Genomic DNA, 71,588 nt, shown 5'->3' on the forward strand with positions numbered 1-71,588 from the left:
TCCGGAACTTACATGCCTAGGAGGATTCGTTTAGTTTCGTAGTTTTTTTCTTGGATGCACCCTCTTTTTGTACCAAAAAAAAGAGAGTCTTGTGTTATGTTGTTTTTGAAAACACATTTTAGTTGGTAAGAAGAGTTCTGGACTAGACGAAGGTCAATAACAGTTCAATTATATAAGGTCCAATTTATTATAACGTCAATATTTTTTGGTGCACACCAAATATTTCAACACTCATTACAACATTAATTTGTTTAGTATTGGAATTTATAAAAATATACACTAATATACTGTCAAAGAATTTTATTTTAATAATAAGGAAAGGCACATATTCTTGTAAGGTCATGGGAAAGATTAACTTGAATGATGTCCCAAAAAAAAAAAACTTGAATGAGAATTTATTTATAATCAAATAATTGCAGAATTGTAGACTTAAATCGAAATCACATCAAGTGTGTGCAGAGGATCAACCACTTTTGCAAACCATAATTTGTAAGTAACAAAAATTTTAGGGTTTTTTTTGTTTGTTGATAATGAAAAAAAAAAATAGGGTTAACTATTTTATATAGTGATTTTAATTCATTCTTACAAAATTGATTTTCAAAAGTGAGAGAGATGTATATTTTTATAAACTCTTGTCAAATCTTATTTACCGAATATACAATATAAACTTTTTAAATTAATAATGTCAGGATCGGAGAAATTTATTAATTTATCGATAAATTAATAATTATTAATTTAAAGAGTTTTTAAGTAATTATATTGTACATACCAAATAAAAAGGCAAATTAGTCTATGTCTCTTAGAATTACGTTGCAGCGAACCTTGGGACTCAACGTAAATTAGTAACTACTATGTTCATATGCATTAGAAACAGACAACTATTGAATCATATTTCAATAGAGTGTAATATTTTTTTTTCCAGTTTCGATGAATTATTAATTTATGATTTTCTTGGGACCGAAAATTATAAAGGGATCTCCCGAAAAATTATTATCTTATTATTTTATCGAGTTTTTCAATTTTTTACATTGGCCCAAGTCGAGACCGGACAAATTTATTATTTTAGAGAGTTTATTAATTTAGCGAGTATTAATTTAAAGAGTTTCTAGTGTAGTCTTAATTTATGTGAGCTTTTTTCAACATCATTTATTATTTTCTTTTATTTCTCTCTCTTTCTTATACAACATTATTTTCCTTTCAAGTTGGTTACTTAGTCCAAAATGAAAAATATATTGGTAATGAATATTGCAATCACAATTTGATTTTGATAACATACCAAATGAGTGAAGCTAGGTTCACTTGAAATAAGAATCAAACAACAATAATTAACAATCATTTAAGAACAAGAAACCATCTACATAGGAATGAAAAACAGTGGGAAGCAAGCACATGCCGACAAAATCAATAGGTTCACCACAAAGGGAAAATTACAGCACATACGATATATAGGTAGCCGGTAAAAATAGTAACAAAATCGGTCCATATAAATAAATAGAATCATATAGATTCATTTTGAGTGTCATAGTCGAAAAACGGTGCAGAAAGTTCCCGCGAGTTTAACCCAGTTAGTATGGACATGATATTTTATAGGTAAGAGTTGAAGTTCGAACTAAACATTTCACTTATTCATCTTGAAATAAGGTGATATTTTAACCACTATAAAAACGGTGCAGTAATGCAATTGGCGTGTTTTAAGTCTTTTGGTCAAGATAAGATGGTTTAAATAAAATATTGTCTTAAGATATGAATCGTTTATCCAATCTTGATGATCGGATAGTTCTGAATTGTTTACAATACTTAACTGCATTCACGTATCCAAGTGTGACCGCGCCTAATCCATTTTCATTTATAGGTGATAACATTTTGGTAAAAGTTAAAAGGAATAACTATGTGAGCTGTTGAAGCAAAAGCTTTGGAATCAAATCAATCATACTTGTGGTTTTAATTACCAACATGTGAAGTTGCTAACATCAATCTATTCTAATGAAATGAATGAGTGTCTATTGTCATAAAACAATATTAATGTCGTTTAAATAAGTCTAATGTGTGTCTTTATACAAAGTATTCATTTTGAGAAAGAAAGGACAATAGAGAAGACAACATCAAATTAAAGAGAAGGAAAAAATAGTCAAAATTTAAAGATGTGGTTTGGGAAAGAATTGGATTGGTTGGTTAAGAATCAACATTGATACCGACACACAATGTCAAGACAATTAACATGAAGATGAAATGTAATGATAGACACATGGAAGGAAACTATATCAATGTTGAAGAAACAAAATGTTTTGGATAATAAATAAATATTATGTATAGTCTCATTATTCTTATCTTGTACTCAAAGGTCATTATTTCATCAAATAAATTCACACATTTTGCCGTCCCTCTTCTCTTCTGTTTTATTGTTTGTTCTAATTAAAGAAACTTCATTCATAGTTGTAAGTTATAGTAATTGTGATATTAATAGTGCCGTTTATGAAATGATATTTTTGCTTTTAGAGATTATGCACTTAGTAAGAAATAACTTCCCGATGTTGATATTGCTAGACTGAACATTTTTATTTCAGTTTCAATTTAAAATCTCATAATTTTATATAAATTTTAGGTGATACTTGTCACTTCGTCATCTACATATAAAAAACAATTATACACATTCATATTAAGGTAAAAAATTAGAATGGATTGATAAAGATCAAATAACTCTAATTGAGTTTTGTATGAGTCATGCCCGACTCAAATTACGCATGTTTTCCTTAATGATACAGGTGTGATTAGTATTCCTAGACTAGTCTCGTTGTAATTTCTTTTTGGGCCTAGGCCCTCCATTATATAAAAAAAAAAAGTGCTATTTACTACTAAAAAAGTATTGAAATTAAATAGTGATGAAAAAAAAAGTCTCTTTAATTTTTTTTGTCACTAAATTTAGTTACATGATTACATCTTTTCTCTTTGTAAATTCTTTCACTAAATTAATTTTATTTTGTAATTTTAATTTAGTGTGGTAGTGATTTTTTTTTATTTTCTGGCCAAGTTTTTTTTATTTATTATTAAACAATATTGCCTTCCCCTTCATCATGATTCATGAGTCTTATTGTTTGATAACCTCCCTCCAAAGTAAAATAAGATTTTTTTTTTCCTCGACTATCTACTTAAGTGGTCTAAAACTCTTCCCAATTTTACCAACAAAAAAAAAACTCTTACCAATTGAATATATTTATTGTTGATAAATAATGTCACATGTTATAAACAAATAAATAATGGGCCTGCTTGTTTAAGATTTAAAAAAAAAGTGATTTTTTTTGAAAAAAATTTAGAGATTTTTTTTGTAAAGATTTTGAAGAAAATCTAAAGCTATTTTGCATTTGTTTAAAATCTATTTTCTTAGAAAATGATTTTCAAAAAAATAGATTTTGAAGGAAAAAAAATGATGTTTTACTAAAAAGAAATCTGAAACAACCACAAGTAAAAAAACAAAAAAAGTTGATTCTTTTGCTGAAAAATCTAAAACAAACGGGTCCAATATTTCTCCTTCTAATCCCATATAAACACCTTTCTTATGTTGGTATTTATTTAAGGGACGTATTAAGCTAAGTTAAGGCTACATAATAAGGTAAGGTGTTCCATCAAAACTTACATGCATCCAAAATGGCAAAAGAATCAATTTTTGTTAAGGAAAAGTTGTCAAAGAATTATGTCACGGTTCCTTCCAAAACCAAACATGGCCCATACCTAAGACGACATAAGGGAAATGGGCCCCAAAAAATTGACATATGAACATAACTTTCGCAATTGTTTTGTGACAGCCCAAAACAACAAAGATGAGAAAAATTAGAAAAAAGGGTGTCACTGTCTTCTCCTCTGATCTTGGTCTGATTCTGACAATGATAATTGATGAAATCATAAAGCTATCTTAGCTCTAAATACATGTAACATGTGTGTATATACATAATACATGTCCCATTGTCAACTATATAGTCCATACTATTTTACAATGGATCATACATATACCCCATCCCCACCAAACTATTATTGGTTTTGGGTGATGTGGTGTGCTACTAGAAAAACTTCAAGAGTTATATTATTTAGACACACAAAAATTAACAATGTATCATATACCTTATAAAATAATACACACAAAATAAGTGTTGATGTTAGATTTGAGAAGAGGAAAAGAAATATATGAAATTTACCAACCAAGAAAGACATGGTATTTTTGGGAACTCAGGTTTTGAGTTGCGCTAAACTTGATTTACTCGGAGCGAGCGAATCTCAGTGATTAACTACTTGACTTCCCTAGTTCCCTTGCACTGATTGTGACTATCATTGGTGTAAACCTGAACTAGCTCATCGAATGATTTGAAATTCGAGTTATTTCACGGAATAACACTTGTATATATTAAGCTCGCTAAACTTTCCATATTGCTAATCTCGAGTAAAGAAAAGAGTTTTCTTCGATCAGAGAAATTGCGGGAAATTCTTGAGTGAGTTATCACCTAACCATTAATGATTAGACACAATTAAAAAAATTATTTGTAATTATTTGATTGATTGTGTCTAATCATTAATGATTAGGTGAGAACTCACTCAAGAATTTCTCGAAACTCATTAAAATATAGTGTTGATATCAAATTGTATGTCTAAGTATTTCTCAAAGTTTAACTATACACAAAAATTTTGAGACAAAGAAAGTTAAAATTTGTGTCAAATTTCTTCTAGACATACGAGACCCAACACAATATGTGATATCTATCGTCTAGATTTTGTTAGGAAAAATTTGCTAGACTTTGCTTCAGTTTCAGTTAGTATAAAATTGCAGCACAACATGCGAAACACAACATAAGTCATTCGGAAAAGCAATGACAAAAATTTTTAATGTTGTAATTCAAAAGATGAAAAACTTTATCCCTCACACTTACTGGTATAAAATTGTAGCTTCTTTTCCATCTTTTGCAGAAACTCCCCATCAATTTATCAAGGTTTCTTATACAAGACAAGACAACTTCAACTTTGTTATCCTTTGTGGAGAACGACCTATTAAACAAATGCTTTCGGTCATGACTTCTAATGATTCAAATATAACATCGATAGGATATGAGTCGAAAAACTTGTCAAACAAACTTCTTCACGATTGGGAAAACTATTCGCTTCAAATTTGATCTTTCACACACAAACATAAGTGTCACGTTTTTATGTTGTAGAAAATGTCACTATGTCACCAATTTAAGTCTACTTTTCAATAAGTCCTCACTACAAAGACAAAATGTTACATGTCTTTAGTGTTTGTATTGTACCTCTATTTTGTCAAGTCTTTGTTTGAGACCTGGATTCTATCAGAAATTAGTGACGGCGTGCAGTCAACAACTTTATAACCGTACAATAAAAAATGTTGTTGGCTCAAGATCCCAAGCGCAAAAGCTTTCTCTCTCCCAATAAACGATGATCTCAGTAGCGCAAACTATAGTAACAAGGTTTACTTGCTTGTACCTGACTATCGGAGACTGTTCCTGTCCTGATTTACCTTCTATGAATGCACGGGCATTCAAAGATGGTTTACTTACTTGTTAGAGTCAGGACCAACTGCTTGCCACACACGACCCAATAGGAACGACGGCTTTTGGACGGTAGAACGAACGGGGTTGGGGGAAGCTCCTGATTTAATCATGAAAATTTAATACTAAACAAAATTTAAAAACTGTCTTCAAATAGGAACCGTTCGATCTTAATCGGACGGTCCTTATGATTGACTGCAGCTGTGTAGCGAATCAGCAACTGCACTTAATCCAAATCGCTATGTTTGCTCAAAGTCTTTTAATTATATATTCTACTTTCCTTTGTTTGCTATTATAATGCTTCTAGTTCAATAGTACATTAAAATATAAACTTAAATTATAACATTCAAACAAATTCATCACTTAATTTAACAGTTTCCATACTAAGGTTCACCTGATAAGTTGCTATTACAACATTCAACTACTTCCAAAAGTTACAAAACATTGCAAATACTTGATTCAACTACCATTCTAGAATTCGATAACATAAACATACATTTTTGTTGGGGGAAGATCCATATTTTCTGGGGGATTTTGGGCAGTGAACAACAACTTAGCTCCATCTTTCACTCCCATTTCTTCCACACATTGAAACCATGCTTTTGAAATATATTTCTCATTACTTCCATCATTCATAGTCTCGATATCGCATTCATAAGACTTAACATCTTCTTCATAAATCAATGTTATCGACTTCTGTTCCTTCGACAAACATTCTTCAACAACACGCTTTGGAAATTTCTGCAACATCAAAACAAACCACCATCATGTATCTATTACTACTTTAGATCCAATTAAAAACTTAACAGCCAAAATGCATCCAGAGGTCTATAAGTTTGACATTTGTAACATATAGGTTGAGATTTTTTTAAGTAACATGGTAATTTGTAGTAACATTTAAGGGCTTCCAGTTATCTTCCGTTACTTAAAAATAGGACCTAGGTGTTACAAGCCTAGAAACGCTTAACTGCATATTTAATCTCTTGTGTTTATTTTAGGTTTCAATTTGGTCCCATTTAAAAAGTTCCGAGTTGGTCCCTTATGTTATTGAAGTCAACATAAGTTTGTCATTTTCGTTAAACTTTGAGTTAAAATTTTCTTTACTTTTTGTTAAATTTTGAGTTAATTTCTTCTAAAATTTTCACATAGTACTCTCTTAAGTTGTACACATACACAAATCCATTAGTCAGGTATAAGATTTAAACAAAAATTTGACTGGAACCACCAATCGTTAGTTGGTTCAACAGAGATTGACGCTGAACTTGATAGAGAGGACCGCGGTTCAATCCCGCAACTGCGATCAAGAGTTGCGATCAAGAGGGGACTGAAACCACTTGATGACAGAACTGACCCCCGAACCAGATTAACTGGTGGTGAAAAAACAAAAACCAAAAATTTGATTGGAACCAAATCAAAACCTAAAATAATCATAAAGAGACCAAATAAGCAATTAAGCAACTTAAAAACCTCTACATGCATTTTGACAATATTTTTTGAAATAAACTTGAACTTACAATGACATTGTCCTCGTTGGATTTAGACTTATCAAACGTTTGTTGCCACATATAGATATCATCTCTAAAAGTGTCGTATTCTTCTTCAATCTCAACGGCAGTAAACCTTTTTTCACTGCATATTTCATTACCAAAACAATAAAATGATTAAACTAATTTAATAAATTCAAAACGATCTTATCTTAAACAGATAATAATCTTGACATACCTCACTGAAGAAGATGACATCTTCACAAACCCTTATCTACCTACCTTCTAGACGCAATAATAAGGAAGTTTATCTTTTACAGTAACTTTTACTAATATTTATACTTTGGTAAAAAAAAAATACAAATTCTTCAATCTCGGGCTACTTCCCATATTAATAGGGCCCAAATATTCAAGCCCAGCCCATTTATGTTTTTTTTTTCTTCCTAAAATACTACTCTCTTCGTCCTAAAACTTTTGTTTTTTTTAGAGTTTTACACATAGATTAAGAAATAATAAATATTGTTATGTTAAGTCATTTTTATCCTTACTTTATTAAGAAAGAGAAAATTTTATTTAATAGATATATTGAGAAATAGTGGAGTATGTGGTATAAATTTGATTTTGGTCGTGTTTTGGATGATCTTCATGAAACGATTTCTAATTTTGATTTGAGCAATTTTACTAGGAAGGACATCATCCCCTTTAAAGCCTGACATGTGTTTGGCGCGTGTTTTGTTTGGTAAAATTGTTCAGGACATGAAAGTTAAGTTTAGTATGACCACAAGACAGAAAACAGTTTTTGAGTGTTTGCAAGCCGCACATGATCATAATTTTCTTCTTGATATTCTTATTGATGAATTAGGTCAGCATATGTCACCAGTGGAGTATCACATTATCCTTAAATACCGCCTTATGATCCCTTTATTTACTATTGATGAGGTTTGTCTTGTTTGTCGTAAGACAACTTTGGGGATCACACAGTGCATTTTAGAGAGCTTCCAGACTTCAAATACAAGCACGACTTTGTTCGATATGTCCTTTTTGATATTTTTAGACGCACATGAATATTTGTAAAAAAGGAGGCCTTGTGAACTTTTTGACCGATTCACATGAAGGACGATCAACTCTCAGACCAACAGATATGATGGTGTATGGGTGGATAGGCAGAAAACATGCATGTATGGATTTGACTGAAGTTTCGCCACTTGTTGGATTAAGGGCCGAGACTTTTACTGTGGATCAGATAGCTTTAAATATTATTGATTTGGGGTTGTGCCTATGATAGAATTTCCTTCTCTCATCACCAAAAAAAAAAAAAAAATCGACCCACCAAAACAAAACTCACTACCCCCCCATGTGTTCTCTCTCGTCGGACACCGCCACCGATGCTCCAAAGAGAGAACTGAGAGCTTGGCGACTAAAGAGAGATGCGGACGACAAGAGTGAGTCGGAGAATCACAGACAGAAACAACGACAATGGTGGTGGTGAGGAGATCCAATTGGATTGATGGAGAGAGAAAGAGAGGGGGGGGGGGGAGAAGAAAGGTAGGATTTTACCAAAATGTCCTTAAATTTTTTGATATTGGATTGTTTAATTATTTTTCTTTGTAACAAAGAATTTAGTGGTAAATCATACTTAGAACTTCAGCCAATATATTGGTCTATTTTACTAGGATTATACAACACAAACAGATCATAAACACCATACTCTCCCAATCTTAACTATGAATAATAATTTAATGTATTTTATTTAAATTTAAATCAAATATATCTAGTGAGCAAAATAAATAGTACTGTATTTATTGGTTTGAATGAAATAAATAGTACTGTATTTATTGGTTTGAATCAAATATATTGGTTTGAATGAATAAATAGTACAAGCATAAACAAAAATAGGAAGAATGAATTATTTTGATCCTAGCATACACCTAGATTATCCCATAAAGTAGTAGGATATGGTATGCATATAGTAAAAATTAATTACATTTGCTGCATATCAAAGAATGTTATGGTACGAAGGATAGAAGCCCTTATTGCATTGTGATTAATACATGTACTTTTAATTATTTTATTCCCAACAACTTATACATGCCTTAACCCTTAGTTGTTAGGGTATATTAAATCTTTACAAAAAAAATAAAAAAAATTAAACCACAGAGGTAGGTAGCTAGATTGGTGCTTGCTATAAGAAAAAATAGGCTGCCTCATAAAAAGAAAAGGTAGTAGGGTGGATGTAGTTCCTTTATTAAGGTGACATAGGACCATTTCAATTCAAAGAGTTAATTTTCCTTTAAAAAATGGGACATGTTATGTATAAACACATAGTAGCTTTTACACGTGCAATACATATTCAATTCAACAAATCAATTAGCATAGAGTAAATTTAATTTATACAGTATATAATGATAAGGGTCATGCTAACCGGTGCCCCGGGGGCACTGGTTAAGGAAACCAAAATTAGAAAGTTTTGAAAAGAAAATAACACTTTTTAAACTTTCGAGAAGTTGACTGCACAAATTCCAATGCCAAATTACTATTTTTGCATTCTTAACTAGTGCCCCGGGGGCACTGTTTAGCATTTTCCTAATGATAATATACATTTAATTAAAATTTCATTATATAAATATTTCTAGATACATTTTAAAAGATAATTTAAAAATAAAGTATTATGATGTGATTTAATTGAATGCATATATAAAACTTTGTTACACTTCATGGAACGGGAGTATGCTCTTCATCCTCATTTCTAAACTTCTTTTGAGAGAAAATTCCCACTAACGACGCTTCATATAAAATAGTATCTACGGAGAACTCCATTCACGGGCAAATTTAATCCCTAATCAATCTTGTGAATTATTTGTTTGTCATAAGTATCCCTTTAATTTGTCGAAGATTAGGATTTTTATTTGATTATGTGTCTCATTCTTTTTCTTCTAGCAATCATTGTTATTTTTCCTTGATTTTTTTTTCTTTATGTGTATAATTAAGAAGAGATTACTTTTGATGCAGTCTCAGTAAAAATAATAATTAGAATATTTTAGAAAGTAAAAAAATTGGTTTTAGTTTATTTATTTATTTTAATTAAAAATATTTTGAATAGTTCATGTGTTTTGAGAGTAGGAATATAAATAGGGGGTATGAAATAAAAGTTTCTGACTTTGGAGACATGAATAACTAGTCCGGTTTATATTTGTATTGGATCAATCTGGTCAATGTTCACAATCAATACTTTAAGGCCCAAACAATGAGAAGATGATACTTACACCTCCTGATTTCTAACTACACTCATTTATTTTAAAAGGTATATATTTGTAAACTACCCTTCCATTCAATCCTCTTGGTGTGGAGCCATGAAATCAAGATTGGGGGACCATGTTCAAAGAGCAAAATTTAGCAGAAAAAAAATTAAATGGTCAAACACAACATATACGAAACATCTTATTTATAGTTAAGTAAAGCCAACTTAAGTTAATCCGGTTGATAATAAATTGACTCATACTTTGCAAAAGTGTGGGTGGATTCAAACTTCTTATGCTTACTTTAGAACCTTGTTGGCAGACAATATCTAAGTACCTCTGTAAGCATTCTTCGAGCTTGAGGCAAACTCTGACCCTAGTGAACTTCTGAAACTCAACTCACCAAATTTTTTATTTTTATATAAAATTTTCTCCTATATTTAAAACCGAATAAACTTCTAAAAGTATCAATGATATATCAACCACGTAAAATTTAGGATTAAATCGTTATATTTGGTCCCTTATATTTATTTTAGGTTTCAATTTGGTCTCTTATGTTTAAAAAGTTTCAAGTTGGTCTTTTTCGTCAGATTTTTGTTTAAATCGTCGACTTGTCTATTGCATTTGTGTACGTGGACCACTTAGGAGAGTACTATGTGAAAGTTTTAGAAGAAATTAACTCAAAATTTAACAAAAAGTTAGAAAAAATTAACTCAAAAATTAACAAAAGGGACCAACTTATGTTGAGATCAATAACACAAGGGACCAACTTGAGAGCAAATTGAAACCTAAAATAAACACAAGGGACTAAATATGCAATTAACCTAAAATTTAAGCCTATTAATTAGAAACGTGGAGAATTAGAAACTGGTGTGGGACACATAAGGAGTAATGGTGTGCTACACTGCTACTCACTTCTATTATGGGACACACATAACCCATGCCTTTTGTTAGGAGTTGGGGTGGTGTACTGGTGCAAGTGTTCAAATTATGTCTTTCCAGTCTTACAGCTAAATTATTTATGTTTATGTTAGGTAAACTAGTTTTCATAATTCACTTAGATTCAAATTTAGCCCTATAAATACAACAATGTTAACTCTTCAGGTAGAGTTATGTTTCTCATTCATGATATTCAAATTACAGCAAAAGAAAATAGTTTTCAGAATATTTGAAAATTTAGCTTATAGAGCACAAATCAAGTTATTGCAATACATTTGTATATAATTTCAGAAAATAGTTTTTAGAGTCCAATAAACTCATCAAAATTCACCAAAAAAAAAAAAAAAACTAAACAGGCTCATCAAATATGAGTGAAACAAGCCATCGTGTTTGATCTAATAGTGAGGTGTTTATGTAGTATTCTAAAAGCTTTAGGTTCGATTCTCAGCTTCATTGTAAACAACAAAATACGAGTGAAACTAAATAAGGTTTTGTCTAACTCCAAAATATGGTAAAAAGATAGGTCTTAAATCAGAGAAGTCTCGTCCCGAGTTCGAGCTCCGCTAGTATCTTTGGAATGAGGTAAATGTAATTACCTTTGTAAGTGATATTTGAGTCCTAAAGTCTTTCTTACCTTGGATTAGGGCACCATTCCTTCACCCTAAGTTTTCGAAATAAAAGAAGAAAAAAAACAAGGTTTTGTCTACCATGCACAATTGAGACAAGTCTTTCTTCGCACACAAACATATTTTCAACATTGAATTAATAAGTTTCACGGTTAGGTTAGACCAATATGTCACATCACATCTCATTTAATTAAATGATGAGACTTAGTAATCAAATAGTGAAAACAAGTCTCTGCAAGGTTAAATATTTGTCTCACTTGTGCACCATAGACTAGAAAAAAAAAAAAAAAAAACTTGTTCAAAGCAAAATCAACAAACCCTTGCACACTGTCAAAAACAAAACATGAACAGCAGTAACATAACAAATAGTGACAATGACAGCATGAAACAAATAAATAGTAAAATGGACATTCAATAAAATAAAAATATTTAAAATGTATAAAATATAATAAAATACATTAAAATCAACAACAAAATCCTTATAAAACAAATTATAGATCAGCAGACACTGACCACCAAAGTTTAAGTAGGAGCTAATTCTTCAAACTAATAATGCTAAAAAAAAAACAAGTTCTAATAGTTTGTTTATAAAAATGGTAAATAACAAAACCCATTTTGAAGCTGTCTGCTCATACAATAGGCATTGCATGTGCTCTTCCACAACAGATTTGTGCCATGTTACCATACATGTGATATCATTGTCTTTTAATTAATCCTTTGACTTCATGTCTTCATAGCACATGCAGCAACCATGTAGCTTCACTGCCATGCCATGTCATCATCATCATCATCATCAAGTTATACATCTACATTAACATACCATTTCTCAACCTCTTCCAACTTTAATGTTTCCTCAATGCCTAACAAAGCACTAATCACTGATCTGCTGCAACTACCTTATTATAATCACCAATCAATTTACATTAATTAAACAAATGATGCTAAGTAATATAACATAGACTAAAATTAAAATTAAAACCACAAACAAAGGAGGTTCCTGTCTGGTACAAGTACCATTCGTCGTCAATAAGATCCATGAGAATGTTGTTGTCCTACAGAATTTCCGGAAAGAGTTGATGAAGCCAACATAGAACGTCCCCTAACACCTTCTTTGACGACTACGCCTCGCATCTCCAGAACCTTCTTGTGACAGTTTGAGTGGACTGATTCTACATAAGTAGGGCTGTTTGCAGGACGGTATTCAGGATAGAGGCGTCCAGACCTGTACCGAACACCACAAGCATTGCACAGTGTTTTTGGGCCTTTAGGTCCCTCTCTCCATTGCGGAGTCTTTGTGACCTCGCAGTGTGTGCATTTTCTAATGATAGCTGATTCTTGTGATGAGGATCTCTTTGTCTCAGCATCACCTGAGAGCACAGAGTCGTCCTTTTTTCTTTGTTTCTTTACTCTGTTTAAATCTGAGTCGGAGGCAGGTGTCTTAAGATATTTTTGAAATGCCGATGGATTAGCAATGAAAGAAAGCGAGAATACAGGATTTGAGCTTGAAGGACGCCGGCGTTTACTTCGAGGACGCTTTACTGGGATCACAGGCAGATCAAAGCTGGAATTCTCACCTGAGGAAGCACTACTTCCTTCGAAAACAGAAACCGGGCTGTATTGAAGCACAACTTTTTTTTCAAAGAAAGATCCATTGTTGGGAAGAGTTTTTCCATATGCTGGTCCAGCAGTTCTTGGCACTTTTATCATTGGGGAGATCTCATTGCACTGCAATGCCAAGTTACCATCAAACCAACTAAAAATGAAATATAAAAATTGGATGCAACATCGAATGCATAAGCTTATTCGAATTAATAATTGAAAGAGGAATCTGTGTGATATGCTACTTCGCTAAAACACAATCATAAAGTATAGTTATCAATTATCAGATGCTGTCAGTTCAAATAAACTAAGTCACTCAAACAACTTACTTATTACAATTTCAGTTTACGATACTTCACAGATGGTCTCAAACTCTTGTCTCTTAAGAAAGTGTGACTAAAGAGACTTGATACGTAACAATTTTCTGTTTCATTATATTGAATTATATCCGTTTAAAAAGCTATAATCAGCAAAGTCTACTTTCAGTCACCTTACAAGTTGCAAGAAGCTTCATCAAATTAAATTTCAGCAGAAACAGAAATTGCTTTGTGCAAGGGGCCAGTTAGTTATTACTGGATCCCACCATTTACCAAATATTATCATACAAGGCACATTCATCTAATAGTCTAATGCTTAAGGAAGTAAATATACATCTTTTTTACACATGCATACCATTTATTCATCATCCAAAATAACCAAACACTGTTCTAATATAGTTGAAAAGAAACTTCCTCACTTTCTCGGAGAACAGCCTATAAATATAAGTATGAGTACCAAGGTGTTGTTAGAACTTGAGACTTACAAATTTACATGGTGAAAACTAATATATTTAAAAATTATCAATATAGCTGCAAATTAATTACATAGAAGTTCATGTTATAACTTATAAGACTACCGATGTTGCTGCTTGTGTTACTACTTATTAGACCTCTCAACAATGTTTTTTTTTGACAAACAATTAAGTTAACTGAATAAAATTTATGAGCAATATATAACACAAAAATTGTCATAAACACAATTTTAAATCCGAGAACCAAACAATAGTGATTGCTAATTCTTTACTACAACACAACTAAAAATTAACCAGATGACCCGTTTCCCAACCTATATCTTTCTTTTTCCCGTTTATGTTTCTTCTGTCATCTTTTTATTTTCCAAAGTCTTCTAATGCCGTCCAAAAATGTATACCAAGAGAAGTTCCGGCAAATTTAATGGGAGAGGAAAGAGATTGCTCAAAGCTTCCTACCTTCCTCCTCCCTTTGTTGTGAAACCCATGAAAAGTTCGAATTTTAGGTGCATAAAGACTGCAAAATATAGCCAAAACAATAGCAGCATCTCCACAGCAAATTAGTGCAGCAGCAGATGAAACAGGGGAACCTTTCTCGTCAATTTTTTAACTATAATATACTCTTTGTGATTTCCTGTTACTACCGAGTACCGAGAATGAGTAAACAATATCGACAGCACACTTCCAAGGGAATTTTGAGTACCACCACAGAGTGTTTGAATCGTAAAATCATACAGAGGACAATTATAAGTAGTTAAACAGATTCCCTACCTTTTTCCCGAGAATGAAACAGATCCTTTAGGCTGTAAAAGAGAGAGAGAGAGAAGGATGATAAAAAATGGGGAGATAAGGTTGACAGAATTGATGTCTTCGAGAAAAAAGGCAGGCGGCTTTTCCGCAATAAAGGTAGAGGATCCTTCCACGATTTTTTGTATTAGATATATTTAAAAGCATGACAACTGAATCTATAACACGCGTAACAACCATTTTTTTCACTCACATTAACCTAAATGACACCAAATTCATCCTACACATCTCCTCTTTAATCCACAAAGTAGTTTAGTTACTAATTAATATACTTTTCTGTTCAATCTGACAATTTTCATAGCCGCCATTCTAGTTTACTTTAGCAAGTCACTCGTCGTGCAAAAGTTCTAATTTGTAAAGACTTACAGCTGTCTAACTAACAGCATTAACACTTCATACTAAAGGTCCTATTTGAAAATTCCGCAAAACATTTCATTCATTAAGCATAAACATAAAGCATCTCAAACAAAACAACCATGGTCAGCAAGCCGATAGATTGACGTCGTTTTCAACTTCACATAATAAAACAATGTATACAATTAATACATCAAATATAAGATCACTGCATTGAAGTATAATCAGGTAATCACAAGTTTTCATGTATACAACTACTACCAAAGAGACAATACATCAGAAAATAAGTTAACCAGACAAAAACATCAAAGTAGTAATCCAATTTAGCATAATTACCGAGATTATACTCACCGGAGCAGAGAAGCCATTCCCAAGTTGGGGATTCTCAATTTTGGGTTTGGCACACAATCCTACCGGTGGCTCTGGAAACACATCAAAACACGGCTCTCCAAGAGCACTCCAATCTTCTTCAGCAGGATTAGTTTCTACATCTTCCAATGGAAAATCAAAAAACTGGAGAACATCATCGAAAACCTCATCCTCCAAACCGTTAAAATTCTTGTCAAAAAACCAAGAGTCCTTCATGTTAGGAATATCCTGTTTCAAAACATAACAAAAGTCCATCAAATTTCATCAAACACACACATTATCACCCTTTACTTCCACACAACACAACATAACTCAAATTTCAACAAAACAAACTATAAAAAAATCATTGGTTCAAAACCACGCAAAAATTCAAACTTTATGCTACAAAAACATTATCTCCACTGACCCAATTTGTAAAACCACGTAATTAACCATAATTAACCATGTTACAGTGAAATTACACACATTGTATTTTTCACGCAAGGCAACAAAATCAACCAAATTTCATCAATTCCCACCATTATAAACAGAAATAAAAAATACCCAGATAAAAAAAAACGAAAAAAAGCATGAAATTCCAATACCTAGTGTTAAAAGGGGGGTAAAAAGGGGATTTAGAAAGTAACAAACCTCAGGCATAGTTGTGAAAGAGTGATGAAATTAAGCACATTGCAGTGATATGAGAACGGAGAGAGAGAAAGTGAAGATAAAATTGAGACAAGAAAGAAGAAAGATCTTAGGAAATTAGGAAGAGAAAATCTCTGTGTCTGAGTTTGGTAAATTAGGTTTTGTTTTTGCAGGCGCTGTGTTACTATGTGGAAGCCCTCATTCTACTCTCGTGATTTAAATCAATTTTTTATTTTTCTTTTCTAAGTGATAATTTCACAACTTATTATTTATTTTTACAAAATTTCAAACATTTTCTTAAAAAAAAAAAACAGAAAAAGAAGAAAAAGATACCTTATAGTTCTTGATTTTTCCTATAATAATGATTTTATTTTTATATAAGAAAAAGTTTGTGCTAGTTGGATCCCGGTTTCGACCTTATTATTATAGTCAAGAAGATTTTAAGTTTCAAAGAGTAATAACAGATATCTTTATATAATTACTTAAGAGTTAAGAATGATGTTCTTTCGTAAAAAAATAAATAAATAAAGAATGACGCTTTATAATGGTATGTCATAATATTATTTCATAAAAGAAGTTTTTTTTTTGGTACATATATTCACCAAGTAAATATATACGAGTTGTCGTGGAAGGGGGCGGCGTAGGTGTAAAATTTGCGAGTTATCGTTTAAGAATGGTATATATTTCTTCTATATTTAATTATAAGAGAAAATTTAGGTAAAATATCATATATCATTTTGGTCATGTTCTCCACTTAAAATTTGACACATCAACAATTTTTTACCATATATCTCCATTTTTAGTGTTAATTTGTTAAAAACTGACATGAAAAAAATAGTTGATGTGTCAAATTTTAATTGAAAATATGACCAAAAGAATATACGATACTTTACCTAAATTTTCTCCCTAATTATATTTCATTAGTATGTTATAATGTGATATTATTTCCTAAAATATTTTGCCTAAATGGATAATACCCGAAGTGTAATTAAAATTGTACCTTTATTGAATAACCCTACATTTTTTTTGTGTGAAATGAATAACCCTACTTTTATTAATATGTTTTTTATATATATTCGATTTACTATTTTTTGTATATAATTCTTATTGTTTAAAGGTAAGAAAGCTAAAGTTACAATATGTCAAAAAAAAAAAACAAAGCTAAAGTTACAAAAATGTAAAAATTGCAAAGCAGGATTATGCGTACCTTTCAAGAAGAAATGAACTGAAACTTAATTTTTTTTAATTTAAATATAATTATCTTTACAGTTTTTTTTTTTGAGTTTAATTGTTGTGCACCGTCGGTGTAATTTTTTTTTACACATACATCCAATGACGCGTTGCCACATCATTTAATGAATGTGACACATCATGTGTTTTTAATTACCATACATGATGTGTCGGTATATTATTGGACGCATGTGCAAAATAACTTTACACCGACGGTGCATATAAATTAAATTCTTTTTTTTTTATTCAAATGGTTATAATTTAACATTTCAAATTTTGTTTATATAATTTTATTTAATCAATGTCTATATTTTTTTTATGAGATGTCTATATTTATTATTTAATAGTGTCTCGTATAAAATTATTTCAAATCAATGAAATCCAAAAAGAAAAAGAAAAAAAATTATTTAACTTTTAGAGGTGTGACAAAACTTTTATAAACATTACTGTATTTTTTAGTTTGAAAACCTTTATGAATAATTTTAATCATTATATTAAGAATAATTCTTTTTTTTTTTTTGACATATATTAAGAATAATTCATGAAAATAGAAAAATGTGATATGTCATTTTTTATACTTTTTTTTTATTACTAATATTATGCATGAATTATAGTCTATATTAGTGTGCCAACAAAAAAGATGTTGAGTTAATTAAAGAAAGGAAAAATGTTGAAATTGAAAGAAAGGAAAAGAAATAAAGAAGGTTGGTCAAATGAAGGTGTAACGGTGATGGAGCATGAGATATGGATCTAAAATGAATTATTAAAAGCAAAAAAAATAGGTGGTGGATCTCAAACAAATTAAAATTAATATTTATTTGAATGATTGTATCACACGCAGATTCATTCATTTGATACACACAAAAACAAAATCCATTCAGCGATCACCGACGCTCGATGCGGGACCAATCACAATTATTACTTTTTTTTTTCTTTCTAATTATCTCTATTTTTTTATATTTTTAGAAATAGTACCTTAATTCTTGTCAAAAAATAAAAGGTATATACTGCCTTGTCCTTTATATACATTTTTGTCCCATGCAAAAAGAACTATTGTATTAAAAGATACGAAATTTTTGCCATCTTTATTTGTTGAAAAATTTGTGGAGTATAGAAGATGAATTTTTTTCTCCTATGCTTCGGTTTTATTTTTTCTCACTAAAAGAAATAGAAGATGAATTTTTTCTATACGTAAGAAGAGTCAACGATTGAATTCATGGTTATAAGATGTTTATATTTTTAATTACTTGAAACAATTTATGGTTGGTAAAAAAAAAAAAGAGCCAATATAGTTTTTGAACCGATATCATTCGTTGAATTGTCTCTTAAATAATGACTTAGATTGTTAAATTATTTATGTGGCATTTAACGATATTAGCTAATAAAAAAAATAAAGGTTAACCGTTAATTTTCAAAAGAATTTGTTGGTGGGGGTTAATGTTGATGATTATTGAATGAATGCATTAGTGGTGATTAATTGTAAAAGTTTGTCTTGATAGGGAGGTTGAAGGGTTAGGGGTTAAGAGAGTTAGAGAATTTAATCTATCTCTCTTAGGAAAGTGGAATTGGATATTGTTGGTAGATCAAGAGGGATTATGGTTTAAAGTGTTGGTTGCTAAATATGGCTTGGAAGATGGGCGAGTGAGTGTAGGTCGTTGGTTCGAGAATAACAATATAATATAGTAGGATGGTTGGTAATTTCGAAAAGATAATTGGTTAGGTGAGAAACCTCTTAATGTTAGATTTTCTAGAGTTTTTTATTTATTTGTTGATAAAAAGATTACGGTGGGAGAGATGTATCAAGGGGGTGAGGGGTGGAGATGGCGCCGGAATCTGTTTGCATGTGAAGATGAATTGTATTTGAAGTGTTTTGTTGCGTTGGATCACGTATTGTTATAGGTTGATGTCACAGATCAATGAAAGTGAAGTCATGTCCCCGATACATGTTATTCCGTTAGCGAAGCTTATCATTTGTTAACTCATATTGTTCTGATAGCATTGTATGTTATTTGGAACACGATTGCACCTTTGAAGGTGTCTCTTTTTAAATGACAGTTATTAAATAATAGATTATCAACAAAAGATAATTTGGTTCGCCACAGAACGGTACATTTGGATTCTTTACTATGTGTAAGTGGTTGTGAAGTCGAGAAAACTTCTAATCACTTAGTTTTTTGTTGCGATTTTTCTCAAGTGTTTTGGAGCAAAGTTCCCAATTGGTTAGGTGTTAATGGTCATCTATCCAATATTGTCGATGAACATGTGATGCAATTTTGTAATGTTTATATTTTTGGTAAAGATGTTCGACCAGACTTACAAGTGATTTGGTTGGCTTGTTGTTGACAACTTTGAAAAGAAAAAAATAGCAAGTTTTTTGCCCATAAAACATCGTCTGCAAACGATGATCGATAAGGTGAAATGTGTATTGTGATGGTAGTTAAAGTCTAGGAAGAAAAAATTTGTTTTTCGCTTTAACTTATGCTGTTTAAAGCGGTTTTGTTAATCTTGTATATATTTTCTTCCGGTCACTTTGTAAATCTTCTTTTGTTAGGTTTAACTCTATTTATATATTTCATTTAGCTTATTTTTTTAAAAAACTAATAAAAATAAATTAAAATGGTAAAATCAAGAGGAAAAATGAATATGAAGAGAAAAGGAAGTAAGAAAAACACATATCCCACAAATCATTTGGTAGTGCAAGTAGTGATATGATAAGGACTAATTTGATCCATGTTACTTATGTTACTTTCTTGACATATTTTAAAAATTGTTGGGGTATAGGGATAAATGTAGGGGTAGAAAAAAAATTCGTGAAGGAAGTATCGTTAAGTGCTTATTATATGGAAAACAACAGTATTAAATAGGTTTTTGGCACAACAAGTGAAATAAATCTTACATCATATACATGTTTATTTTTACTATTCGATCATTATGTATTATATATATTTTTTATAATATAATATCTCTGTGAATTGAGCTAAGTTTGGGGAACATATTATATTATATTTGATCTAATTGTGAGACTTAAATTCAACGATAAAAATAAGTTTATAAATAGTGAAAGAGTTGTCACATTTGCACACTGTAAATTTGGTCCAACAAGCAATGAAAGGACAAATAGTCATGGGACATGAGGTATTGTGTGGCAAAGTGCATAATACACAAGTGAAGTATTTCAATTTTGGGTATTGCTAACTAGTGCCCGGAATACTCGTTAAGTATTTTATTTAAGAAAATAATATATGCGAAAAGTAAAATATTTTAATTTTCAATGTGTTGACTTCATACATTTTCACAAAAACTTACTATTTAAGATGTTTAAAGAGTGTCACGAGGACACTCATTAACATTTTCCTTTTGAAAATAACAAAATATGAGGCCTTTTAATTAAGTAAACTTTAGACCCGAAATCACTCATCTAAATTGTTTCTTTTTATTTCCTTTCAATTAAATAAATGATCTTCACATATATTTAGCTTTTTTTTGTAATTTTATCGTCTTAGCGCGACGTTTTGTTGGTCGTCGTCTTGGTGCAGCGTTTTATTGGTTGTTGTCTTGGTACGGTGTTTGTTCGGTTCAGATTCACTGATTATATTTGATCCGGTGAATATTCAACAATGACTTTGGCGCCGTCAACATTGCAGACTCAGAGACATGGGTATTCCGAGCACCTCAATCTCATCATTTTTGTATGCTTTGTCACATTAGCTGACATTGTGTCGTTGTACAGTATGTTATTAACATGAGTGCTGCTAGTTTGTTTGTGGATTCATTCTTTTCAGTTTTTAACAGTTTTGAATTTGTATTGTTCGATGTATTCTACGAATTTGAATGAATTCCTTTTTAAGTAAAAAAAAACCTTAAGTGCTCAATTAAATATACTTTTCAACTGCATCATAAGGATAGATAAGTGTCATTTTTTTATTTTATTTTATAAAATATCAAAATTGGCAACACGTTCTTGATCCAGAGACAATTTTTTTTTTATTTTTTGGTTTTTACCACCAGTATCCGTCGTATTGGATCGCCTAATTTAATTTGGGGGTCAGTTCTGATATTAAGTGGTTTTAATCCTTTCTCGAGAGACAATTTCTTTGATATATTATTATGAAATATTAATTAAAATATCAATATATTTTTTTGGATACAATTAAAATATCAATATTAAGGGTGATATTTATTCAAACTTTAAAGAGTTGGAACTAATAGTAACAACATTAGCTAGAATATATTATACACACTAGAAAATCAAGATGAATCGACTACTCCATCTGGCCTCATATATAAGCAAAAATTACTTTTTTAGATTCATTCAAAAAGAGATGTATGTTGTCTATAATTTGGATTAGATACATTGTTTTTCTAATGAATCTAAAAAGGTAACTTTTGCTTTTATATATATATATATATGAGGCCGGAGGGAGTATGATACAAATAAATATGTCTTATTCTCCTATGCATTTTAGATCCACTTTTTTAAAAATAAAACAAAAGAAACATCGCCATTGATCCAAAAAGAATTAGCGGCACAACTTGTTGCCCGTTTGCCTTTCACTCATATGTAATTATTTTGGAAATATATAGAATATTGAATTAAGTTATAAACTATAGATATTCAATTATTTTAAATTAACTATGTTTGGCAAACCCTTACTCAAACATAATCTTATTCAATTTATATTCAACTTAGGTTGAAATAGTTCAAAAGGGTAAGAAATACATAAGACATGCGAGAGGTTTTGCACGTAAACCAAGTGAATCTACCAAGAATTTTATGCAAATGTTACATGAAGACAATTTCAACTAAAAGTAAGAATTTTATACAAATGTTAGAAAAATTTGGCCAAAAATTATTCCTATTGAGAATTGAACTTGCGCTCTTTCGAACGATCAATCATAGAGAGAGCTCACATTAACCACTTGAGGTCAATCTCCAAGTTATTTATTTTTTTAATAGAACGTACAATACAAATCTATCTATTAGTGAATAATTGTGGATGGTTTAAATGAAATCCAATCCAATATGCAACATTTATAACTTATCAGCAACTTTAAAATAATCGGTGTACCTGCCATACATGTCCCTAATAAAATTCATTAGTACTAAAGACAATTACCCTCAATATATAGAGGAGTTCCCCTTGTAAGGTTATGTTATATATGTTTGTTACAAGTACTACTAACTACTAACTAGTTCATTTCAAATTCATCATCGTACTTAATGGAAAACAATCAACAAACAATATCTTATCATGGGATTTAATCTTGTTGGAGAAAGGTTTGTCATTGTACATTATATTTAGGAGCACCTCGAACAATAGTTTAACATAAAAGGGGGGCCAACTCCCTTTGATAATGATGTATCATGTGTTAAGGTCGTTGGTTAGATAGATATGTATGCAAGTACACTCACTTATGGTACAAGCTAAGTACAATTATCTTTCATAATGCTAAGGCTTATGTTTCGCACCATCCGCGATAGAACTCTCCATTTTTTGTATTTAAACGAGTCTCACGTGTACACATCACTTATTTTAATAATACATTTCACATCATCCACAATAGAACTCCCCATTTTTTAATGTACATTATATTTATGAGCACGTCGAACAATAGTTTAACATAAAAGGGGGGCCAACTCACTTTGGTATGTATCATGTGTTAAGGTCGTTGGTTGGATCGGTAGGTAGTATGTAAGTTCACTCACTTATAATTGGTAGAAAACAATTATGCTTCACAATGCTAATACTTGCATTTCACTCTTAATGCTCCTATTTGATCCCTTTTTATGACACTATTAGTACGAGTAATCTATATTAGAAATAATTTGGACTGCCATATTTTGATTTGTTTAGAAATAATAAGACTCAAATGTTTTTTTTTATTGTAACTTATCTTATGAAAATAAATGAAAACGCAAATCAGATTTACATTCATGCATATGCATTGTTGTGTTCGTTCTTTCCAATAGCTGTGAGTGTATTGTCTTACAAAGTGGTCACCCATCACTACCAACAATATTGGGGGGAAAAAAACCAACTGGCATAACTTTTTTTATGGAATAAAAAAAAAATTAGTTACTTATTTTACCGATTGATAACATGAGTCAGAGTTCGAAACCTGATCACGGTGTCTGACTTTAACAATTTCGACAATTTTACTAATTGAGCTAAAATTCATTAAAAACAATAACATAATTTAATCTAAAGTGATGTTGCTCATAATTTAGATTAAATTATGTAGTTACAAAAGTTACATGAAATGAATTCAAAAACTATCTTAAATATATAACCCCAAGATAGCATAACACAAAGATAGTATAACGCTAATGGTATACATTTGGATCCCAAAAATGAAATTTCTTAAGTGTGATTTTCACACAAGAGTAAAGTGTGATCTCACATCATTCAAAGTCATCACATATAAACTAGTTATGTGTACTAGTTATGTGTTTCTCTTGCCTTTTGAAGAGTAAGAGGGTCACACTTTACCCTCTCATTCTCATGTGAAAATCCCACACGAAAGGATCCATCCCCTCTGATCCCTTAACCATTTGGTCAAGAATTCGGTCTATGGTCTATGTATATGGAAAAACATATGTTGGAAGACCTCAATCTTTTAAATGGATCTCAGTTATCTTGAGTAGTGTCCACAGTTCTTTGGTTTACTCGGAAGAGAAAAACTGCTAAGATTTCCTTGCCTATCCACACACAATTGCTAAGGAATGAAAGACGCTTTAAATCGGAGAAAAATAATCAATCAATTTTAATGAACGAATGCAACTTTTTATTTTACAAAGATTCATCCTACTCCTACCAAACCATATTCATCCTAACAATGCTCACAGCACCATAAACTACCGTGTGATTCAAATCGACTGAACAAATGATGATTTCTGAAATCAGGTATATGGAAACAAGAATGTTGAATTTCAATTATCTACATTTGCAACTTGGAATTCTATCTTCCAAAACGTACTTTTGTCACAAGTTTCATTGAAAATCAAGGCTTTAGACAAACTGCTTTAGAGGCATCCAGATGGTTAAGGCGGCAGGTTCCAAGAAGAAACTCAGGGAGCTCTTCACATGTGTTTCCCTGAATATATATTGCAATTAATACTACATCAGCATATAATATTAATAATGATAATGTTAATTAATAATAATAACAATTCGTTCAGAAGGCAAATGGCATTTGTCATCATAAGATACTTTTTCAAACGGTTGTGCATAAATATAGGAGAATATACTTATTTATTTATGTCCTTTGTCGAAATCTAAACATATGCGAGTTTTCAATGATATATAAGTTCCCCAATTTTAGCTCTCAATTAATTAAAAGGAAAAAGATTTGCAATATTATTTTACCTGTATTAAAAATGCCAACTCAATAACCAGATGGTTAAGGCACCCAAGTACAAGACTCACAACACCTCTTGCAATACTTGATGATCCAATATCAATCCCAATCTGAAATGGATGCCAAGATTCCAAGATTAGCTTCTCAGGAAAGATGACCAGTGACTAACTGTTTCATGCATATTTTGTTTTTCGGAGACCACAAGGCACACCAAAGCATACATAGTTTCAAATGCATCAACTTAAAATGGCAAACTTGATATATGTATGCAAATTATCCAGATTTTCCTAACAAGTTGTTACTATTCAACAGATAATCTTAAACTTACTTCCAAATAGTTTTTTCCCTGGAAATAGTTGATTTCAAGAGCTTGGCCAATTAAGCACGCCTTCTTTCCCACACTCTGTTTTACTATCCATGAACCCTGAAACAGGAATGTCAACTCTCAATCCATATATTTTCCTTCTTAACGTGGACCACATATACATATAGTTATGGGAAAAGCATGTTCTAATGAAAATATGTATGGCTTTTTACAACTGGGAAAAGGGTTTGAAATATTACGTTGTTTGCTTTGTATATTCTGTACTGAAAGAACAAAATATATAGATATATAGAGCTATTCAGATGCAACTGGAGAGCAGATTGCGTCAGTGATTGCTATACTAACCTTAGATATGTATGGTATAAGTTTAAATCTTGAATCTCTGAAGGAATTATCACCCTTGATAAAACTCTCGAGCAAAGGAGAATCTTCTAAAGGGGTGTTTATCATATAGTATAGTGCCAGGCTATATGTTGTAGAACCTGGAACCTGGTTCAAAGAAAAGCCTAAATTAATATCATAAGCTAAATTTTATGTAAGAACAACCTAAGCCGAGGACTATGGATTAACCTGGATGTTTATAATGAAGAAGAACTCAGGCCCACCCTGTGCTGCATATTTCTGCAAGTTAAAAAAATCGTGAAATTGATTTTTCTTTATAAAAATATAAAGCATAAGTAGTTTCTTGATGGCTAAATATAATAAAAATTAAGAACCAAAACATCAATGCAAAAAAGCCAACCTGCACAATGCTCCCAGGACGGCCACCAAGATCATCTTCTCTTCTGTCAGATCGCAACCAATCTGCAGCAACCATTTGCATTAAGGTCCCCTTTGCTTTAACCTGGTAATTAATATTCCATATGTTTGAGATCAGTGACAAAGTATTTCTCCTATTTTTGCAAATAAAAAGTGAGTATGTGGTGGTTCTTCTTATACCTTGAGGCGGTCTTCAAGATAATTTTCTCCACGAATCAGGAATGTGGAAGGATCTGCATCTGTCACACTGCAAGGTAATGTACAAGTAGGATCTTTTGGAAGAGTTGATCCATACGGCCATGTAATGCTCTCTTCCCTAACCATCTCTTGCAAATCCACATAACCCCTTTTATGAACTGCACAATTTGTCTCTAGGCATTGTTAATCAAAGGAAAAGTAAAATAACTGATATTTACCGTATGCTATCAAAGAGTATGCAAATGACCTGCAAGATCGTGCAATTTTCTCACAAAATTAGCAGCAGATGATAACTTCTGGTGGCGAATGTCCTGAAATTCTCAAATTCATAGGACAACAAAATGCCAAATCAATCAAAATAGAAGTTCAACAATATTTCCAATGCAAAATAATAATAAAAATAAGAGTATGAAAGCATAGTCAAGTCATGAAAATGTATTATGTGGTATGCAGTTTAAATAACCTAGCACCTCTTAGGATGTCATGAACAGTGATGAAGATGCTTGCAGTAAAGCAAGTACCCTATGGGTTTTGACAGGATAAAAAGCTAAAATGCTAAAGTATAAAAAAAAGCATAGAGCTAAACATCTGGAGTAAATTCATAAACATGATTCAATATCAAAACGATCATGAATTAAGGATCATTTCTAATTTTGAAACTTTAAAACAATGTAGTCAAAATCAAGAGATCCTATCTTTGATTTGGGAAGGGGAATGAAAAGTGTATATTGTGGGATGTAAAACGGGTAGTAAGATCCAAACAATTATATCGATAAGGTCATACACTACCAACTGAGCAAAACACGGGATGAAGGAGAATACCAAAACAGAGAACAGATTCAAGCACCAAACTACTAATAAGGTCATACACCACCAACTGAGCCAAACACATGGCAAAGGGAATGACCAAAACAGAGAATAGATTCAAGCACCAGACCACCAAATCAGTGAACCAGTAGCCCTAAACTAGCCTTTTGATGCTGCAGTAGCATTGAACAAAGGAAGAACTAGCCTTTTGATACTGCATCGCACAAAAGGAACACCGAAGAAGAGAGCACAAGATAAAAAAAGATGTTTTCAGTTGGGACAAAATGCTAAAAATAGGGTTAGAGGGGGCCGAAAACATATTCAGGGTTGAGAGAAACATGTTCAGCAGTTGAAACTTGCTTTTCGTCCGGCGGGGTGGGATTGCACTATCTCACCAATCTTATGTGCAAACTTGGATATCCTACACAATCTGGTGAGATAGCATTCCAGAGTATGATTGGGATGCCCAGTGCTCCAAAAATCATAGAATTGTGTTATTAAGACAGTGATTTTGATCACCTTTTACTTTTTTCTTTTAAAAGTTCAGATTCAATATAACTTACATAATTTACATCATCTTAGACATCAAAGGCACATCTCTAGAGGAGTCAGCCTCCTACTTCTATGATAAAACTTGTATTTTTTTCCTAAAACTTGAAGCATTTTTAGACTCATATCAGAGACCCCGTGAACAAAAAGTTGGGTGTCTTGAGTCTTCATTTCAGATTATGGAGTAAAAAAACTTCTACACAAGTTGAAGTCCCGCGAATGATTCAGAAATAAAGCATAGTTTATCAACTAATACGAAAAGTAAAGCAGAGTTTCGCAAACAGACAAAAAGAACTGAAAACAACATATGATATTTGAAAGCCTGGTGGCACTGACCGATCATTATCAAATACACATTGAAATCTAAAGCAATCACTCAGTAGTCAGTATTAAGTTTCGAGACAAACTGCATTCTGAATTACTTAGTATTCTTCATATCTTTCAAGTGCAATAAAAGAAACTATTTCGAATTTTTACCTGAGACTTCTGGTGACTACATTCAGTCATCCATCCATTTTCTGACTCATCACCGTTTGATAGTTCCATAACATCATAAAACTCATCATCAGCATCATTTAGACTAACAAGGCTTGCATGCTCTGGATCTACTTCTCCAGTTGAGTGATCGTGATTGTTCTCATCTACTACCTGTATTTGGGTATCCGAGTTGGCATATTCTTCCTTCACACTATTTTTTATGTTTCTTGTCAACTCTCCGGATGAATAATCAGACAAATTGCAATTCCCTAATTTAGTTCTAAATAACTCTCGTAATGCTGCACATGCAAGGAAAATCAATAAGTAAAATATAAACTACATCATCAATCTTCTGATTAAGTATCTTCATATCCAGTGATATAAAATAATTGTAGGCCAGTAAGAATATAAAGAGTATAAAAATGATCAACAAAAGAAGACTACCAGCAACTCTCCCAAGCATTTGAATGGTCATAGAGTACGCTGATGAGGATTTAAGATAAGATCTCCAGCATTTCCAATCAATAGCAAGCATATGCTTCACAACAGATTGTTTTCCCATGTTCGCCGGTGATATAACATACCCTCCACCTACAAAAGAATGTAAGTTGTCATCCTTCAATTACTTTCATTCATAAATTTTCCTCTAAACTGTCTACCTATCAACTTTCCGAGGAACTAGAACATCTATAAAAACAAATTTGGAAATCCTGAAGTGAAGGAAAATGATTCAAAAATTGGTGAATTGTTCTTAAAGTTCAGAATGAAAATGATTTAAAGTAAGAACATTGCAATTCCAATAGTATCAAATTTATATTTTAGGTAGTACAAGACCAGCTAATAGAATGGAATAGAAATGTTTAAGTATACATTACTTTTAAGGCAGGCACGAATATAGCCTTTCTGGTGAGGACACTTTTTGTGAAACACGGAATGGTAAAGAATAACTGTGACAAGGAAAACCAAAGAAGTTACTTTCATTCACAATAATTGTGTATTTACACATATATTAGCTTCTATAATACATTACTACCATAGGTTCCATCATCTTCTCTCCTCCAATAGCGCCGCAACAAAAGATCTCTTCGTTTCACTCCCCTGTAAAAAATATGATATGAAACTAATAAAACTATCACTCGTGAAAGGCCAGTAGGTACCGCCTCAAAACAATAAGTAGTAAACGATAAGTATTAGAAGGTTGGGTCTTACCAAGGCAACCAATCACTATATAGCTGCTTGTGAATAATGTCGGTGTGACCATCCAGGTGCTCAACTACATTCCCCTTGTAGAAACAGAAATCCCATCTGCAAACCAATATAGAACAAAGCAAAAAGCAATTGAAAACCATGGTTTATAAAATTTCAGCGTGATTGTACTGCTTACCTATGCATTGCTATAACGTAACCTATCAATGACTAAAGTTTCTCTTTGCAGTTAATTGAAATTTTAAACGGCCAAGATTCCTACACGCTGATATTTCAAACAAAGCACTTGCTTTTACCTTGGTTCAAGGGCATGATTATTTGACAATAAAAGCAAAAGAGTGTGTACCAATTCAATGTCCATTTAAAAGTTCCACAGGATCTTAATGTAGGTTTTAATTGATGATAGATTTGTTGATATAATTCAGAGCCCTTTTATCACATACCATTTCACAGATTTTGGGGAGACTAAAATGAGAAAGGAACTTTCGGCAATGTTCAATTATACTGTCCTTTTATTTTACGCAAATGATGATTGGTTAATGGCTATCTTAGATAGAATGCAAAGAGACCATTGGCCAATGGCTTTCCAAGATCGAGCATATGAAGACTAGTAAGGTTTATGCAGATGATTTTTCATTTCTTCAGTGCTCTGATTTTTAGTTTGTTTTGCTCTTATACTTCTAGTATTCTCTTGTACAGGAACAATTCATCATTTATCCACAAATAATAATAATATAGTAAAATTGCATAGGTGTAATATACCGTGACAATGTAATTCTAACCATCACAACAAGGGGTTATAAGGTGGGTGGGTTTGTTTCCGGGGAGGGACATAAGGATAAAGGGATTGGACTTGGAGTGATAACGGGGACATAGGTTCAACTCCCCTGATAACATTTGCTGTTAAAAAAAATTACAATATGCAAAACCAACTCCCGCCTAACATAACACACCAAAAACCCAAGTCAATAAGCAACAAAATGAAATTATCCTGAGACAAAATATCTTCATACCAATTAAAAGTTGCACCTAATGCAAAAGGTACAAACATCAAATAAGATAGTGTGTTCTTGTTGATATAGCAATGTCATTGTGGAAGATCACATCAACTTAAAGGACTTACTCTGATCTTGAAGGACCAAGTGACATAAGAGTCTGGAAAATGGCTTCTGAAGTTCCATCTACCACACCAACAGCCATTATTGCAGGGTGATCATCCCATTTCTGGAGATTAGACGGCATTCAAGAATTAGTCTTTTCCATTTTAAATTAAATATAAACAACCTTTTACTGAAAATAAATTTTGCCAACCTTCCCACCAGAATCCCTGTCTTTTGCTTCCTTGAATAGTCGTAAACCTGCATTACACCCACAAAAACATTTGTGTAAGTTTTAGCTAGGTTTTGATTAAGTGAAATTCTGAAACAATTTTCAAATAAAAAAAAAAAAAAACAACCCAAACAGCAGCAGACAGTGAAATAAGTCTTTACCATTTTGGCAGCCAAAGATTGTCCAAGGTGATGGGGCAATAACATCAGAAGAATTAAGTGTCCAGTCTATAGAATTTTGGTGATTTCTACTCGAAGATCCACTTAAGCTACAAGCATGGCACCAAAAAACAAAACAAAGGGTCATGCAACAAATACACACAAAGAAAAACACAGCTCAAAATAGCCTCAAATACTCATTAATAAAATCAACTTAAGACTTTTTGTTGCAGTTAAATCATTTCTGGGAAAGATATAAATACCTAAAGGATTGCCATCTCCTCTTGGAACATCCTATAGCTTCTGGAGCACCCTGCACAAGTTAAAACCAATAGCTTCATCCATCATTCAAACAGTTCCACCACAAGCTAAAAAATAGTCTCAGATCATATATCTATGAATATGTGTATGTATCGGTACCTTTAAAGACGCTTCCTGAAAGGATTGAATCCATCTCGCAGCTTCTTCAGGACGACTTGCTCCTAACTACAACACTCATACTTCTTAATTCCAAATTGAAACATAATTTCAAATTAATCAACAATAACCTAAATTTTAAATAAACCTAATAGTAACCTCACCTTTAACTGATCATTGTGATTCGAACTGTTATATAGTGTGAATATAAAGAATACCTACAAACATTAAGCATTTCACAAGCAACATTAATTTAAAATTAGAACACAAAAACCAATACTAATTATAAAAAAAATAAAAATAAAAAAGATTAAACATATATACTTTTCTGTTAATACTCTCTCTTCCATTATCCATTACACGAATGCACGAATCTACAATAGCACTTCTAACAGGATCCTGAAAAATAAAATCAGTTTCAGTTTCATATGATCTAATGAATCTAACAAGCTCAATTTAGTAATGGTTATGAGTTTCGATTTTACTCAAAATGATGAGAAATTAGAATAAAACGAACCTGATCAATGGAATTGGGAACGGATTTGAAACTACGAAGAAGATGATTATCAAGAACGAAGTAACGTTTCCGAGAAAACTGAAGTCCGAAACGGTTACAACGAATTAGGTATAACCAACCTTCCATTTTACTACTGATTTGTAATGAAGTTTCATTTTCATTACTCATTTTTCACGTTTAAGTTATTAATTTATGAATGAATGAATGAATCAAAAGAGTAATTGAAAGAACTGAATCATTGAGTTGAGAAATTATTAAAATAGTAAAATGAGATTTGATTCTCTTGTTGATGATGATGCAATGTAGAATGAAAAAAATCTTTGGAATTTCAGTTGTTGGAAGTAAAACGAAGAAATCAATGTAACGGAAAGTGAATTGAGTTTATGCTTATTGTGTTGCGGTGCGTAGCGTACGTGCCTTAGCATAAAGTGACAAATGTTGTTGCTATTGCCCGCTGTAGAGTGAATGCAAATTCTCATTACATTAAATTACGTATTTCTCCCTAATCCGTAATCCTTTCTTCTCTACTACGCATTCTCTTTTTTTTTTTTTTGCTTGTTAAATCACCATTTTAGTTTTTGAACTGTTTCGAGTTCGAACTCCGACTTTTATATATATAATATAATACGATGTTGCTATCAATTGAGTTAAGTTTACGGGGAATAACTTTCAATCATATTAATTACCGAATGTATTAAAATTGTAATTACATTTACACGTGTTTTTCTTCTATTATTATTTTTGATTTTTAATATAAGAGAAAATTTATTTTTTAAATACATTGAATAATTAATGTATGTAGCCTATATTATACAGATATATATATATATTTTTTTTTTATTGCAGAATACATTTAATCAAGGCTCAAAATTACAAGGGGGTTTGTCTTTTTGGACAATATCCCCGATATATATTAGTTACTCAACGTATCTAAAAAGTAAAGTTTATCTTATATTAAAGACCGAATGAAATATTAGTTCTTTTGATCTTCGAATATGTTTTTACTAGTTAGTCTTAGAAAAAGTAATTAATATCATTAGTTTTATTGTAAATTCAAACTTTGATCTCTTACTACTAATATAACCCATGTATTTTGCAACTACAGTTAATCTACCATTATATTCTAAGAAATTATATTATATTATTATTATTATTCTGCTGTTCACAACGGAACACCAGTGACTATACTTTCATTGATTATGATAATATTAATTGCAGCTAAAATAAACCACACAAAAATATTATTTTAAAATTAAAATAATTTTTAAATTCGTGTGATTGTCTCTGAAGATGAAGTTTGAGCTTACTTTATGAAAAGGGTGTTCTTACTCGCCAATTGTTTTCCTTTCTTCCTAAAACTCTTTTAACAGCCGTAGTTTTAATGAATTAAATTAAGTTATCAACTAATAGTACTATACTATGATGATGATTGATTTTTTAGGGTGTAGTTTTTTTTTTACACCTTAAGATAAATTTTTATGAGTTCTCGCTCTTAAGAAATAGTTGTAAAAACAACATTTACTATCAATAAATTTATTACTACATTAATTAATTTTCTTAGAGCCTGTTTGGTGCGCTAGATAGGATATTGACATGATATGATAAGAAGTTGGATAACAATAGGATAGGATAGTAATAGGATAAACAATTATCCTATCATATGTTTGGTGTACACATGATAAAAAAGAGGATATATCATTAACAAATGCAAACAAACATTGTCAACATTCAAATAAAAAAAATACTAACTTTTCTTCAAACAAACAAACAAAAGGTATCTTTTCATAGAAAAAAAATTATTCATAATCAAGAACAGATGAACAAACAAATTATTATTGTTTCAATTTATTCATAATTAGAAAAGTGCACCAATTAGGGGTAAGTAGATATCAGACGCACATTAATTCTTGAAAGAAGCAAATCCTAGGGATTATTGGTAGAAAGTGGAGTCGGTCGGTTGTAGAGAATGAAGACGAAATTGAAGCGGTTTGCAGCAAAAGAAAAAATCATTTGGAGAAAAGAGGCTCTGTTTGAAGAGAACGAAGAAGAATGGAGTCCAGAAAAAGAAAAGGTAAGGCGTTGATGCAGAACGTGGGACTCGAAGGAGGGACTTCTTGAAAAATAGAAAGCACGCTGCTTATCCGGTTGCTAACCCAACTAAAATTGAGGATAAGAATAACAAAGACTCAATAGGATAGGATTAATAATAGGTTAACTTTATCCTTTCCTATTGGTGCACCAAACAAAAGATTTGAGCAGGATAGGTTAATTTTATGCTATCCTGTCTCCCTATCCTGCGCACCAAACGGGCCGTTAATTCTTGTGATTTAGTAAAAAAATACCTGTATATTTAGGAACTTGTTAAAACAACAACGAGACTAGTGTTGGGTATGTTTCATTCGCGAAATAGTACTACAATACAAATCATTGATCAACATTTAAAGGAATATTTGTAGCAGCAATAGATTGCATCGTAAGGATCAATCTACTTAGCATTGATTTTTTTTTTTTGAGTTGCAGGGCATACCCAATGAGTTGGGAGGTTTAAAGCGACTACAAGGGTAACAATCAATAATAGATTGATATATGTGGTAGGGTTTTGGACTCTTTAAACAAGTGATCAGAAGTACAATCATTGACTCTTTCTTGTTGATAAAATTGATTGAGAAGAAAGAACTCACCTCCTGTAATAAGCAAGTTCTTCGAAAAATATTAATCGTGGTAAAAACTTTAAACATATAACATGATAACCCAATAATTTGTTTAAGAGGAGTGCTTAAAATCCTGAAACATTAGTTAGCGAAACTCTGATCAAAGTTTTGCATTGACATGTGTGCAGTAATCTAAAATGACACTTAAAAAGAAACGGAGGGAGTAGTAATTATACGGATGAATGTTCTCATTTATAAAAATTAAAATGTACTCTGTATACCAAAAATTACACTAAAGAGGGGGAGAAACCAATACACAACGGAAGCCCCTAACTGTGTTTTAAACATGTACAATAGGAAGATGATCCATGTACTAACCCTTCCCATTCAGATTAAGTTCTTTGATATGATCCTTGTCAGCATTGCTTAGGCGGGTTTGAAACTGGGCCCATTCAGTTCTGCATCGGATTCGGACCTAAAAGAGAAACCGGGTGACATTAAGCACAGCATTTAGCAAAAATAATCACAAAATATTTGTTTTTAAATGGCATTGCCGAGAGAATGTTTCTACATTTATCTTAATTGTGGTGGTCGTTGATCCAAAAAATAATAGTATTGTAGAGTATGAAAAACAGAGACTGAGTAATGCTACTAAGATACATGTAGCTCTAGTGGATTTCAGAAAGAAGTCAATTTTAGGTATTTGAGTTGTGTGCAAAAAAACTGCAAGTAACATTGTTAAATAGAAAATACACATACCGCCTCCCGTGGATCTTTTCCGTTTTCGGACTGTCCCTGAAAATTATATCATAAAATTAATACAAAAATAACTTGCGCAGGATAAAACAAGGCTCAAATGGACTGTTATGGCAAGTAGAAGCAACTATTTTTGCATATTGTTCCCCAGAATGATAATATATGCTATGTTCTGCAACAATGTATATGATATATATGAATACACTCTTTTGGATTGACTTATTTGGTCTTTCATTTTCTTTAAAGGACTTATTTGGATTGACTTATTTGAGCTTATCTACCAGCTGAAACACTAGTAAGACTATTTGTGAGAGCTTATTGAAACAACTTATGAGTTATGACATATTCATAAACTGTTTTCAGCTTATTTCCATAAACTCTCTAGAATAACTTATAAAAACAGTTTACCTTTAATTTATCTTTTATTATAGAAAATAGTTTATACATAAAAGCATAGATGATATAGGTGCTTAATTAAGCTGTGTTCAAAGAGGACCTAAATGCAACCCCCTCTCTTTCCCCCTCAAATTGAAAAGCAAATGAAAAGCTTAAAAATAAAATCAATACCAGAAAAAGCTATCATCTACCAATAAAAACCAAAAACTATAACCAAATTACAACAGGAAGCCCACCCACCCCAAAAGAAACATTAAAAATTTGGAACAACACAATCCAGATATCTTTCATGTAGACTTTGTTATGTGAAAGAAAAGAAGAAAAAAAATTATTGCCAGCAAATGTTGATCCAAATAGTAAAGTGTTTGGTTTCTCGTTAAGGTCTATATTTGAGTCTTATGTGGAAAACACAGACAATAATACCACCCGATAAGACTCAGATTATTTTTTATTCATGCATCTTAATGAGAAATGGTTTTTATTTTCCACTTGATCAACCAAGCATACCCCACATATAATCCCAACAACAAGAATGTGCATATATATAGAAATTATTTAATTTGTATACATTGTCGGTGTAAATTTTTTTTGCACAGTAATCGGTCAAAAACCATCTGATTATTGAAAATGTTTGACTTTAAAAATAATTACTTAAAAAGTCACACATTAGAGTGATTGTGATTTATCGATAGTGTAAAACTTTATACACTGCCAGTGTATCAAAATCTCATATAAAAAACTCTCAATGTAGAATGTTACCCTCAATAGAAGTAAATTGCCATAAATATTTTATAAGACAGTGATGACTCACCTGGTTCCCGAGAGAAGGAATTACTTGATGAATAATCCATTGAGAATCAATAACGCCAATTTTTTCATGCGCTGGTTGCTAAAAATAGAAAAAACAGATTCATTCAGATTAAAGCAAGGTTAGGTAAACCAATTTTCATGTTCAAAGAAGATTTTATTTCAGTGATGAAATTGAAAATGTAATCCTGTATTGAGCACAAAATGCACAGATTCCACACAGAAATAGCCCTTGGAAGATTCATAAACATGAAAAGGACATAAAACATAACACTGGAATCCTCTTTGACTAACCCAAGAATAAATGAAACCATAGAATGCATTTCAAGAATTACAATAGATATAGGAGTAATTTAAGAAAAAAAAGAAGTCAAAGTTCATTATTATGAACAGAAACACAATACATTATTATAAACCTGGAAATTAATAATGTTGTGGGATAAGTTCAAAAAGAAAAAACAAAAACAAAAAGTCGTGCTTGGATTTATATCATACTGAGCTTATGAGCTCAGCTTCTGGAGCCACACGTCACCGATTGAAGCCATACCAAATACTACCTCCGGTCCTTTTTATAAGAAACAGTTGATTTTTTAGGTTCATTGAATAATTAATGTATATGGTCTATAACATACACCAGATACATCAAATATCCAATGAACCTAAAAAATGAGTTGCTTCTTATAAAAATGACCGGAAAGGTTAATGAAAAGGATAAAAGCCCCAGCATCATTATTAGGACGGGGTGAGAATAAATAGATAATAGAATGTCCTCACCGGAACACATCTTCTGAGGGCAAAGTCCAAACCCCATCCATGCACTAAATCATTCTACAAGCATATATTTGGAAAAATCATCAGGGTGATTAATAAGAAAGTTTACCCATTCATTCAGTTATATTACAATAACCATCATGTGTGACATGAAAAAAGAAATATACCTGAATCATATGCCACACACAACGCCATGCTTCCCGAGAAAAAACAGGAGCCATAATTTCCACAAATCTAAAATAACAGAAGAAATAATAATGTTAACTGCATAGACAAAGAAAAGAAGGACCACATAATGATAAATCAAGGGTGGAAGAGAGCGTACGCAGCACAAGGAGGCAAATGTGGATCACTACACCATCCTGGTTTCTCTTCAGTGACCCTATATGCCAACACAACATAAATGTTTTGAGATTTAAGGAAACTTTTGAATCATGAAAAAAACACCATATTACATCAATGCTTAAAGTTGGAAAGAGAGGAAGGCCGAAGTAATACGTGTGAACATCTCTGTCACCCCTCCGCTTTGTCATCTCCCATGTCAATCCGTTATTGGGCTCAATACCAGGTTGAGAGATTTCTAAACCATGTTTTATGACTAAATTCATATACCTAGAGAGTAGAATATAGTAAATTAATTAAACTAAAAATTGAGTTAATGTACACTTAAGCAGAGTAAACACATGAAAATCATACTTGTCCCCGTTGAAGTGTTCCACTCCAAGATCTTCATCCCAGATAAAAATATATTCATAAGCTGATACTATATCGGGGTGCAGAAACCTTTTAGCATACCACCTGTATAACATAATTAGAAGCAAAGTGAAGAAAAGTGAGCGTTGCAGTATAATGCATCCATCCTGATAACGAAAAGCTCTTATGAATTCCAAATTAAATGTTAACACAAACAATTGGCTTCTCAATTCTCCAATACTTTGCTCGTGAACTCAGTGTGTTAAATGCAAAAAAAGGGAGGAAAAAAGTTATACCATTTTGTTTGTTTCCTTGCACTAACATGGATTGCGTTCTTTGACCACTCAAATTGATCCCATTCACTAGTTCGACCATCATAATGAAAGAGCAAAATTGCAAAATCATCAGAAAACTACAGAACAATTTTATAGTTAGTTTTTTCTGAAGAAAATATGAAATAGTAAATATACAAGTAAATTCAAATATACAAATGCAGTCTATCTCAACCTTTTTCACTGCAGCATCAATATTATGCCTCTGAGCATAACCAACAGTGAATGTAAGTAAATACTTTGGCTTTTTCTTTATGTCCTGCAGAATTCATGGTTTCGGTGTAAGATTTGGAAAAAAGAAAAGAAATAGATGGAGAAGATGTAAGCACTATCTCCATATCAAGAAAACAACTCATCGACGTGCATATCTCCTAACACACTCATAAGCAATGATCCTCATACATGCATAAAAGCTGCATGAAGACAGAAATGAGATTAGTACACATCTCAGCCAATTTGGCCATGCACCAGGGGGAATAGTTTTATTGTCTAGTATACCCTTTTCAACTAAAACTGAGGTTGAAGTAGGAAAAAAAATAGTAAGCATGGGTCTTTTTCCTGTGACACACTCGACATCACGATTCATAGACAACACATACAAATTAGAGTGCCTGACATCACAAACCATAGACAACACATACAAATGAGACAGCCTGACATCACAGACATGTGGTTTTTTTTTTTTTCCAATTTCAGATAGGATAATTCTTAGTCATATTTGAAGTATATGAGAGGGAAAAAGTAAAAACTATAAGTCACAGATGGTTTCTTGTATGATAAATAACTATTTTTGTCACATACTTCACTAGGATCACCCCATAGTCTGCGCAAAAAAAGATCAGATTCTGGTACAACAATTCCTGGGGGTAGTGATTCAGCTCCACGAGGATTTGATGAAGCATTTATCTGCAAAGGTAGCAGTTTCAAATTAAATTTGATTTATTTGATATAATAAAATGCTACTCACCTAAGGCAAACATAATTATATTATGATGGCATGCTATATGAAATCTATAGCTGCAATGCAACAGAAATCAATACAAATAATTCTAGAAAGTACCTTAACCTTAAAAAAAATTGAGTCCCTAAGGATTATGTATGGGCCTGTTGAGCCTCTTAGTATTGGTTAGGATATGTTGAGTTATTCTGTTGTGCATACTAGATAATAGGATAGTGATAAGGCTTATTTGGATTTGATTTTCAGCAGGATGTGATTGATGAGATGGCGATCTATATGATAGAGATAAGGTTGATTTGAATTTTATTTTCTACGGGTTATGATTGTTGAGATGAGGATCTAGATTCTAACCAGACAAGAACACTCGTTCCCTCTCCTCCAGTGAAACCTATAGTTGGTTATCGACGGGTATTCGCAATCAAAGTAGGCCTAGATGATCATGTCGATTGCCTGAAAGCTCACCTTGTAGCTAAAGGCTGTACTCATATTTTTTATATGAATTATAGTGACACATTTTCTCCGGTTGCAAAAATGGTGTGTCTTTTCCTATCTATGGCTCCTATGTGAAGTTGGCCTCTCTGTCAGTTGGATATAAGAATTCTCTTCTTACATTGTGACTTAGCTAAGGAAGTTAATTCTAGAAAGTACCTTAACAAAATTGAGTCCCTAAGGCAAACATAATTATATTATGATGGCATGCTATATGAAATCTATAGCTGCAATGCAACAGAAATCAATACAAATAATTCTAGAAAGTACCTTAACCTTAAAAAAAATTGAGTCCCTAAGGATTATGTATGAGTCCTAGAATCTATAGCTCCGAGCAACCACTTGGGTTCATTTCTCAGGGGAAATTCGGTGGCTATGTTTGTAGGCTCCGAAAGTCTTATACAGCCTCAAGTAAAGTCCTAAAGCATGGCCTGACATATTCAGTTCCTTAGCACAATTTAGCACCGAAGATGACCATTATAGACATTGCTCTACAAATCAATGCACCTATCTTGTTTATGTGGATGATATTTTCATTGAAGGAAATGACTGAAGTGGTATTCAGAATCTCTAGCGACATTTGTTTTAGCATTTCAGACTAAGGACTTGGCCAACTGAAATATTTCCTAAGAATTGAAGTAGGGTTAGTCAAAGAAAGGTGTAGTCAATTCTAAGAGAAAATATGCACTTGACATTTTAGAGGAGACTAGGATGTTAGATTGTAATCCCACCAACACACCTATGGATCCAAATGGCATACTTATGTCGGATCAAGGGGGTCTTTTCTAGATCCTGGTAGATATCAAAGACTAGTTGAGAAGTTGAATTACCTTACAATGACTAGGTCTTTGTAGTAAGTGTTGTGTTCACGTAATAGTCATTGAGATGTAGTAGTCCAAATCTTGAGGTATTTCAAAGGATTTGAGATCTCCAGGAAAATGATTAATTTATGAATATCAAGGATCTTGACAATGCTAATGTTTGTTAGATTGCTCGAGCAATTAATTTCTAATATTTTTGAAGTACTACTTTGCATATTCAGCGTAGTTTGTCAATAATGACGGGTCTATGACAACTTTTAAAGATGATAAGCTCCTGATTCCTAGACATCTTCACTCAAATTGTTGTTCAACGCACAACTAGAAAATAATTTGTTCAAATAGTAGTCCATTTCATGGCAAGTTTGGTAGTTGATAAACCGTGAATGCTAGCACCTAATCACTATTTTTTTTAAATTAAAAAAAAAATCCCAAGTTAGAATAAAAGCTTACTATTATACACTTTTTCAACATATTTCCTTACTTGAATTGAAGTTTGTGATAATTTTTCTATCTGGTATGTTTTATATCCTATCTACGTATGTAACCAAAGAAAAAATCCTATCTATATATAATCAATTACAGAACAAGAACATAAAAAATCAACCACAAATAAATTTCAAAATACAAAATTATAAACAAGAGCCTATTTAATAAAATATCATCTGACACTTCAATGTACACCTTAAATCTTATTAGAAAAGAAGGTTTAGCTGTTCAAGATATTTTCAACCCATAGCCGTTAGCCACCAAGAAAGATTATTAACACAAAATGTTCCAACATGTCTTATGTAAGATAAAACCATGGCCAATAAATGACGATAGAGAATACTCTGAAAATAAATAAACAAAGATCAAATTCAACCTTTCAAATAACAGTTTAGCTTTCACTTATTATATCCATGCTAACAGCCAAACCATGTTGTCTTGGAATACAAGTATAAGTATTGACCAAAATTATGAGGCTTTACTTTTCTGAGAATATAAGTACACGAATGCAAATCCTTCTAAAGAATAAGCATGGAGATTACCTTTGGTAAACTAGCTGACCCTAGGGCTTCTATCTGTTTGGTTCCAGAAGATACATCAAAAAATGCGTCTGATCTGCTTATGTCAGACATAGGCACATCAAAAGAATTCTTTACACCTGAAAGTAAGCTAATCTGCAAAATATAGCCCCCCGGGAAAATGATTTTTTCAATAAAAAAGGATGATAAGTGCCTGATACAACACTGAAAAGATTAATGGTTGTAAATTTTACCTTAGTCAAATGGACAGATGAAAATGAAATACCAATAAAAAATCCAAAGGCAATTCCCATAATTGCTGTGATAACAATCCAGGTACTATCCTTTCCATTTGATCTTTTAAACACACTAGAGAAGAAATAGTAAACCAAGTTAAGGCATTTTGATTGAATGGACACAGAGAACAAGTGCAAGTAAAAGAAAATATTATTAATCTGTTAAGCTACAAATACAATTTTCCTCTTACCTGCGCTGCATTATTCCCACGCAGTCAGTATCTAGCAAAACCAAGTCGAGATAATTGTCACCCAGAAAATGATCTCCTTATGCAAACTTTGAATCAATCAAATATGTCACCTTTCAACAATCAAAGGAAAGACAAAGTTTAATACACCAGTTGAATAGTAGCTGGGCAGGGAGTGCAATTGTGTGTGCTGTTATATGCATCTATCTATCTATCTAACTTTTCATCCAACTGAATTAACCATGGAGACACCCATATCATGTGCATGTATAAAAGATACCACATTACTCATGGGCTAGTTAATCATGTTCAGTACATGCATAGGTGTGACAGACTTTGTTTGTTTGTATATGTGCGTGCGTGTGTGTGTGTGTGTGTGTGTGTGTGTGTGTGTGAGAGAGAGAGAGAGAGAGAGAGAGAGAGAGATGCAACAATGATGTGATTTATCAGCAACCGAATTTTTTTTCCATATGCAAGAGCCTGAGTTGAACCCCTGCCCACTCGCTTAAGGCCTAAGAGGCCCAAGGCCCTTACCACTTAGACCAACTCATTGATGGTCGGTCCAAACATATTTAAATCCACCAAATCAAAATCAGCACAAATCATTTAAGCCACCATGGCGACACGGGATTAAGGTAGTTTATGAGCAAGTTTAGACAAACTTCTCCACAATCCCTTACAAATAAAATATAAAAATTCAAAATATCTTGCACCACTAACTACAAATTTTTCAAAATCATCTTCAACATTTCAAATTTTTCATAAGCTCCATCATTTAATTTAAACATCTATAACCTTACAAGGAAATTTACTTCATAGAAACCTAGTTTATAAACTACTCCAAACCTATTACCACAATTGAAAAAAAAAGGATCAAATGAAAACCAGATATGGATTTTAGCAACTACTAGTAATACTTAAGTACATCATAATTAACCTCTTCTAATTCTCACACTCCTAAACCATAATCAAAACTTAATCACACCACAACTTTCCCTAAAAAGAAATTCAAAATCCACTTAAAAAATCAAATGAAACTGAAACCGCGTTAAATTAGCACTAAATAAGATAATTACACAATTCCAAAGCCACATTGCAATTTTTCATCAGAATTACAGAATCTAACTAAACGAAAACAAGTAACAAACATCCATTAACAGAATTTAAAGCTTCCGTAAACTACAGCATACTTAATTTACAACTACTCCATAAAAAACGGAAATGGAAGATTCAATTGAACTTACAGAATCAATTGAATAAACACGCTATGGTTGACGTTGAAGTTGAAGCTGAAGATTCTGTTGTTTCGATCTCGATTGAATGAAGAGAGAAGAAACGGTTATATACTGAGAGAATTTCACAAGACTATTCAACAGAGAGGATTGACCATGGTTCAATTTCAATTGTGCAGAAAAAAAATACGAAACTTTAAATTCTGTTAACCTATCAGAGCGTGCCAAGTGGTGACATGTGGGAAAATACTCGGTCTGGTTAGCTTGCACCGTTGGATTGGACACAAGCTATGCCATCGGATGGTTCAGAAAATTCAGAAGCGGGCTTTAGAATCCTTGTCTTTCTACCAAAAATATGGTTGACCCATTAAATTTCTTAGTTAGTTTATCATATTTAATTTTTTGGCTCATCGTATCATATTTAATTTACACACTTATATGTGATGTCAAAATTAGTCAAAAAGAAGAAGAAAGTTTTGTCAAAATTAGTAAAAAAAAATTGTCAAAATTAGCAAAAAATAAAAATTGTGTCAAAAAATAAATAAAATTGGTGGTGGGTCAAAAACATGGTCTTAGAAGATAGATTTTTTTTTTTAACCAAATAAAGATGAATCTATCTCATTAGTGTAACTCAAATGATAGCTACCAGAGGTATTATTGGAGTGGTCAGGGTTCAAACCCCGAATTTCACATTTATCCGCATTTAAATGTGTTAAAGTCTAGTCACTAGAGTACTTGACAAAAAAAATAGAACTTTAGAAAACATTAGTTGGTAAAATTAAATGTAGCCTAATTTTAGTTGATCATTCAAATTTACAGAGTGATAAATTGGTCGGTCAAATTAAATATTGTCGATCACCGATAGTTGCTAGCATACATGACCATCTATCAGTTATAAATTATAAAAGTTCGAAAGAATTTGAATTTTATTTCTAAAATATGTAGCTCGGTTCTTGTAAAAAATTGGATTTTTATATTTTTACTTAAAGATTTCACTTAGACTCAAATACTTTGGAGTGCTTATTGAAGTTAAAGATTTTTTTAAAAAAATTATAATTAATTGTGTTTGTTGATATTATCATAATCTATTCAGGTCATAATTCAGTCTGAGACAAATCAAAAAAGTCCGGCTGAATTGTTGAGCAAACACCAACTATATAGAAAATTATTTGGTCCAATTAAAAATATTTCATGGAGTTTTTTTTTTTATATGCAGGGATTGAAATTCGAATACCAAACACCCCACTTATTAACTTTAAAGATGAAATTTCTAGCCATTAACCTAATTTGACAAAAAAAAAATCCCACATACTCATCTTGGCTTCTTTCAATTATACTTTAATCTGCCACTCGTCGTAGATTTTTGTTTTTGGCAAACAATACGAGATATATCGTACTTATTAACTTTTGATTCCTAACTTAGTTAATTTGAACAATAGCATTGAGATAAGATAGTGGGTTGTGACTATAAATATAGTCATATTCATAACAACTAGCATTCATATATGAAATCTTTCTAGATATCTTTCTAGATATGTTATTCACAAAGTTTTTTTTTTTCTTTTTTCCAAACACTTAATAAATCAAACTATTGTTTTCTATTTTGGTTCCTTGGGCCTTAAGAGACAATGACATAATTGCTTATTGTTCACTCTGTCCATAAACTTCATTGTCTCCCACGTTTTTAGATAAGGGAATTTTTGTGTTGATGACTTAGTTAACATAAGTCTCTATTTAGATAGACGGACTTTTTGGAATGGAATACCTCTTGTATAATTAAGGACAACTTTGATGCTAATAAACTCGATAAACCCTTCTTTAGGGTTGTTTACAGTTAGGGAGATTTTGGTCTATGTCCCCTCATTCTTTTCGTAATCTCTCTTAACTAAGTGAATATATATAGTTTTAGAGTAGTAGTACTTTGCTACTACTCTCTTTTTGGTTAATAAAATAATAATTTAAAAAAGAATGAGAATAAATACATCAAATTAATTAAAACAAAATTACATATAGATTAAGAGTTTACAAAATATTCACAGCTAATTACACCTGATCTCGATAAAAGAAATTAGTTACTCATACTAATCGTAACTTTACACTAAGATGAAATTACATGATAACATGTAACTGTTCATATAAGTATATAATTTAGGATTATTTCACATATACAATAACATGAGACAAGATCCTCTTCATTTTTCAAAAGAAATGAAGAGTTTCATACATATAGATAAATAAAAAAAATTAGTGAGATCCACTTAATAATCGTGAATTCATTTCATGATGAAATCTATTACATATTTTTTGTGTCTAAACTCTCTCTATTTCTTTTAAGAAACGAAGGAGATTTTATATCCATGAATACTCATATACAACAATTTATTATTAAGAAAAACATATTTTACTAGAAAAAACTACAATAATTTTTCCAAAAACAAAAATACTGTTATGAATATTGTTAGTGGATGTCCACACATATCATTGATCCATTTAATTGGCCCATTATATTTACCTATATATAAATATCATGTATCAATATAATATAACCCTAATCCTAATGATGAATAACATACACTATTTTTTCTCTCTTTTCTTCATCTTTATCGTTCCTTTTAGACGGATTTACAATTATTATTATTTTTTATTTTTTCATATTCTCAAATTTCTTACCTACCAGGCTACCAGTATATATGCAACAAACAAAGAGGGAGAGTTTCTAATATTCTTGCTCTGTCGATTTCACCACCGCGCTTCCGTTATTCTCCGCCATCGCCCTCTCGCAGAAGCTGGCAGCTAACCACTACATAACTCCGTCACCTGGTTAGCCGCACGCATCACAGTGAGTCGCCTCGCCTTATTCCCCCCGTTGTTCAAATGCTTCAAAATTGAGAACTAGAAGCGCTGTTGATCGATTTCTATCAATGTCTAATTTCTTTGATGTTTATTTCAAATTAAATTAAACTATTATTACTTTGATTTTGATTGTTTATTGATATAATGATGCGTTTTAATTTTATCATGTTCAATTTTGAAAATGTTGTAATCATGTTCTTACCATCACAGGGGGTTACTCAAACTTGAAAGATAGATTTTTTCAATTATTTTCACTATACTCTTTGAATGAATTGTTCATGTTTCAAACGTGAAAAATTCTATCCTTTAGTTCAAAGTGTTGTTGATCCTTTAAACCCTATATCTTTAAGACTCAGGGCTTAATTAGGACCTAAAACGTAAACCCTAAATTATTCATGCTTCATTTGCTACAATGCTATCTAAAACGTTTAACATAAAATCTATCTTTTAGTCCAAGTGTTGATTCTTTAAACCCTATATCTATAAGATTTAGGGCCTAAACCCTAAACTATTCATGCTTCATTTGCTACAACCCTATCTAAAACCACAAATCTATCCTTTAGTCCAAGGGTAGATTCTTTTCTTAGAATTGAGGGATGGGCCTAACTCATCTTTACAAAACCGGCTTGTAAGGTTAGGATTGCCTCTTACTTATAAACACATATTCAGGCCATCTCGCAATCGATGTGAGACTTCTTAACACACCCCCTCACGCTCAGCACTATTGGGCTTGGTGTGTGGATATAAACGGTGGGTGGCCTGATAGAGGAAGCCTTAACACATATTCAGGTCATCTCGCGATCGACGTGGACTTCTTAACACACCCCTCACGCTAAGCACTATTGGGCTTGGTGTGTGGATATAAACGGTGGGTGGCCTGATAATAGGTGGCCCAACGAATCGTGGAGTTTCTCGGATACCATCTTAGAATTGAGGGTTGAGCCTAACTCATCATTATAAAACCAGCTTGATAATGATAACAATTTAGACAAAAGGGTCAAGTAACATTCAATGAATCTTTACAAGTATATGTCCAAGTAATCTTCAAGCTGTTTCAATTATGTCATTTGATATGGTAAAATGTTTTCTCCAGCTTAATTGAGTTCTCATTAATATATTTGATGAAATCCCATTCAACTTTAATGTTTGGAATTCTTCTAAATTCAAAAGTCTTTAGAGTATTTGAAAAACATGTGGGAGTTATTTGTGGTCCATCCACCCCTTGTTTCCGACCTCTATTTCTTTGGAGTATCTTTTGAAGTTTTTCTGAATGACAAGAACCTTGAGTGTAGGAGCTTTTTGTAGAACCCTTATTATCAAATCCATATTGCAATACTGTGTTATTCCAATCCGCAAATAATGTAAATTGTGAAACGGAAAAAACTGTGACTAATGAAGATTTTTCTTCTCCTTGATAGGAAGATAGAGAAAAAAGAGAAGGAAAATCTTCACAAGTCACAACTTTTTCCGTTTCACAATTTACATTATTTGTGGATTGGAATAACACAGTATTGCAATATGGATTTGATAACAAGGGTTCTACAAAAAGCTCCTACACTCAAGGTTGTTGTTGTTCAGAAAAACTTCAAAAGATACTCCGAAGAATAAGCGGCTGGAAACAAAGGGGTGGATGGGACCACAAATAACTCCCACATGTCTTTCAAATTGTCTAAAAACTTTTGAATTTAGAGGAATTCCAAACATTAAAGCTGAATGAGATTTCATAAAATATATTAATGAGAACTCAAGTAAGCTGGAGAAAACATTTTACCATGTCAAAGGACATAATGGAAACAACTTGACGATTATTTGGACATATACTTGAAAAGATTCATTGAATGCTATTTGACGCTTTTTGTCTTAATTGTTATCAAGCCGGTTTTGTAAGGATGAGTTAGGCTCAATTCTAAGATGGTATCAGAGCCTCTCCACGATTCGTTGGGCCACCTGTTATCAGGTTTACTCTATCAGGCCACCCACCGTTTATATCCACGCACCAAGTCCAATAGTGCTGGGCGTGAGGGGGTGTGTTAAGAAGTCCCACATTGGCTAGAGATATGACATAGATAACTTTTATAAGGGTAGTGCAAACGTCAACTCTTAAAGCCTAAGAGTTTTGTTTGCAGCAGCTCCTCAATCGTCTTGTGCTCGTAAAAGGTGTTAAAATCTCAAACCATGCATTGTGATTCTTGAACACTGACACCAAGCCTAATAATCTCCTCCCCTCCATTTGGCCCCTTAGATTTAAGATGAGCCAAGGGATTTGCAAAAGTAAAATTGAATGAGTGTTTGAAGATCATGTGTACATATGTGAATATTAGCAACGTCAAAACTTATAATAGATATAATGTAACCAAAGCTAGAAGTTTCATAATTAGGCAAATCTCAACAACTTCAAACTACACTTTTCGGATTCATCTAAAAAATCACATATCCGGTGAGTTTATTAGGAAAATAATCACAAACCAAAGCCTTTAGAAAGAAGTATAAAAAGTAACCTTAATTCTGATGGTTAGTATGTCTATATAAGCAATTAGGTGGGTTAACAAATTTAAAATTAAGTTTTCTACCTCATCTGCAAACAGTGAACTTGGATTGAATTTGAGCTCTATCCCATTGCTGTTATGGTTAAGTTGTGTCTTTTGTTTTTAGTTTTTGATGAAATTTAATCTCCATGCATTTCTTCACATGTCATTATTTTTAATTTAATGATGCAGATCTGGAAGTTGAGATGCATGTATGATCATTGAAGGTTTTTGATTAGAAGATTTTTGTTATGGCAACGGCAACATACCCACCACCCCCACCTTTTTACAGGCTTTACAAAGATTACACGCAAGACCCTCAGTCTGCTCCAGAGCCTCCACCACCAATTGAGGGAACTTATATTTGTTTTGGAGGCAGTTACACTGTGAGGTTTTTTACCCTTGTGATTTCGATATTATTATGGTCCTAATTACTATTTGGATAAATAGTTTAAGTAAATATTTATTTCAGACAATATTGTTAAGATAGGCCCTTCTATTACAATGACACTTGAATAGACACTTTGGTAGAGGCACCCGTGCATAATGAAAAGTTAGAATCAATCAGTATTTATTTTTACCTACTTTTAGCTTTTGCTTGTGCGTAATTCCACGAACTTGGAGCTTTTTGCTACATAAAGAAACCCAAAAGAGCTTCTATTTGCTTCAAAACTTTTTTATAATAAACATGACAATTGGCTGCGTTTGGACTGACATATGAACAACCTATTTTGAGTGTATCTTTCTAGAGAGCTTATAGAAATTAGATTTAAAACAGCTTACATAAATGTTTTGTGTCTGGCATGTATTTGATACCGACACATTTAGTACTGCTCGAATAGGTATTTCCTTTGAAACTTCTCAAAGACATCTTCGATAGTTTTGGTGGAGACGAGGATTGGTCATTAATTGTGACGAGAGAGAAATTGAAATTTTACAAGTGACCAGTAACCACACATTAGCAAAAGGTGTAGGTTGTTATCCCACTCCTAAAAAAGATTTGGGAGTACATTAGCAACCCCCTTTAAGACTCTAAATTAATGGTTATTAATTTGGAATATTAAACTCTAAATTAATTGAAGGGTATGGAATGATATCATTAAATAAGGGTGATGTAGTTAATATTTGCTTATACTTTAGGATTGCCAAAACTGGGTTTGTTGTTGTTTATATTCGACATTAAATTGAGTTCAGTCTTGTAAAACTGGGTTTCTTATTGGTTTGAGATGCAATTTTCCTAAAGTATCTATTTATCTGCTTTAGACTTTATGCAGAAACCTCTTTGGCATGATCATATCGTGTTAATTTTTATTTTTTTTACATAGACCAGTGATGTTCTACCAAGCTTGGAAGAACAAGGGGTGCGCCAACTCTATTCTAAAGGACCTAATATTGGTAGGCTATCTCCAGCTTCTTTTAATTTGAATATGTTGTAAAGTAACCGTCTGACTGTACAAGTAGTTACAGATAGTTCGGGTTTTTATATTATATATTTATGTATTATCCTTTGTAATGTTGTCAAATAGCGTTGTTATAGTGTAGTGGAATTTGAAATCACTATTGTTCAGTTATAAGCTATTTAGTACAAAGTGTTGTCAAATAACTGTTATAGTGGTACTATACCATTTTAACATTGCAAAATTTGAACAAATTGCTATTTTCTGTGATCTGCTATTGACATTACTAATCCTTCATTGGTATGCTGACTTGGGGTGTGATGTGTTTGGGATGTTCTGGATCACAATCTTTTCATTTTTTTTGTCTGTATAAATGCTTCTTTTGATTAACCTCCTTCAGTTTATGTTTCACATTTTCCATTTAGTGATTCTTGGTATAATAAACATAGTAACCTCATATATGTGGTTGTATGGTCTAGACTTTTGGGTTGATCTTTTAGGCTCTATTAACTTGATAGTTCTGTGTGCGAGGAAATACCGAATTGATCACAGAAGCCAATACATGGCGTCTCTACTAGATAAATTATTACCTCCTTATAGTTAACATCTTACCTTCTATAGATTTCAAGAAGGAGCTGAGATCACTTAATGGAGAACTGCAGCTACACATTTTGGAGCTTGCTGATATTCTTATTGAGAGACCATCACAATATGCAAGGAGAGTCGAAGAAATTTCAACCGTGTTCAAAAATTTACATCACCTTTTAAATTCACTGCGTCCTCATCAGGTATACAATATTCTAGGCAGCTATAAGTATATGCACGTGCCTTTGATTTGGATGCTTCTGGTCTTTTTTTCCCCCCTGTAATTTTCATTATATCGTGTATTTACTTTATAGGCGAGAGCAACTTTGATTCACATTTTGGAACTTCAGATACAGCGCCGTAAACAAGCTGTGGAGGACATAAAAAGGTACACATTGCATTTCCTGATATTTTTCTTAATGTCCTTGTCTATGATTTTAGAACCTTTTACAATATTATTGGTATGCTTGTAACCTTGGATTACTAAATTCACAAGTCAGTCCATTCCTTCTGGTTGTACACACTTCTCCACAGTCTACACAAGGCTAGTGTTAAGGGTTCTTTTTTGAATGAGCAAATGGCAAAAGGGGAGTTTATTCATCCCTTTTAGTTTATTGATTGATTGAAAAAGGTGAAAGATACACAAGAGACTCTAATCTCTTCACACTGGGTAAACCAGTAAACAGTTCTAAGAATGAAAAAGATACTTTTTTTTTTGAAAACTTGGTATCCGGCCTTAGGACCGACTAATCCAAGGGGACCAATCCCACCGCCCACTTGCGGGGGCCCCATTTAAAGCCAGAGTTTTTTTTGCTCTGTATGGACTTAGCCCACCGAAATTGGCACCAGTGGGAATCGAACCTAAGACCTTGAGAGGAGCATACTCCAAGGGCCCAAGCCAACACCACTCGACCAACCCCAAGTGGGTTGAATGAAAAAGATACTGATTTAGGGAAATCATATTTATAGATTCCCCAAAACAGAAATACAAGAGAAGATAAAATAACCAACATTAAGAAACTTAACTGACTCACCAGATACAACAAACAATCAACCAACTAACTAGCACAAGCCTATCCCACTTCTGATATCTATAGTTCTTCCTTTAGTAAACTCTTAGAACATTTTCATTAGGAGTAGTGACATCTGGCCTAATAATACCACCCCTCTAAAATCAACCTTGTCCTCAAGGTTGAAGTCAGGAAACTGGTTTTGAATAGTGATCACAACTTCCCTAGTTGCCTCTTCCACGTTAAGACAGGGTTCTCCCTTGTACGTTCATCCACCTGTGGCTGCTTTTGCTTACTGGGGTTTTATTTTCTTGAAAGAGTTGATTGTACTATTTCCCTCTACTAGAATGTAGATTTTTATGTTAAAATAAAATTTAGTTTTCTGTCACACAATCACACTCTCTATCATGTTTCAGCAACATACACTTTTTCCATTTGAACCTAGGAAGGAATATTAAACACGGCAGGAATTTTAACAACATAGTTAAAATTGATAATGGAAAAATCATCTGTCATTCCTCTAATGACATATCTTGGCAAAAGATAATGCTTTTCTTATTTAATATTATTGTATGATATGTATGTAACATTATTAAGTTCTTGTGATTAGTCTTTTAAACCTACTTTCTCTCTTCAGGAGGAGAGAAGAAGCTCGAAGACTCCTTAACGAGTCGCTGGCAACACTTGGTGGCCAGTAAAGCATTGCTTATCTTATATTTCTGAGCAACTCAATCTTATATGAGAAATGAATTTCGACCAATAGATTTGATCGAAAGATTATAGCGCTTTAAGTTACGGAGAAATACTGTTTTACAGCGTGCGCAAGATATTGTAAGTTTATAATAACTATTTGTGATGGTATATGGTGTATGAACTTTTGATGAATATACTTTACTTCTGGGATAAACTTTTGAATTGTTGTGCAAATTGTGTGTGTCAAAGAGGAGGGTTTGTATTGTTACTTCAATTCTGTGCTCAATTTGTTTTTTTGTTTTTCTTTTCAGTTAACAGATTGAGTCTGAAAACAGAAAACAGAATTCACATTGAGCATAAAGTAGTTAGCCTTCATAGCTAAGATTCCAAATCTATTGTTTACACTAATAACAAGGAAATGTAAGAGCACACAAAAATCCCGGCTCCATGAAATTGTGATCTTCTACCATATTAGTCCCTCAATTTGTGTCACATTCTGACTAACAATTGTTCTCTACACAAACTGCCATCACCATCTAATCATGTCTAGATTTCTCAATTTTGAGGACTAATCTAGCTGCTCACTTTCCCAGCTTAGCTTGGAGGCAACTCTTTCATGTTGTGGGAAATATTCCTACATGAGTGAAACCAATTCTCATAAGTTGTAGTGAAAGAATGGAAACTGATTATAAAGAAATCCGAAAGAACCGGTGAGGCATCCGAGTCAACTGCAGTTCAACTGTAGTATAATTGGGATTAAACCAATCAGTAACTGATTGGTTTATGATTCAACCGGTTCGGTTTGATTTTAAAATATTGACTATAACAAAGAATATAGATGCCAATTACCTCCATATTTTTGACAAGCTCTTTTGGTGTTGGGGCAGATACAATGATATGACGAGCTGTGGGGCTAATGAACCCTTCCTCCACAGCATTGTCGATGAAAGACAAAAAGGAATTGTAGTATCCATCAACATTCAGCAAACCCACCTTCCAAAACCAATTTTTTTATTTAAGCATATTTTTTCCTCATAAAAAATAAGAAATATGATAATATTTGTATAGAATAAAAATATTTACAGGTTTATCATGGATGCCAAGTTGAGCCCATGTTATCACCTCAAGGAGCTCCTCAAGTGTCCCATAGCCACCTTCATGCATATAATAAATATAGCTCTTTTAAAAAATCTATAGCACTAGAAATAGAATAGTTTCAAAATTGAGAAAAAAAAATTACTATTTTTTTAAAGCAGTTTTACCACTTCCTCAGTTTTTCTTTAATATGAATAAAATATTTTCTCAGACATTGTTATGTAATTATCATTCCTTTTGACAATACTGTATGTGGATACCCCCTCCCAGCTAAATGGAAAGAAGACAAGAAAACCTTTATCCTAATTCCTAAAAGATTTGAATATTCTTATATTCTCACCAGAATTGGAGTATTAATTCTATTTTTTTTAAAATAAATTATTTTAGAGGACCATGAAGCATGGTTTTGTTTTTGTTGTTAAGCTGCCCTTATCATGGGTCCCTGTCTCTTTGAGCATGTGTGGATAAGCCACTTGCAGGTCATTGTCATTTAGTATGAGGAAGAAAAATCTAATCTTTGCCTACTTTCATTCTTCACGTTGAAATTAGGATTAAATTTTATTTCAGTTTTTTTATCTATTTAATTTACCATTTTATCAATGTGAGAAAATAAAACTAAGAAAAATAAATATTCACAGCAGTTTACTTATTATGAAGGCTTGAAAAACGACTAACCTTATATTATTATAACGTACTCACTCCGACCTTAATTATAAGTAAATTTTCACTTTTTAGAATCATTGAATAACTAATGTATCTCATCTTACTTATAGACTAGATACATTAGTTATCAAATGAATCTAAAAAATGAAAAATTACTTATAATTAAGGCCGAAGAAAGTATAAATTCATATTATTAAAATACTATTTTGGTAACAATCATTTACTTAAGAGTATGTAACTTGTCCACAAATCTCAGCTCAACTGGTAGAAATATCGAAATTAATAGTGTCGGACGCCGGGATCAAGGTTCGAACCCCAGTCACTTCAATGGCTTTTGCCATTTCGTCTATAAAAGAAATAAGAGCAGGTAACTTTTTTAGTAGCTTAGGATGTTTAATGAGAAGATGAAAAAAAAGTATTTATCGTATATATTGAATAATTCTTCTAATGAAGTTTTTCTTTGGCACATAAGTTAATTTAATTAGTAGCTTTAGGAATATTATCTACCATTCTTCTCTAATTTTAAAACACTATGATTTGTAATTGACATGTCACATGTGAAAACTTTGGGCAACACTATCAAAGAAATGACATACATTCCCCTAAAACTGAAAGAGAAAAAAAAGGCATGTTTTGACATTTTAAGAATGAATAATTTTACAAAATAATACCTTAGCTCAACACATTTGACCAATGTTATTTACCATCTCTTGCTTCCACCAATGATTCACATTTCACATGTCAATAGTGGATTTAGCTCTCAATAGTGAAGATTCTTAGCATCGCCGCATTTGAAATAAATATCGATAGTCGTTCAATTAAATTTGATATTTTAAATTATAAAATTAAAATGATATTCTTTTATACTGTTCAATCTTAATCTAACGACCATTATGTCTTGACATCCTTGAAGGAATCAAAATTCATAAATAATATGTGGTTTAACTAATGACATTGGTTTGACCAATAATTCTATAAATAAGAAAAATATTGGAGTGTGAAAATAACTTTTTATTAGATTTTACTTATCTCACGATCGAACTATTTTGTACCAACCTGGTAAGGCAATAAAGGCATCAGAATTTCTAGCCATCTCAGCTTTCCTTTGATGCATGTCAGCTACTGCCTTCACTTCCCCCACTGTTTCTCCAGTAAGCTGCACCATATATACCATTAATTCCAAATAATCACTTATATATTCAATAATGTTATAAACAACTTCTGTATGTGTGAAGTGTAGGGTCATGCAAAAATGCATTTGTATTCAGCAGGGGAAGAACCTAATGATGAGAGTTTACATCATTGCAGAAGTGGGCTCAATAATTTTTTTTATAGGATCTTGTTAAAATCCACCATTAAAATACTAATTAAAGATTAAAAACAAAATATTTCTCTCACAAAAAACAGTTTTAAACTTTTTATAAATATTAAATACACAATTTTTAATATTTAATTAGCATGCGCCCTTACCTTCTTAATTAAAAATAAGGACACATGTTAACATTTGACAAAATTATAGTACTATCCGTCAAATATAATAGTAGTTGTGTTTGACATTCTTCGCATGTTAAGAAAAAAATGATAAATAATGAAGAGAAAAATAATTTTAATAAATTCTCATTATAAATTATTGATGTATTTTCATTATCGTATATGTATAATATATAATAATAATTAATTCATTCCAAATTATAAGCAAACATTGGTCATAAAAATTCATATATTTATTCTAAATTATGGATCGAAACATCAACTTTTTTTTTTGACTCATTTTTGTTGTTAAGTTGCAAGTGTTACAATTATTATTAAGAGAAAGTGAACTATAGTTTTGTATGGCTAGGCTTAATTTTCTCATAGGAAAAAGAAACAAACAAGAAGAGAGAACAAAAGAAGAAAGTTACTTCCTCTATGATGATAAAAGAATACTATAAAAAAGGGATAATGACAATGAGAATCTAAATGGTGTAATATGGAACATTGAGAGAAAGACAAAATGGTTCAGATGGAAAAACAACCCCAGATTGCCAGGTGTATATTGATGGCTAAATTTGTAAATTAGCACTCAATTAACACAAAATATGCTATACAAGGAAAAAAAAAAATCATGCAATTAACCACATGTTCCATTTATTTGAATCACACACAAAAATACAAAATATAAAGTGTGAAACTTAGATATTGGGATAACAAAAGTATGGCTGAAATTGACTTAAAATATGCTAATCCTTTGTATTGCATGTTTAGTCATTTTCTTATTTTCAAATGAATATTGATGAAATGCTTCCAAAATAATAGCCTAACATTACCTCTCTTGGCATAAGTGTTTTGGGAATCACTCTGAAAATAAAAACAAAACAAAAGTTAGTTAAGTTTGGATATTTTGGTGAGAAGTCGTAATTCTGACAAACTCACGATCAATTTAAATATACACATAAGTGATTTTATAAACTCTAAAATATAGTTTTTGCTAAAATCACAAAAGTTCACCGTAATTCTGCTGATTTTTACCGTCAATTCAAACATGCACAATTGAAAAAGAAGAAAGATGAAGCTATTGTTTGCTCACCCAATTACATGTCCACCACCATTGTAAACAGCTTGAGAAATCAACCCCATCAAACCAATGCTCCCTCCTCCATAAACTAAATCAATATTTCTTGACACCTTTGAATGTACATCAAAATACAATAAAGTTAAGAACTAAACATGTACCATATCATATTATATCATATAGACTAAGAACTAAAGTACTAAAATAAAATCTTATATATAAAAAAAAAAGTTGTATAGTTCATGATGATGAAATAAGCAAAATGAAAAATTACCAATTCTCTTCCAAGTTCAATAGCAGCATCCTTATAGCTAGTTTTATTACCAGGACTACTACCACAAAACACACAAATTGTCTTAAACTTTGATAACTTCATCTCATTCCCTCTCTCCATTTTTCTCTCTTTGTTTATTTTTGATTACAAAGTGAAGAGAAAAAGAACAATTTGACAAAATGGATATGAGTGGTTGATGGTATAAGAACGGTTATAATGCTATATATAACATCAAAATAAGCATAAGTTTTTTGAACACGTATTCACCACCACCACATCATTAAAATGATGCTGACTTGTCTATAGGGAACCAAAGAAAACTTGATCCAATGTCTTATGTGTTTGTGTGTTTCTACTTTAATTAACTTGGTCCCCCTTTATCATCATTCATTCAAAAAAATCTAAAAAACTAAATACAATCCGTGGTCTTATGTCAATATCATTGTGTTTTTATTTTATTTTATTTTTCCTTTTAGTAACATAGGTTCTTCAATATTTCATAAGTACAATTAATTTAGATGGTAAAAAATTAGTCACATATGACTTATGACACCTAACTAACAAGTAACAACCCTTTAATTTTAATTTCCATGTAGTTTTAATATGCCACTTCAACTTGTGTAAGCTAAGGATTAAAGAAAAATATATATATATACTGTTAAGAAGTTTCATATGGATTGTGAGATGATCTGAATTTAAATTTATAAGTGAGGGCAATCCTCACTTTACAAACTGTTTTGTAGGGTTGAGCTAAGTCCAATACTCAATTGTATCAGAGCCTCTTTCTCAATCCATTGGGCCACAAGTCATCCACCATTTATATTCGCGCACTAAACCCAGCAGTGTTAGGCTGTGTAAGCACGGATATATCACCAGTTTCTATCAAAAATATATTTTTTAAGTTTTGGCGAAGATATGATGTTTTGTTTTCTCCGTGGTTCTAAACATTAGTATATTATTGCTCTCGCATCTCTCAATAGTAAATTTTCAATTTGTATAAGCTACACACGAGAAGTTGACCATATTGGAGTCAATCAAATATACTCCCTCTGGTCACTATTATAAACAAAAAAAAAACTAGTATTTTTTAAGTTTATTGATGAACCTGATGTGTGTGGTCTATATTACAGACCAAATACTTCAATTTTTCGATGAATCTAAAAAGTAGTTTTTTTTTGTTTATAATAGTGACTAGAGTGAGTAAGTGATTAGTGAAATACCATTCAAATGAAGTATTAAATGCACAAATTTTAAGATAATTTTTTTTAGCATCTTAACAATTCTCTTAATGACACTCGATAATATTTCTCATATATTTATTTATATACCCGATTAATATTTTTCAAATTTTGATAAAGATGTAATATTTTGCTCTCTTGTTTGTTTTAACCCTGAATTCTTAGGAAGAAAGTTTCCATTATTTTAAAATTCAGTCGCAAAATAAATAAAATTTAGTCTTTTATGTTCTTGTGAACAATTCATCTTATATACCATTCCTCAGCAGTTTAGAATATTTGTCTCTTATTGGTCTTGTGATCTATATATCCACCAATAGTTAATCTTGAATTAGATTCGTTTAATTTGTTGACACACATTTTGGAAAGCACTGTATGTGATGAGCTCGTGAAGCCCTATCCTATCCTATCATGTTCTTGTTCTTGCTTGAAATTGAAAACATTGTCAATTCCAAATGGAATAGATATCTTTCTTTTCATCTAGGTTGACTTGTTTAATTTTTCCATAATCCAACTAATTAAATTAATCATGTCCATCCACACCAACTCCTCTCTTTCTCTCTCTACCTGAAACTGTTCATTATAATTCTGAAAAACCATCATCATACTATATCATAAGACATCCACACACTAGTGTATTTGCCAATATACATATTTTGTACCACTATTAATTATAGTGTCTTACTGTCTCTTGAGATGATAATTCATTCTTTTCGGTTAACTGTTTCAATATATAATTTTAATTATTAATATCTTTAATTATATAATAATAATAATTATATTTTTTGGCTTATAATGAAGTTGAAGATCGAACTAGGGATGATAATGGATGTTCATGGGTGCAGGTTTGATACTATTCAAATCCACATCCACATCCATATATTCGGGTGTCACCCAAACCCAAATGTTGTTCGGTGGAAAAATGAAACTCACACTCGCACCCGTTGTTCGGGTCTTTTCACCCAAACTCGAAACCCGTAACAAGAACACGCATAATTGATTATCTGCTCAAACTAGACCCGAACTATATTTGATAAAATGCAAAACGTAGCATAATTTGGTAATATAGTTTGTAAATTTCAATTTTTTTTAAACTAAAGAGAGACACAATGAGTTGAAGGAGACGAAACGAAAGACAGAACTTAATTTTTTTTGCCTTGATACGGTAAAGGAAAAAGGGTTTCTAATTTAGCGCACCTTATAAATAGAGAATTTTTTGTGTGTGATAAAAGAATAGAGAAATAGTTGGGTTTAGATCAGTCTGATTCTCATGAAGCCAACTAAAAACTGATTCAAACCTATCGGTTTTTATTTCGATTTTAGTGTTTGGTTATTGGTTTTTTTATTGGATTAGATTTGAACACCCATAACTATAAGCAAAGGTTTAAAAGTTAAAACAGTTTTTTTCATTTAAAAAACAATTTTGGCATAAATATATATTTTTTGGCATATATTTAAGAAGGGTTAATGAAGCCCTCAAGTTTGAATAATTTTGATGAATTCATCCGTGCAATAATAGCATAGCTCAAATTAGGACAAATAGTGAAGGAGTACTTTTTCTGGCACCAATATTACTTTACCTTACTCTAGAAAATAGATAAGAATAAGCATGAATGATTCATTCCCAACCATTCCTTGTGAAGAAAAAAAAAACCATGACCCTAATAAAGTCACAAAGAGTCCTTATATTTGTAAAATAAATAAATAAATTAAAGAGTCCTTTTACAAAATAAATTCTCTAAACCAATAAGAACTCGACGCATTGAAAAACCATGACACATTGGTTTAGCCATTTTTAGAATCACAAACTCAACCTTTTTGTTACCCTTTTTGTCTCCCTCATATATAACAAACTATAGCCAAAAACTTTTGACTGTGTTATAATCAATTAACAAGTTATTTACGTATCACAAATTTCATTACATCTTTATTTTCAGATAAGATGTGTGGCATTTTGTTGGCAAACATATTTTATTAGTCTTTTTACTTTCTCTATTCTTTTGTTGGAGGAAAGCATTTGCACTTTGTTTTTATTAATAAATATGTCCAATGAAAGAATGATATGTGGGGTTGTCATTTAATTAATGCTCTAAGTTTGTTAACTTGACTTTTCATCAACTTAAAATAAGTTAATCAAATGAGAATTACTCAAAGTTGAGTTGAGAACAGCTCAATTGACTTATCCTAGATAAATCATCAGTCAACTATGGATTGCTAAGTTATATTATATATTATCTATGCCAAAATTTTCTTTATTGGAGGGAAGAAGCGTTAACACAGACATGGTCGTATATGAGGGAGGGTGAAGAGGGCGACGACCCTAGGCTCTTATAAATTAGGGCCCAAAATATTTTTTTAAGGGTATAATAAAATTATATATGTCAAAATAAATAAAATATACAAGGATCTGTTTGAAATACTTATTTTTGAGCTTATGCAAAACAGCTTATACAAATAAACATTTTTTTTATGTATTATTATAAATTTGTCAATATAGTTTATGAAAAAATAGCTTATAAAAATACAGTTTATAATTACGGTAGTTGTTAATATTTATATATTTTTGTCTTCATCATAACTTAAATGCTTATCCTTTTACACTTTAACTCAAATCAATTACGATCACGTAGATGTAGGGCTGAGCATCACCAAAAATTATTAAAAATCACAATCACTTAATTTAGACCCAATTCTGATCATCTACATCTTCGATTTATTCGGATGTCGGGTCATACGGGTGATGGGTAGAACATGTTCGGTTGCTCCGCATTGGATTGAAACCTTGTTGTTACATCCAAAACTCTGTTGATCCAGAAATTCATATTTTTCAAATAGTTCAATAACTCATACACAATAATAGATCAAGTAGATGAGAAATAAAAATCAAAATAGATCTAAAATATTGGAGTATCTTTTTCACATCTCATTCATCAACATATTACAAGTTTGTAAAATATAACATTTAACTCAAAGATAGATAAAATCAACAAAGCGAAAAGTATAAGAGATTGAGAGAAAGAAGATGTGCTCAAAACCAAAGGTTGCATCTTAGCTAACTGATATTGTTAGGTCGATTTTGATTACGAATAGATAGATTTTTACTCCGTTCGTATATAAATATATATGTTCATGATTGATTTTTAAATTTTTTTTGACCCGAAACTCAAACCCTATTCGACCGAATGCTTCCATATGTTGCTGGTTATGTCAGTTTTAAATCGGATTACGGATCCATGATCAACCCTACATAAATGTGTGAAATGCGTGGATAAATTGAAGTCGGTATTAAAACACACTTTGATTTTCCCTTTTTTGTTGGAGTTGTGAAAGGTGGCAAATGTCATTATCTACGTGCATTTGCAAGGCCAATGAATGATTGAGTTTCTTGCGCACCAACCAAAATGGTGGAATCCTACAAGGATAATCATCCATCCACATACTACAAGTTAATAATCCATGTATCTAACCTTTACAATTGAGTGGTGATTTTTGGACACCACTTTTTTATACTCCCTTTATAAGCCTCTCTCATTTCGTCTAGTCACACATATTTGCTGACCAATTTTGGCCACCGATAATAATTTTGGTCATATTCATTAGAATATGGACACATGTAATTAATGCTAGTTTGTTCATATATTTGATGTTTTGTTTGGTGTTGTTTTGTGTTGTACTGTTCTGTTTAATATTTATGTTAAAAGATATAGTTAGTTAGTAATAAAAGGATTAGTTAGTATTTTGTTGATACTTATATATAGGTTTTAATGTAATTTTACTCTAATTATTCTCGTTTATAATATTTTTTCTTCATTAATATTATACACTTTTGAATTATTTTCTCTTTTTCTCCCATGGATGCCATGTTTCTTAATAATTTATCTTTAGTATGTACCAAAAAATATATATTTATCTTTAGTAAATTAAACGGACTCAAAAGTCTACGCCAAATTCAAATCAACCGTACTTTTTTTAATAAACAATCAATTTTTTAATCCACCATAATATAGATTTCCTCATACTCATACCTAAAAAAAACCCTCAAAATACCATAGGATATCACGAGTTGATGTCCACTCAACACCCAACCATCTGAAAATAATATACCAGACAAATGAGATTTAATTACAAGAACCGAACAAGTAATTATCTAGTATTAATTCATTAGTCTATTTAAATATATATTAAATTACTTTTTTAAATATGTTGATATTAAATAAGTTTTTAGGTATACAAATAGATTATATAAATGCTTCAAGAAAAAATAGATTATATAAAATCTTTAAGTATACAAAACAGATTGGTTAATCCTTTAATTTATACCTCTCGACGAATAATTCTAGGAATAATATACATTATCATAATTTGTATACAATTTAGATTAGAATTAGAATTGATTCTAAAATTATGAAACATAAGTTTTTGCAATTGGATAAGAATCCAAATTTTTGAATTTAAGTAAAGGATCTAGGGAGAAAGATATAGAACACACGTAAAAAGCCTATAGAAACTACACAGTACAAACCAATCTAAATCCTAAATATTTTAACTAGATTAGAGACACGAGTCTTGCAAAATTTAACTCTCCAATATGCAGCATATTGCCATATACTCTAGATTTTTCACGAGAGTAATTACGTATCTATATATATAATTCCTAGATAGTTCTCCTACTATCCATCTTAACCCTAATTCACATCACCCACTTACATCCAATTAAATCACACAATAATGTCACATCACTTCCTTATATTATATCATTCTCATCTCTATTTTTTTTTTATATTATATCAATCTCATAATAAATAATAAAGAATTATGCTTCTTCAATTATCCAAAAATTGATGTCACATGATGTTACAGTTTTCTACATTATTATTGAATTATACCTCTCCAATTATCCAAAAATTGATGTCACAAGATGTTACACTTTTCTACATTATTATAATTTTCCTTAGTGACAATGAAGATGAGCATAGTTGGATTCTCTTTCAACATTTATCTCATTTAAATGTCAACCGTTTTCATAGAAACAACAAAGAGTTTATAATTTAGTCACACAAAAAAATACGAAGAGTGTATACATTATTGACTTAATTACATTTCTATTGAGTTTAGTTTTTAGTTAAAAAAAAAATACTCTTTCAAACCATAGCTCCTATCTACCCTCACGTGTCTGCTATAGTAGCTGGAAAAGCAAATTTAAAGTTGAAAGTTTGAATTGTTCATGTGTGAAATGTAACAGACAAATACAAATCAAGCTGAGGTTACGTCTATGAATATGTTGTTTGTTGATGAAAATGTGATGTACTATCTTGATATACTTCTCACATTTTCACAAAATCTCTATTGATGTTTTCTTTTTATTATTGACTTTTTACCTTTTTTTTACTTTGATCATCCAGTGTAATAAGATTCTTGCTACTTTGGGAAATAGTTTGGTTTCAAAGATAAAAAAATTGGTTGAAGAAGGATCAACATATAAGGTTGAAAATATATTGGTTGGAGGAAGTGATAAGTACATCACTTTATTATTATTATTATTATTATTATTATTATTATTATTATTATTATTATTATTTTCATTTTCACAACACTTATTGTTACAATTTATACGAATAATTTTTCAACATTCTAATATAAAATACCACATAATACCTGTGCATCGCACGGGTGTGGGACTAGTATATTATATGTTTCTTTGTTGATTAAAAAAATAATTAGGTATACATTTCATTTAGAGTTTTGCACACAAAATAAAGATCGATAAGTTAAGTTATTTTTACCCTTACTTTATTAAAAAAAATTCATTTAATTAATGTTTTAGTTTTTGCAGGGTACAAATGATAAAGTGTCATTAATTATGTAGGCTTAAATGCAGTTTTGCCCCCCTGTTTTGATTAAATCGGAATTTTACCCCCCCTATTTTAAAACGCGGACTTTTACCCCCCCTGTTTTATAATTTGTTGGATTTTGCCCCCCCTAAAATTCTGCTTTCGAGTCACAACTTTAAAGCTTCGCACACAACTCAATTTTGATCAATAATTTACCAAAAGGATACCGAAATGACCGTAATCGAGTTATCTTTCCACATAATCAAACCCCACTGAATTTGGAGTTACAAAGAGAGATTAATTACCGTTTTAGTGAAGGTATGTCCCCCAAAATTCTGCAAAAAATCTGCTTTCGAGTCACAACTTCAAAGCTTCGCATACAACTCAATTTGGATCCATAATTCACCAAACGGCTACCGAAATGACCGTAATCGAGTTATCTTTCCACATAATCAAACCCCACTGAATTTGGAGTTACAAAGAGAGATTAATTACCGTTTTAGTGAAGGTATGTCCCCCAAAATTCTGCAAAAAATCTGCTTTCGAGTCACAACTTCAAAGCTTCGCATACAACTCAATTTGGATCCATAATTCACCAAACGGCTACCGAAATGACCGTAATCGAGTTATCTTTCCACATAATCAAACCCCACTGAATTTGGAGTTACAAAGAGAGATTAATTACCGTTTTAGTGAAGGTATGTCCCCCAAAATTCTGCAAAAAATCTGCTTTCGAGTCACAACTTCAAAGCTTCGCATACAACTCAATTTGGATCCATAATTCACCAAACGGCTACCGAAATGACCGTAATCGAGTTATCTTTCCACATAATCAAACCCCACTGAATTTGGAGTTACAAAGAGAGATTAATTACCGTTTTAGTGAAGGTATGTCCCCAAAATTCTGCAAAAAATCTGCTTTCGAGTCACAACTTCAAAGCTTCGCATACAACTCAATTTGGATCCATAATTCACCAAATGGCTACCGAAATGACCGTAATCGAGTTAGCTTTCCAAAGAATCAAACCCCACTAAATTTGGAGTTACAGAGAGAGATTAATTACCGTTTTAGTGAAGGTCTGTCCAATTACTAATTCTGCAGAAATCTACTTGTGATCTTCAAATTCAACATCGTCTACCGAACACATCGTAACTCCAAATTCGACGAAATTGAAATGCCAACAAGGGTAATTTCGTTAGATTTCCATACATGTAAATAGTATTAAAAAATGAGCTACAGGGTGAGAGGAATGACGAGAATACCAGTAGTAGTTTCATACGATAATTAATTTGAACAGACCTTCACTAAAACAGTAATTAATCTCTCTCTGTAACTCCAAATTTAGTGGAGTTTGATTCTGTGGAAAACTAACTCGATTGTGGTCGTTTTGGTACCAGTTTGGTGAATTATTGATCCAAATTGAGTTCTGTGCGTAGCTTTGAACTTGAGGCTCAGAAGCAGATTTTGTGCAAAATTTTGGTGGGGGGGCAAAATCCAACAAATTATAAAATAGGGGGGGTAAAATTCCGCATTTTAAAATAGGGGGGGTAAAATTCCGCATTTTTCAAAATAGGGGTGGTAAAACTGCATTTAAGCCAATTATGTATTAGTTTCTTAAAAAAGACCAAAGATTAGAGACAAAATTAAAAGCTAAAAAGATCAAAGATTTGGGACGGAGGGAATATAAGTTTAATTGTTGTGCATCGTTGGTATAAAGTTATTTTACACATTAATTCAAGAGTATATTGACACATCATATAATGTGTTTTAAAATATATGACATGTAATGTGACAACACATTATTGGATGTATGTGTAAAATAACTTTACACGTACTAAAATTAAGCGGTAAATATGATTGGAGGTTGAAATTGAAGTACTCAATTGGTCACATTCATAATAAGAGAGAGTTTGTCCAAGAGTTTCCTTTTGGGATAAGGCACACATCTCTTTCATCGTATTATTCACGCAAGTTATAGTGTACTCTATTATTACTCACCAATGCAATGCATTTGTTAGAAGAAAAAACAAGGATCAATTTCGTCCTTAAATTATAATCAAATGAATTGAGTCAATTTGAAAGCTAAACCATAGGACTATATATATATGACGTGATGCTTAGGTTTGTATTCCTAACTTGTAGTAAAAAAAGTTAAATTTTCAGGTTATTTCCTTTGGGAGTATAATGCCAAATTTTAATGGTTGATTTTTCAATTATTTTTTTTAAAGGGGTTGATTTAATATTGTAGCTTAAATACTTGTTTTGCAATTCTTTTTAAAGAAACTTGTTTTATAATTTTTCAAAACATGAAAAATAAATCATACTAATAAATTTAGGGGAAAAAAAAGAAGAAGAACCATGATTTGAAATTTTCATGATTTTGTTTTTGACAAAACTTTTAATGAATTGAATATGGTGATATTCCTCTCTATGATGTTGATAGTGAAGGGCAATAGCCAATATCCATCCTTGGTGCTTTCATTAATTTTTGAACCTGCATTAGGGAATGAAGGAATATTCTTTTTATTACTAACATCAATAGAAGAAATCAGATCTTTTATCAACCAAAAAAAAAAAAGAAAAGAAATCTCAGATCTTTTAAAATGAAATAGACAGTGTAACAAAAGAGGCAATATAAAACTGACTTTCAAAACATAAAGAGCAGCAAAAAAAAAAAAAATACAATTATCAAATGAATATTCTATATTTTTATTACCTTTTATTTCATTGTTTTATTTATATATATAAATAGTTTGTCTCATAAAGTTTTATTCATCAAATTCAAAGTAAATAAACATTTTTCTTTGCATCACCCTTATTTCAAAGTGATGCAAATTTTTAAGACATAGGTACATATATAGTAGCTAGGGATATTTTTTATTCAGATTAAACAAATACATCCATTATAGACTAAGGTGATGATACTCATCCTTGTATCAACAATATCAATAGCAGTTGAATTAGGAGTATACACTCAATAATGGTGATGCAAAGAAAAATGTTTGTTTGCTTTAGATCTTTTCCCTCTAATAAAAGTTTGACTATTTTAATAACAAGTTGACTCATTAGAGACATATAAAGAGACAGAAATATTAGACATGACTCGGAGTATATTTTGTATTTTCCTATGATGTGGCATCCTTAAATGATTGTAAGACTTTAATATGTAAGGAGTCTTATTCAAATTAGCTATAATGTTTACGTTTCATGTGATAGTGTGATCACAGGAAGCATTTTATTCAACCAAAGTAAACCAAATCAACATTATTGTTTTTTTTTTTTTGCTTTAAGATCATATTGCTAATGTTGTACTTTGGCAACTATCAACAGTGCATGCCAAGATGTCCCTATAATCCCTTGATATCTTAAAAGAGTCATAAACTTGTCCATCACTACTCTTCTTGTACTCAAGCAACAAATTTGAATGGTCAAATGCTGTGAGTTTCACAAATCCAAAGTCGTGGTCTTTAAAGATACTCCATGTGGTGTTTACGGGTGCAAAGTCGGCTAGGGCTGCTCCTCCTCCCCCAACCACTACATGTATTGTCCCATTCAAGGAACCCTTGAAATTGTGCTTCTCTTTATCGGTGCATATATTCTGAAGGACGAAGAAATATTAATGGTTAACTTATATGTCATACGAGAACAACAAATAATAAAGTGAAGACGACGAGTGAATCATTTAGTCTCTGAAATTGTATGAGTCGGACAATTTGGTCCCTGAAATGAACAGAATTTCAAAAAGTAGAAATCCTCAACCACATCAGCCCTTCTGGAACGATTCCATGGACTGAATTGACTAACCCAAAAGAGCTAATGCGGTCGAGAATTTTCAATTTCAGGGGTCATTTTGAAATTGATGATTCACTCTAATTTAACTACTTAAAATCCAGAATATATCTTTGATGAGCAAGTTAATTGTCAAAAAAGCAATCAACAAGGGAAGGACTAGAAGAATTTTACGCATCCAAATAGGGAAAGGTCGTGCATAGCATGTAGTCAGCTAGAGCCAACTGCAAAAAAGTAAAGGAACAAAGTAAAATCTGCGCATCTTTGAAATTTGAGAAATACCTGATAGATTGGGCATGTTCTTTCATAGTTATGAACATGTCCATACATGGCTATGTCGACCTTATACTTTTGCCAGAGACTTTGAAGGTCCTCCCTTCCCATTGGTTCTTCAAACGAACCTTCTGCAACATAGAAATCTGCAGAAGAATAACCAAGTACCCTATGTGCAAGGAATATTAGCCATGGCTGTTTTTGTCTGTCAACGGATGCTAGGCACTTTTCAATGAACTCATACTGCTCTGTTCCTTTTCTCCAATCAAGTTCTGTGTGAGCTATGCAAAATCTGAACATGCCGTAGTCAATGGAGTACCTAGGAAAGTAATGTTACTTCCCAAGTTATTTTACCGGAAACATAATCATTTATGTTTCGTATGCTCAAGATGCTAGTAAAATGATAGTCCATTTTCAATAAAAATGTGTCTTAGTTTCTTTATGTTTTGGATGTTCATGAAGAATCTTTAAAAAGTTTAAGAAAATGGTAATAAAGTTTCATCAGATGTAACTGAACATGTATGCATGGTGAAGTAAATTTGATCTTTTGAACAAATGCTAAAGTTGATACACACAAAAATGACCAAGAAGGTTAAAATTATAGACTTTTTGTACCAGAATTTTTCCCGGTTCTCAGCAGGAACATAAAACATAGTTTGAGCCAGTACACCACATTCACCACCTGAATCCAAGGTTCCATAAAATGATCCACTTCCTGGCCAGTCACGTTCATGATTGCCACTAAAAGCACATAATATAATGCCAAAAAATAAAATAAAATCAGAGAACAAGGAGAAACTGTAAACATACAAAAATCAGTGAATGTGTAACATGACAAACCTTGCTGTCATATAAGGAACTTTTGAGGCAATTGGCTCAATCTGTGCAGTGAACTGGTCCCACTGTGAAAGGTATCCATTAGCATAGCATAAATCACCAATGTGAAAGACCACATCTATGTCATTCAAATCTTGAATAATTTGATTCGTAGTATTGAGTGAGCCAGGCTGGAAATTGTTATACTCATTGGAGCCATCCGCTTCTGCCTGCACATCCGAAAATAAAATGAAAATTTGAGATGCCAATAATTTAAGGGCTCGTTTGTTTAAGATTATAATTATAATAAAAGACATTACTTTGAGATTTTTATATGAAACAGAAGTTGATTTGTGTTTGTTTATAATGGTGAAAGTTACTTTGTAAATCTTCTCTGTCACAAACAAGCTTATGCATATATGTATATACTCCCTCCGGTTCTAAATATAAGCAAAAAGTCACTTTTCAGATTAATTGAATAATAAATGAATCTGGCCTATAATATAGACCAGATTCATCCATTATTCAATGAATCTGAAAAATGACTTTTTGTTTATATTTAGAACCGGAGGGAGTACATTTATTTATATAAATTGTATCTTTAGAGTTATGGATTTGGTTAGAATCAGATCGTCCATGAGAAAGAAGAATATTACCTTTCCCATATCACCAAATATGACCACACGTTGTACGGAATTTTGACCAGGATAAGGAGATGATTTAAACTGATATTCTTGACTCCAAACTGTTGTACCATTAACTAACCTATGCCCCAGCTTGTATGTGTACCTGCAAGTACCAAAAACAAATATGCAAGCTGAGGGATCATGTACAACAAGGAACTGCTGCTAATTAAATCTCAATGTATTCCTTCATACCACCTGTCACCAGTCAATATATGAAACACAAGTACAAAGTAATGGTTTCTTATAAACCAGGCATGTAGCAGAAAAGGTACATACTTAATACAAGTAAAATCTTCTGCACATTATTGCTCTACATTCAATAAAAAATACATACTTAATACAAGTAAAATCTTCATGATTGAATGAGGCAGAAGAAGAATCAGATGGACAAATGGCCGGTAACAGATGAAAGTGAGACAGATCGAGCACTAGTAGGAGTTTGCAAAGACCATTTTCTGTGCAATAGAGGAAAACATACTTGGGCATCCTTCATTTAATCTTCTTAGGTTAGGTCACACTATTTTCATCTTTGTTTAAAGAATGTCTATCGGTACATATAGTTGTGAAATTTGAGTTTGCTAAAGGCCGGTTGGTGACTACTGACTACCATTTTAATTGTATTCATTATGATGTGTGGAGACATGCAATGCAACTAAATCCATATATCTACCACAACATGGTTTGTCTCCTTTATTGATGATTGTACTTGTTTCACCTAGTTGCTTCTCATGTCTTATGAAAGATAAAGTTGAAGAATTCCATTTGTTTGGGCAAGTTTATCATATGATTCGAAACATAGCAAGTTTATCATATGATTCGTGAACTAACATGCATGTTGCATAAAGAAATAAATCGCCATCTTAATTCCTTCCTAGATATGAAACCACAAATACATGGATTGAAAATAGTTTCCCTTTCCTTGATTTTAGGATAGAAATTAATAGAGTTTATATGCATTAGTCAGTCTATGAATTATTCCAATATCTGTTTATGGTAGTTTAAATTTATGTTGTAAAAAGAAATATTTAATTAACTTGGGTTTGATTTAATAAAAGGGAATTTTACAAATCAGTTATAGTTTCAATGCTGCAAGTAATATCATGGTAATCATATAAAATACAACATACTCTTTATTCGGCCACAACTCCTTCAGAAAACTAGTGTGTATGTATCCAGGGTCACGCCACCCAACAGTCCTTGCTGGTGCGCCTATATATATGTATAGATAAATATATGAATAAGATTCATTATATTTTCAATTTCACTCTTACCTCTTTGTGAATGAAATTTGCAATTACCAAACACATATTCACAAATGTCAATATTGTCAAGACTCGAGATAAATACGGTTTGCCATCCAAAATGTAAATTTTTCGGTGTCTCGAATACATGTAAAAAATCGCCACAACAAAAAAAGAGTTGCATACCACACATGGTGTTGCGATCAAAAGTCAGTGTCCCAGCAGGAGATTGCACAAGTTTCCCTTCTTTTCGGCCCCATTCAACAAAAGGCTCGGCGTCACTGATCCCATATCCACTTGTCCATGTTACAGTAATCTGTTAAAAATTGAAATAAACAAACTTTTGATAATCCATATATTCTGTTTATTCACAATTATAGACACATATTCTATGTGCATTTACTGACAGATATCATTCAAAAGAAAGATTTCAAGCTGGGATGAGAGACATTTGCTGCACTGATATGCCATGAGAATAATATCTAAAGCTGGAAAAAGAAAATACAGATTTGATAATAGAATTTAAAGGTATCTTAAACTTACTTCATCCCATGTTTTCCCTTGTGCTAGTCTAGGATATACTGGAGCGTTTGGATTGAGGAATGATACTTTATTTGACACTGCAACGAGCTTTGGCTGTCAAAAATAATTTTAGAAAAATGAAGTTCCCACAAAGATATTGGTCAATAATGTGGAGTTAGAAAACTAAAAAAGTAAAATAGTAACCACCATTTCCGTGAACTGGAAATGTTTATAATAACAGTGTATGATTAATTTAATAAAGAATGAAATTGCAGGGTAGAGTTTATATGGAAATACATTTGCTAATCCACCGGTGAAGAGAGCAAACGAGAAGTCAGATCGCTGATTAATCAACTGAAGCTTCAAGGAACCTTTCCCCGTGTTCTTGTAATTGTGACTCGAGAAATTGGCATACTGAAACTGAAATAAGAAACAAAAAAGGGACAAAT

At 31.9% G+C, this 71,588-nt stretch overlaps 7 protein-coding genes across 7 annotated transcripts in view; 1 reads left to right on the forward strand and 6 right to left on the reverse strand.

The window, feature by feature from the left end:
- Nucleotides 1-5,883: 5,883 nt before the first annotated feature.
- LOC123898894 lies at nt 5,884-7,346 on the reverse strand. The gene is made up of 3 exons (XM_045949926.1): nt 7,269-7,346; nt 7,061-7,175; nt 5,884-6,287 (listed from the first exon to the last, which is right to left on the reverse strand). Exons 1-3 carry the CDS (start codon nt 7,286-7,288, stop codon nt 6,018-6,020), a joined length of 405 nt encoding a protein of 134 aa, XP_045805882.1. The 5' UTR covers nt 7,289-7,346; the 3' UTR covers nt 5,884-6,017.
- A 4,905-nt stretch (nt 7,347-12,251) lies between these two features.
- Nucleotides 12,252-16,612, reverse strand: LOC123898706 (GATA transcription factor 11-like). Its single transcript, XM_045949721.1, has 3 exons — nt 16,378-16,612; nt 15,730-15,975; nt 12,252-13,556 (listed from the first exon to the last, which is right to left on the reverse strand). Exons 1-3 carry the CDS (start codon nt 16,384-16,386, stop codon nt 12,855-12,857), a joined length of 957 nt encoding a protein of 318 aa, XP_045805677.1. The 5' UTR covers nt 16,387-16,612; the 3' UTR covers nt 12,252-12,854.
- Nucleotides 16,613-24,339: 7,727 nt separating this feature from the next.
- Nucleotides 24,340-32,195, reverse strand: LOC123899642 (protein ENHANCED DISEASE RESISTANCE 2). The gene is made up of 21 exons (XM_045950829.1): nt 31,706-32,195; nt 31,513-31,587; nt 31,353-31,406; nt 31,192-31,257; nt 31,035-31,084; nt 30,775-30,881; nt 30,596-30,642; nt 30,408-30,508; nt 29,288-29,383; nt 29,112-29,176; nt 28,954-29,025; nt 28,523-28,669; nt 28,079-28,377; nt 26,493-26,556; nt 26,228-26,403; nt 26,031-26,132; nt 25,859-25,909; nt 25,634-25,777; nt 25,292-25,387; nt 24,972-25,073; nt 24,340-24,699 (listed from the first exon to the last, which is right to left on the reverse strand). Exons 1-21 carry the CDS (start codon nt 31,871-31,873, stop codon nt 24,607-24,609), a joined length of 2,175 nt encoding a protein of 724 aa, XP_045806785.1. The 5' UTR covers nt 31,874-32,195; the 3' UTR covers nt 24,340-24,606.
- Nucleotides 32,196-34,586: 2,391 nt separating this feature from the next.
- On the reverse strand, nt 34,587-43,465 carry LOC123899643. The gene is made up of 15 exons (XM_045950830.1): nt 43,112-43,465; nt 41,871-41,980; nt 41,638-41,752; nt 41,408-41,539; nt 38,913-39,017; nt 38,287-38,370; nt 38,076-38,191; nt 37,783-37,884; nt 37,585-37,698; nt 37,412-37,468; nt 37,254-37,320; nt 37,090-37,143; nt 36,320-36,397; nt 35,116-35,151; nt 34,587-34,831 (listed from the first exon to the last, which is right to left on the reverse strand). The coding sequence occupies exons 2-15, from the start codon at nt 41,879-41,881 to the stop codon at nt 34,730-34,732; spliced, it is 1,173 nt and encodes a 390-aa protein (XP_045806786.1). The 5' UTR covers nt 41,882-41,980; nt 43,112-43,465; the 3' UTR covers nt 34,587-34,729.
- A 2,310-nt stretch (nt 43,466-45,775) lies between these two features.
- On the forward strand, nt 45,776-52,396 carry LOC123899645 (mediator of RNA polymerase II transcription subunit 7a-like). The gene is made up of 6 exons (XM_045950833.1): nt 45,776-45,938; nt 48,670-48,863; nt 49,803-49,872; nt 50,496-50,662; nt 50,774-50,847; nt 52,107-52,396. Exons 2-6 carry the CDS (start codon nt 48,729-48,731, stop codon nt 52,165-52,167), a joined length of 507 nt encoding a protein of 168 aa, XP_045806789.1. The 5' UTR covers nt 45,776-45,938; nt 48,670-48,728; the 3' UTR covers nt 52,168-52,396.
- Nucleotides 52,397-52,401: 5 nt separating this feature from the next.
- Nucleotides 52,402-57,365, reverse strand: LOC123899644 (cytokinin riboside 5'-monophosphate phosphoribohydrolase LOG1-like). The gene is made up of 7 exons (XM_045950832.1): nt 56,746-57,365; nt 56,487-56,584; nt 56,227-56,257; nt 54,977-55,076; nt 53,246-53,316; nt 53,012-53,155; nt 52,402-52,796 (listed from the first exon to the last, which is right to left on the reverse strand). The coding sequence occupies exons 1-7, from the start codon at nt 56,863-56,865 to the stop codon at nt 52,731-52,733; spliced, it is 630 nt and encodes a 209-aa protein (XP_045806788.1). The 5' UTR covers nt 56,866-57,365; the 3' UTR covers nt 52,402-52,730.
- A 9,610-nt stretch (nt 57,366-66,975) lies between these two features.
- Nucleotides 66,976-71,588, reverse strand: part of LOC123897409 (probable inactive purple acid phosphatase 1) — a 6,286-nt gene continuing 1,673 nt past the window's right edge. The window contains exons 5-13 of the mRNA XM_045948015.1: nt 71,437-71,559; nt 71,161-71,253; nt 70,804-70,933; nt 70,504-70,585; nt 69,347-69,479; nt 68,715-68,920; nt 68,490-68,615; nt 67,884-68,193; nt 66,976-67,410 (exon numbers count right to left, since the gene is read on the reverse strand). Coding sequence (XP_045803971.1) covers nt 67,105-67,410; nt 67,884-68,193; nt 68,490-68,615; nt 68,715-68,920; nt 69,347-69,479; nt 70,504-70,585; nt 70,804-70,933; nt 71,161-71,253; nt 71,437-71,559 — 1,509 coding nt within the window. The 3' untranslated portion in view covers nt 66,976-67,104. The remainder of the gene's footprint in view (nt 67,411-67,883; nt 68,194-68,489; nt 68,616-68,714; nt 68,921-69,346; nt 69,480-70,503; nt 70,586-70,803; nt 70,934-71,160; nt 71,254-71,436; nt 71,560-71,588) is intronic.

This window comes from Trifolium pratense, linkage group LG7 (assembly GCF_020283565.1).
Source record: "Trifolium pratense cultivar HEN17-A07 linkage group LG7, ARS_RC_1.1, whole genome shotgun sequence".
Classification (NCBI taxonomy): Eukaryota; Viridiplantae; Streptophyta; class Magnoliopsida; order Fabales; family Fabaceae; genus Trifolium; species Trifolium pratense.

Excerpts from the sequence above, each read along its gene's own strand:
- LOC123899645 (XM_045950833.1), top strand. The coding sequence starts at position 48,729 with ATGGCAACGGCAACATACCCACCACCCCCACCTTTTTACAGGCTTTAC. Across the intron at positions 50,663-50,773 it reads ATTCACTGCGTCCTCATCAG|GCGAGAGCAACTTTGATTCA; the intron begins GTATACAATATT and ends TTTACTTTATAG. Across the intron at positions 50,848-52,106 it reads GCTGTGGAGGACATAAAAAG|GAGGAGAGAAGAAGCTCGAA; the intron begins GTACACATTGCA and ends TTCTCTCTTCAG.
- LOC123898706 (XM_045949721.1), bottom strand. Across the intron at positions 13,557-15,729 it reads GGAATGGCTTCTCTGCTCCG|TGCAATGAGATCTCCCCAAT; the intron begins GTGAGTATAATC and ends TTGGCATTGCAG.
- LOC123899643 (XM_045950830.1), bottom strand. Across the intron at positions 39,018-41,407 it reads GGTCAGCTAGTTTACCAAAG|ATAAATGCTTCATCAAATCC; the intron begins GTAATCTCCATG and ends CTACCTTTGCAG. Across the intron at positions 38,192-38,286 it reads TTGATGCTGCAGTGAAAAAG|TTTTCTGATGATTTTGCAAT; the intron begins GTTGAGATAGAC and ends ATTGTTCTGTAG.
- LOC123899642 (XM_045950829.1), bottom strand. The coding sequence starts at position 31,873 with ATGAGTAATGAAAATGAAACTTCATTACAAATCAGTAGTAAAATGGAA. Across the intron at positions 26,404-26,492 it reads AAAATTGCACGATCTTGCAG|TTCATAAAAGGGGTTATGTG; the intron begins GTCATTTGCATA and ends CAAATTGTGCAG. Across the intron at positions 25,388-25,633 it reads TTATACCATACATATCTAAG|GGTTCATGGATAGTAAAACA; the intron begins GTTAGTATAGCA and ends TTCCTGTTTCAG.
- LOC123898894 (XM_045949926.1), bottom strand. The coding sequence starts at position 7,288 with ATGTCATCTTCTTCAGTGAG. Across the intron at positions 7,176-7,268 it reads ATGTCATCTTCTTCAGTGAG|TGAAAAAAGGTTTACTGCCG; the intron begins GTATGTCAAGAT and ends TGAAATATGCAG. Across the intron at positions 6,288-7,060 it reads CCAACGAGGACAATGTCATT|AAATTTCCAAAGCGTGTTGT; the intron begins GTAAGTTCAAGT and ends TTGATGTTGCAG.
- LOC123899644 (XM_045950832.1), bottom strand. The coding sequence starts at position 56,865 with ATGGAGAGAGGGAATGAGATGAAGTTATCAAAGTTTAAGACAATTTGT. Across the intron at positions 56,585-56,745 it reads TTGAACTTGGAAGAGAATTG|GTGTCAAGAAATATTGATTT; the intron begins GTAATTTTTCAT and ends GTACATTCAAAG. Across the intron at positions 52,797-53,011 it reads AGCTTGTCAAAAATATGGAG|GAATATTTCCCACAACATGA; the intron begins GTAATTGGCATC and ends TCACTCATGTAG.